A 72,089-nucleotide genomic window follows, 5' to 3' on the forward strand; every position below is an offset into this window, starting at 1 on the left:
TCCCCTCAGTTTCTATTCTGTTTTTTATATCAAACTTATGGGCTTGCACCTTCACCTGTTATTATTTTTATTTATTTAGCATACATCTCATGAAATGCTTTTGATTGATAAATTGTTGAATTAATTGTTTATAACATTCATGTTATGTTTCACATTAAGTAAAATATTTTATCACACTTGAGCATGTGGATTGAATTGATGAAAATGCCTCTTGATAGTGTTATGTGATTAAATGAGATTGTTGCATCATTTTTTAATAAAACAAAGAGTATAACACTATTTTCTTATGCATATTATGCTATGCGCTACAACTTAAAAATTTTGAAAAATAGCATTCCATTAACTATATTATTTTATATTATTTTTATTTCATTTACTATATTTATCTATTATGCTAGTCATAATTTTTATTAGGGTATTATTAATTTTTAATTGTAAAAACCTAATTCACCCCCCTCTTAGGTTATTTTTTGGGTAACACAAATATACAGAGTAAATCAAATGATTAGCACATAAATATTAGATAGATATAGCTGTAATAGGAAAGTTAAGAGATTAGTGAAGAGGAAACAAACAGATTTATAGTGGTTCGGCTTTAACCAAGCCTACATCCACTCCTCAAGCTTTACTTGAGATTTTCCACTATCTTCTAGCTTCACAGGGTGTTAGCAACCTTTTCACAGATGGAGCAATCCTCCACAGGTTTTATACAAACTTTCTAAGTCAAGAACACTGAGTGTACCACACTTTTACAGGGTTAAAAAGAAGGTGTTTTTGCTTTCACAGAAAGCTACAATAATTATCTTTCAAAGATAGATATAAAAATGAAGCTATGGTTTTTCTGTAAACCTCACACAGGAAAGATGAACTTAATGCTATAAGGCTCAGTGTATAATTTCTAAGAGAGGATGTAAACAAAAATTGAAGAACACTTCTCAGAGAATTTTTTAGAGAATAGATGTGAGTGATTATAGATCAAAGAATATTTTCTGAATTTTTTTGTAACTTGTTTACATTAGAGGCTTAGGTATATATAATGAAACTTATAGCCGTTGTATTCATTTGAATTTTTAGCCATTTATAGCCGTTGTACTCCATCATTACTTATTTGAATATCTTCCACTTGAACCTTTTGAATCTTTTGGCCTGCTGCTGTGCTGAGCTGTTTGAACATTTTATTTTGGGCTGTTTGAACTTGTGATTTAATTAAATATTAAATACATTCTAACAACATTTAGGATAAAGGTTTAGGTGAGAAATAATGGGACAAAACAAATTTTGATTCTATTTTTCTCTTTCAAATAAATCATAAAAATAAATTTTGATTCTATTTTTATTTTTCAAATAAATTAAAATATAATTAAATAAATCATCAAAATAAATTTTGGATTCTATTTTTCTTTTTCAAATAAATTAAAACATAATTAGATAAATCATCAAAATGAATAAGTCTAACACATCTTAAGCATTCCTAAGTTATAATTAAGACATAATAATGAGGATAAAGATTAGAAACACACCAAGATAGAAAATAAGTAAGTTAACTATTTTCCGAGAACGTGTTTCAATATGCATCCGTTATGTGTTTATGTAGGTCACATACCGTAATTCGTCTGATTTATCTGTTCTGTTTGTTCTACTACTGGAGCTATCTGTGAGTAATAACTCTGTAAAGCTATGTTTGACTTTACTTATTTTCTGATGATATGAAATGCTTTGTCTTCTAAAATGCTATTTTTCTGTATGGATGAATGATGGTTCAGATTTATGAAATATATTTGTGGAATCCTTAACATCATGTGATATTTATTATATGTTACCTGGTACTAGAGGTTCCAATATGGAACTGGTTAAAGATAACCATTATCTGCTCTATATATGTCATTTTATGGGTTATCTGGTCCCTTTATGGGTTATCTGCTTTGTTAGCGCTAAAAGATGTACCACATATGATTGTCTGTGAATTCTAAATTCTAAATATGACTATGAATATGTTTCTGATCTGAATTCTGATTTCTAAATCTATTATGGACATCATTCATTAAAACTTTTACTTTGTTATTATTCACTAGGCTCCAGCTCACTGTATTATTTACGTATGTAGGTGATTAGGCGTGCGACTAGGCTCAATGATGATTGCCTACAGATCTGTTTTGTCAGCCAACCACAGCGCCTCCTCAAAACAAATATAGGAATGAAAAGTGTAAAAGTAACCCTAAAAATAAAAGAAAAAATATCAAAAAAGTGAAGAGTACAAAAATAATTTCAAAATGATGGACGTATAAGTGATTTATGTATTAGATTACGCAAATAAATCTTATACCTTCATCAATTAAAATTATTATTTTTACTTTTCAATTTTTAAAAATGAGATTTTAGTTTAAGTTTCTTGATATTAAAATTTTATAAGATAAATGACATGCAATATTTTCAAAGTAGTTAGGGTTCCTCAACATTTTCACAGAGAAATTTCAGTTTGTCACAGAGAAATTTTTTAAATTTCTCTAATATTATTGAGAGATCTTAACTAATAATTAAAAAAAAAAAACATATTGAACATTTCTTACTATTAAAAGTTGGAGATGGATGTTTTACTAATTTCCTCTTTAAAAATTCTCCCAAAATAAAAATCAAAGGTTACCAATTTCCATTAGCTTCTGATGCCTTTTTGTGTGTGAGTTTTTTTGTTTTTTTGGTCAATAGTTCAGAGAGTAATTATATTATGAGAAATATTTACATTATTTAACAGACCATAGTTTTTTTTCTTGTATTTCAATAGATAAGAGAGTAATTATATTATAAGAAATATTTACATTATTTAATCGACCATAGATTTTTTTTTTATCAATAGATAAGAGAATAATTATATTATGATATATATTTATATCATTTAACAAACCATACATCAATCCCATCAAAACCCCATTCTAGAGGAGAAATAAATTAATCATTATAAAAGTATTATAGAAGGTAAAATTATCTCCATAGAGAAAATGAGATAACGTGTCCCTTCTTTGATCTCTGCAAAGATAAACCAAGTGTCAGTGATCACCCTCGATCAGGATTGGTCTTGAGAACCCTCCGACGATCAAGTCAGTATGCTGATAAGCCATTATGAGAAATATGTATTAAATGTATTGAATGGATTTCTTGAATTACCTTCATCTATCTTTTGTGCTTTAGCTGCTTATCATTTTATAGTTATTTGGTTTAAATCTTGTTCATCCATTCATCTGTTGATCAGAAGGTTATACTTTTGTTAGATACTAGTTGAGTCAATTGCCAACTTGCCTTTATCCTTGATAGTTGGATCCAACCTTACTAGACGACTAGGATTATGCCAGGTGTTATTGGCCAACTTGTTATTTGCTATAGCCGTGCGATGGAGTTAATCGAACGACTTCTTTTTTAATTAGACCCAACCTATTCTCTTGTGCTTCCAAACATGTGCTTTTATCTGTTGATCAAGGCTTGATCAATGATTCTCTTTATTTAAGTGATTCTTCTTCTAGAAAGATATCTTTATGCACCTAAGTCTAGGTTTTATTAAGTTGATTTTTCTTATGGGCTCAACATACTTTTCTTGGGCTTTTTTCCTCATTCGGACTAGATTAAGAGGACTTGGCCTGAATCTATGATGGAGTATCAAAATGGGCATTTTGTCCAACAGTCAAAATCCAAAAAATTTTTTGTCCAAAAATTTGGGCGCGAAATTATTATGTCCATAAGGACAAGTTTCCTACAGAATGACCAAACTACCCATCTATATAAATATGTCGTATGGTGCAAAATTGGCAATATTCTTCTTCTTTCTCTTTTTCTCTTTCTATTCTTTCATCTCTAACACCACAACCACCATCTTTGATACCACCACCATTGTCATCTCCGACACCTCCATCACCGTCCCAATACCACCGTCATTAACAGCACCACCACCGTCTTTCTCAACACTCAACTACTATCCTTTAAGATCTAGTCAGATTTGAGTTATAAACCCTAACTCGCCATCACAACTCAGTAGACTTGGACGGAGCTTTTATTATTGCAGCTGGGAGTAGTGTTGAGTCTCTAACAATTGTAAAGCTGTTTGATAAGACATATTTTTCTTCATATTCTCTATCCTCTCTCTCTTTTTCTCAAAACCCTAGCGTGAGGGCTATGTTGAGGGGCTTGATCGACTGCTGAATTTATAACTGGTATATGTTGTTGCCGTTGACCGTGGCAAGGGTGGTTGTAAGATAGTTTGATGAGACGCCTTTTCACCTTTCTCTCTTCATCCTCTCGGCCTTCCTTCTCTCTTAAAACTCTAGCACGAAGGCTGTGTTAAGAGGCTTGATCGACAACTAGATTTGTAACCTGTGTGTGTCGCCATCGTTGACTGCGGTGGTAGTGGTTGTAATACTGTTTGATGAAGTGGTGGTGATGTGGTGGGTGCATTAGTGGCGTAGGGCTATGAACATAGCGGTAGAGAAAACCATGGCGGTAGTGGATAATGAGAGTACGGTGACGGTGACAAAGAATAAGGATGATAGTGAAGTGATGGTTACGAGCTATTGGGTCATTTCAAGGCCGAAGATCAGGGAGAATGAGATCGAGTGGCCTTGGGATTGTTTCATGGAAAATATGAATATGATTGTTTGGTGTTGTTGAAATTTTTTTTTTGTGACTTAATGTGTTTGACTATTTTAATATGTTGTTTGTTTTGTACATTTAGAAATACATACCTACATTCATACACATGCTTGCATATAACATCATTGGATAATTGATTTTCCAAGATCTTTGTGACTGGAATCAAAGAGAGAAAGTGAGTAAACACCAGATTTGCAAGAGAATAACCTTGCAATTTGTATAACCTAGCAATGTGGGCATGTGGTAGGGCTCTGTTCGCGTCTTAGTCAACACACACACTCGTTCTCCTCCCTTTTGATTGTTGTTGTTGTTATAGTGGTGAATGAATAGATAAAAAAAAAAACTGAATAAATATATCTGTGTATGTACTAGATAGTGTTGGTGGTGGAAAATTTCAACTAATAAGGAAAAAGAATAAGAGAGAGAAAGAAAAACCTATAGATAGAGAAAGAGAGGTGAAGAGAGTATTATATAGAGAGAGAAAATTTGAAAATTGTGTGAATTTGAACAGATAAAAAAATTGGTTATAAAAATTCAAGAGATAAAAAAAATCCAACAGATAGGTTAAAAAAATTCAACAAATAAAAAAAATATTTGAACATATAGTTAAAAAATTTGAATAGATAGACAAAAAAAATTGAACAGATAGAAAAGAATTTAAACAGATAGAAAATAATTTGAACATATAAATATAAATTTGAACATGTAGTCAAAAAAAGTCAACAGATATAAAAAGTTAATAGATAAATTAAGAGGTAAAATTAGAAACAAAATATTAAAAATGATTTCTCACTAAACTATTTTACAAAAGATAAACCTCTTATTAAGAAAAAATATTTACTAAATCTACTAATTTATACCCTCCTTAAATTAAACATTTTAACAATTTACTCTATCAAAATTCTCTCTATAAAAAATTGAATCTAAAATCCCACAGCACAAAAATGCTACACCAAGGCAAATGCCGTGGTTTGCTGCCATTTGCCTTGCCCACCAAGTTTGATGATTGGATAGACGGGCCGGATATAATTTACCGAAGGCCCACAATACCAATATTTATACTCGATTCGGGGGTCTGATCAGGACCAATTTTCTTTTCATCTGTATCTCTCTCTGTACGTACATACATACGCACGCTCGCTCGCTCGCTTCGCAAGGCTAAACCGCTAGAACTCTGATTTCCTGAGGGAGAAGACAATCAATCACTGTGAGTTCTATCTTACTTCTTCTTCTTAGCTAAATCTCTTGTGCTTTGTATTGTTATAGTATTGATTTTATAGTGGAGGAACCTCCGATATGTACGGTTCCTGTGAACTTCAAATATATATATGATAATTTGTGGAATTCTAATGTGTCTAATACCCATGTTTGTATAATGCTAATTTTGTTGTCTTCTGCGTATGAACCTGAACAATCAAGCTTGTAGTGTTTTGTATGTGTGTATGTATGTACACATAGGAAGCTAGTATAATGTATAAAAAAGTAGAGTTTACCTAATTTTTTACTAGTTAAATTGATCTCTTTTAAATCAATAAACAAGTTAAGTTTATTTGTTTATTTATTATGAGTCTATACAAAGAAAGTTTCTATAATAAATGCAAGTGTTAATGATACTTTTCATTTATCCAAATTTCACTTTAGTCTTTGTAGTTTCAAATTGAACAACTTTTACAGTTTCAATTTAGTCCCAATTTGAGGTCAAAATTAACAATTTTGGGAGACTTGTTAATTTCTGAGGTGACAGGTATAAAAAATTAACGGAAATTTGGATGGAATGATCAAATTGAAACTAGATTTAAGTGGAAGGAAAAAATTGTTCAATTTGAAACTAGAGGAACTAAAGTGAAATTTGGATTAAAATATAGGGATGAAAAGTGTGATTAATCCTAACTGTAGACATATATATGAAATATGAATTTTAGTTTGATTAATATTTAAAAAATTCATTGATCCCAAGTTAATTTAAAACTCTCCTCCCTAATCCTCCAACTTCCATGCTCCTTTTTATTTTTTGGGTAAATTACACCAACCTCCCTTGAGGTTTGGGGAAATTGCTGCTAACCCCATAATTTTGATATAATCACATCAACCTCCCTTAATATATAAATTGCATTGCAATTTAGTTCATAACGTTAGTCATTTGTTGATCTTCTGTTAGGGAAAGGATGCTGTCAGGAATTTTTATTTTAAAATGTCCCCCTCTACCTTTCACCTTCCACTAGCACCTCCCTCTTCGCTAGATTCCAACTTGTAAATAAAACCAAATCAACTTTGAATCTCAAACATATGGCTTTAGAATTTCGAAATCAAAGCCCACGCTTTACCAAGTATGGAACCCCTGGAAGCATCATCATTCAACATAAGATAAACCCATTAATGAACATAATAAATCAATTTCTCATAACGAATAGGAAATTAATAGGGTTGTTGCTTTCAACATACAGTCATAGAACGCGCATAGAGTGTTCACCTTCAAACTACCTTGCTACTGCCATCGAGGACATCGTTTGCGGCCTCCCGTTTTCCATACCCACTGAGTCTCTTCCCGGTGAATTTGGATCCTTCCCTTCCTCCCTCCCTCCCCTCTCTCTCTCTCTCTCTCTCTCAGGTGGCAGCACTCAGAGGAAGGGATGGGTTTTCCCAGGTAGATTTGGAGGGGGGGGGGGTTGTAGGGTGGTCAATCTAATAGAGTGGGAGAGGGGTGACAATGGTGGATCTAAGCGAGGGGGTAGGGAGGCTAGTGGTGTTGGATTTGGTTTAAGCATAAAATTGTAGTAATTTTTGGGAGAACTATCAAAAAATAAGAACTTGCTGAAGGGTGGAGGAGAGCGGCACTGTTGAAGGGTGGTAGTGATTGACAGTGAGTGGGGGAGATGGGTAGGTGTGGAGAGAAATTCAAGTTTTGAAATTTTAGAGTTTAATTTGGCTTAAATATAAAATTGTAATAATTTTTTTTGTAAAATGATGCATGTAATGACTAAAATACTCATCTCTGTGAATTCAACTTTAATGGAAATAGACGAATGATTGAAATTGAGACTGAATTGGAAGACTAGAGTTTAATTTGATGAAATTAAAAACGTAGAGTTTGATTTAGTGTTTTTTTTTTCTTGGAGGGGGGGGGGGGGGGGTAATTTCTTCTAAGAATTTTAATAGGGTATATGTTCATTCACGGCTCTTGTTTATATGGTTGGGCACAAGAAGTGGAATTTGCTACAAGAACTTGAGCTTTTTTCATTCGGATGTGTACTTGAATCAAGTAAAACATTGTTGATTATTCATTGAAGTTTTTCATTGAGGGAAATGCTACAACAATCAATGCGTTTATATGGCCTAAGTTCAAGGTGCTAAAAGGAGAATAGTAAAGCTAACAAGAACATTGGTTGGGATTGTGAGGAAGGAAATGAGTGCCTTGAATTTAATTGAGAACATAGCTTTGCATAAATAGACATGGCATGATGGATTAAGAAAATAAATTCCCTCTAGTTGGATAGGGGGTTGAGTTCAGTTTGTGGTTTAACTATGGGGCTCCATGTAAAACTATTGTTTTTCTTATATGCATGAACTCTTATTTTTCTCCTTCTTCTCAAGTCTGTTTGTACATAATTAGATTTGCGAGGTGTGGTAAATAATTTAATTCTCAATACTTTATTATTATTTTTTGTATACCACGACATTTATAGTTTCTTTTGTATCCTTGTTGATGCACATCGGTGCACATTATGTACACACATGCACAATACATTGTAGGTCACTTAATAGTGTTCGATTAACAATCAAATTCTTACTTGTGATGGTTTTTTTTTGGTATAGGTTTCTGAACTAATTTACATCTTGATTGCCTTGCCTTTGGATTTGTTATTTCCTTCTTCTCCATAGATGGTATGTATGCTTAATAATTTATTCCTCAATGTAATTTTTATGTTGTTTCATAGATGTTATATAATTGACTTTAAAATATGTGTGTTTCCATTTATATATCTTTATACCTTTTGACCTTTTAGTATTTTGGGTTTGCAATTAGATTTGACATTTATATATCTTTATACCTTTTGACCTTTTAGTATTTTGGGTTTGCAATTAGATTTGAGTTGATTTCTAGTTTTCTGCAGAAATATGAATTATAAACGTACTTTCACATTATTACAATCTCTCTCTCTCTCTCTCTCTCTGATAATTATAATTATAGTGCTAAGATGCACAAACACTTATATGGAGGAGGTATGTCGTGTTGGTCACTTCTACAAGTGTGCCCAATAATTTTTCAATGTGTCTTAATTAAAAAGTTAAATCCATAATATTGGACACTTTGCAAATCACTTCTTAGATACTCAACGAAATTTCTTGAACCTTCCAAACCTATGTGATGAATCTATTTATAATAGCATATTGTGCCTTGGGTAAACATTACCTGGTATAATCACAGTGTTCCTAAATGGTCTTTTACTCTGTGGTTAGGAGTCCTGAGCCCTTGGGAAATTAGTCACTATGGATAGAATTTTTAAATGGGGTTTGGCTCAGAGTGCTACCTGTACACTATGTGGACAAGCTGATGAGGACCATTGCCATTTATTTTTGGGCTACAATTTCACAAAGAATATTTTGGAGACACTTTCTTTTGTTGTTGAGGATTAGTATACCTCCATCTACTTTGAACCAAGAGCTTTGATGGGCTAGACAACACATGCAGGATACGAGATTTGACCAGAGGCTGTATAAGCTCACTCTATCTGCAGCAAAGTTGTTAAGGCGAATGCACAAGGTGAGGCGTAAGCCTTTCGAGTTTTAATTTTTAATTTTTTATAAAATATAACATAAGAAATATTAAAAAAAATAAAAAATTCGTAAAAGCCTCTTAAGTCCTTTTTTCTCATTAATACTATCATTGAACATTAAAACACGCAGACCCATACATATTAATAAAGATGTAATTAACTTCAAATAAATATAATACTAAAGGGCATTCTGTTTTAATAGATGAGATGAAGGTTTCTGGTCAACAAAGTGGGAGTTGGAGAGACCCACCTATAGAGAGAGCTTCAAATAAAAATAAATACATGCCATTATATTATAATAAAGGCCCGTGGTGCTACATGCATCAATTAGTGTACTAACTAGTGTACCAATACTAGTTGTGATATTATTATTGACCCCACTCATTAATCACATTACAAATCCCAAAAACCTCTTAAATTATGCCAGATCATCAATTGGTACATTTGTTAAAATCCACCCACTACACCACTACCACCTCACCTACTCCACTAAACCTAACCCACTACACCACTATCACCTCCACTTCACCTACTCCACTAAACCTAACCCACTACACCACTACCACCTCCACTTCACCTACTCCACCTACCACCTACTACCACCTACTCTTCTATATATAGGAATCATTGTAACATATCTATACATCAATCAATAATACATCATTCATTCTCTATACAATTCTCTTTATACATTGAATTTTAACTTGGTATCAGAGCAAGGTTAAGAACTTAGTGATTCCGCTTCACCGGCGGGCGGCAGCCTCGCCTTGGCCGTCCGCCGGACCTCTACACATACCTTCACTCCGCTGTCAAATTTCTTGCTGCTCTCTCTTGAATCCCTTTCCACATATCATACAGAAATGGCACTGCCGTTTAAATTTGGCCCAGAAGGAAATATGTCTCCTCAAGCAGCCCTTGGAAACCCAGATGATCGAAGTTTTAATAACAACTCTATGCGCAGCTCCTCAAGCTATGATGATATTCCGGGTTTGCAACATCTGAAGGATGAAAGGGATACAGCTATGCGACAAACACGGCAACTGCAGCAGGAACTGTCACCCTTCAAGCTCAAACAGAATACCCTCCAGATATGCAATGCAAAGATAAATTTCTCCTACAAAACACAATTGTGGCTTCAGATGCTGATGTCGATGAGCTTCCACAAGATACCTTTAATAAAGACAGTGGAAGGACGATACAAGAATGCAAGCTTAGGGTTGTCTATCTCTCTTTCCCATGTGCACTTTTCTTTTTATTCTACTTTTTGACATACCAACCCATGCATTTACTCTCTCCCTCTCAGCAGACCTATGCACATGGGCACACACTCAACACACTACCACAAACAAATAAAATAAAATTCCTCATAGCCCCTGCTTGACACACCACCCCACTTTCTTGTTATTATAATAAATAAACTGATGTGATCCACTCTTTTTCCCCAAACAAATAAAATAACTAAATAAATAAGCAAATGAATTGAACCCTACTCGGGCCACCCAATTCACTTTTCTTATTATTATATATACATTTTTTTTCATTCTAAAATATTCTCCACCCAAAATCATTATCACATTTACCACCGCCCAAATTTTATTTTTTTATTATAAAACTTAATTGGTGGTCTATTTTTATTCCTTATTATATATTCATCATCACCATGCTTATCATTTCATCACTATCTCCATATTTTTTTATTATTCGATTCCCTTACTTTTTCAAAAAAAAACAAAAAAAAATATTCATCATTCCACAAACTCATTTTATTCATGTCGGGGCTCACCCCAATCACCATTTTACACCAAAAAAAAAAAAAAAAAAAAAAACAACGGCTTTGTTTTCTTTTCTGCAAACCACCACATCCACAGGCGGGATTTTTCTTCTCTTCGCCTATTCCGCCGGTCTTTTCTTCTTGCCTCCGTCCTGGGCGGCCCTTGACGGTGTTGCCTCCGTGTTTCCCACTCCACTGGGCACGATCACTATTCCCTGCTCCTCCACTGCAGCATATGGCGGACCTCCGAATCGGAACATCACGGTGGCCTTCCGCTTCCGCTCCTTGTTTTCTGCCTTTAGCACACTTATCTCTGCTCGCGCATCCTTATACATGCGTTGGAGCAGAGCCAGCTGGGAGTTTAACTGTTGCACCTCATTTGTCTTGCTCTGCAGCCGGTGCGACAAGTTTGTGACCGCAGTCATGGTTTCCACACATGACTTCAGAGTATACTGATTGGCCTCAATATCAGTTTGCACTGAAGAAAGTCTGAAAATCTGAAAATGTTTTTGTTACATATTATTCATCTCACAATTACATTATATACAACTTTACAAATCTGTAACTAATCATCTAACAACCTAACTAATCTAATTAACTAATCTGTAACAAACTAACTGCATACAGTTAAAGGAAATTGTTAACATGTTATACAGCTCATGGTGTGCACTACATCTGCACCTTTCGTGAACTGCTGCTCTGGCCCTTCTGTACACTGTGTGCTCTGCTATCTGGTATAGCTGCAGCTGCGGACTGTTTGAACTGCTGTGATAAGTGGTTGGACTGCTGTGTTAAGTGTTGCTGTGTTGATTTCTGTGTTGAATCTTCATCAGCCCCCCTCAAGCTGAATGGGGCAGCAGTCACCAGAAGCTTGGATTGCAAATAAAGGAAGCGAGAGACAGACAATGGTTTAGTAAGAATATCAGCAATCTGCTCAGAGGAAGGAACATAGCGAATTTGAAGTTGCTTGTGAAGAACTTTTTCGCGAACAAAATGATAAACGATTTCAATATGTTTGGTCCGAGCATGGAAAACAGGATTAGAAGCAAGGGAAATTGCAGACAGATTATCACACCAAAGAGTAGGAATGGTGGAAGAAGACAAGAACATTTCAGCAAGAAGCATTTGAACCCAAGAAGCTTCAGCTGCAGCATGGGCCAAAGCTCTGTACTCGGCCTCAGTGGAAGACCTAGCAACAGTAGGTTGTTTCTTGGCTTGCCAAGAAATGAGGTTAGAACCCAGAAAAACACAAAACCCAGAAATAGATCTGCGGTCAGAGGGATCACCAGCCCAGTCGGCATCAGAGAAGATATGCAGATCAAAAGAACCAGGACTGAAATTAAGACCAAAGTGCAGAGTACCCTTAAGATATCTAAGGATCCGTTTGACTGCTGCAAAATCAGTGACAGAAGGCAAATGCATATGTTGACAAGCCATGTTAACAGCAACAGAAAGATCAGGACGAGTAAGAGTGAGGTATTGAAGAGCTCCCACAATGCTGCGATAGAGAGAAGGATTATGAAAGGGCAAGGAATCATCAGCAGAAGAAGAGGAGGAAGGTTTGAGAGACAAAGGAGATGAGTAAGGCTTACAATCAGCAAGACCAGCTTTGAGTAAAATATCAGCAGCATATTTTTGTTGGGATAAAAACAAACCAGTAGGTGTGTGATGGACAGCAATACCTAGAAAGTAACTAACCAGACCAAGATCCTTAAGAGCAAAAACAGAATGCATATGAGAAATGAGAGAATGAATATGAGAAGAGGAGTTGCCAGTAATTAAAATGTCATCAACATAGACAAGAAGATAAGTAATGGAGGAAGCAGTTTTCTGAATGAACAAAGAATGATCACATTGACTATGAACAAATCCTGTGGAAAGAAGATAGGAAGAAAAAGCTGTGTACCAAGCTCGAGGAGCTTGTTTAAGCCCATAGAGAGACTTATTTAGTTTACAAACAAAGGAGGGTTGATTAGGACAAACAAAACCAGGGGGTTGGTGCATAAAAACATCTTCATCAAGAGTACCATGCAAGAAGGCATTTGAGATATCTAACTGCCGAATAGACCAGTTAAAGTGAAGAGCTAAACAAAATAAAATCCGAACAGTAGGTTGTTTAGCAACTGGAGAAAAGGTATCATGAAAATCAACACCTGCTTCTTGCAAGTAACCTTTAGCAACTAATCGGGCCTTGTACCGAGCAATAGTACCATCAGAATGTTTCTTAATGCGAAATACCCATTTACAACCAATAATATGGGTGGCAGTAGAAGGTGGAACTAGAGTCCAAGTATGCTGAGTTTGAAGAGCTTGAAACTCAGTCTGCATAGCGGCCAACCAATGAGGAGACTGAAGAGCTTCTTTATAGGAGGTAGGTTCAATAAGAGATGGAGAAACAGAAGCTGATAAACACCGAGAAGAGGCAGTTTTGGACCGAGTAAGCATAGGATGAGTATTAGAAGAAGAAGGAGGAGGATGAGGAAGAATAGGTATAGATAGATGAATACCAGGATGAGCAGCCAAGGAAGGACATGAAAATGAAGAAGAAGATGATGAAGATTGTGCAGAAGAGATAGGTAATGGAGAAGAAGAAGATGGAGAAGACTGAGAGGGAGAAGAAAGAGGAGTAACAGTTGGAGAAGACCAAAAGAAAGACTGAAGAGTAGACAAAGAAGGAGAAGATGAGGAAGAAGAAGAAACTGTAGCAAAGGGAAATTGAGTTTCATCAAAGATTACATGCCTAGAGACATATACTCGACCAGTAGCAGGATCCAAGCACCTATACCCCTTCATGGAAGAATGATAACCAATGAAGACACAAGGAAGAGATCGAGGCTCAAGTTTGTGAGAGGTATATGGGCGAAGCCAGGGATAACAACAACACCCAAACACTCGCAGAAAATCATAGTCAGGTTGGACACCGAATAACACCTGAAAAGGACTAAGACAAGGAGATTGAGACCTAGGCAATCTATTAATGAGGTAAGCAGCAGTAGAGACTGCTTCAAACCAGAACTTGAGAGGTAAAGAGAAATGATGCAAGAGAGTTATAGCTGTTTCAATAATATGGCGATGTTTTCTTTCGGCCAATCCATTTTGAGATGGAGTATGAGGGCAAGAAAATTGATGAACAAGACCATTTTCAGTGAAAAATTTGTTAAATTTATGAGTAGAATATTCACCACCACCATCGGATCTAAAAATCTTAAGAGAGGTGGAGAATTGTTTTTCCACAAACATTTTAAACTCCAAGAACTTAGTAAAGACCTCACTCTTGTAATGTAAAGGAAACAACCAAGTAAAGCCACTGAAATCATCAATAAAGAGAACATAGTAGCTATATTGAGATTCATCTTGAGTAAACGGACCCCAAACATCACTATGGATGAGGGCAAAAGGTTGATTAACAACAGAAGAAGACAAGGTAAAAGGCAAACGATGACTTTTAGCTACACAACAGTGTGAACAAAGTCCATTAGTATCCTTATTACAAACAATAGGAACAGACTTAGCTATAGTATTGAACTTAGCAATGGATGGATGACCTAATCGCTTATGCCACAAGGTAGAAGAGATGGTTTGAGAAACATAAGCCTTTGGAGGAGTAGAGAACTGGTAAAGACCATTAGAGTGAAAACCTCTAGAAAGCACTGCCTTCGAAGTTTTGTCCTGAACAACAAAGGAATTTTTATCAAAAGTGATGGTACAGTTATTATCTTGAGTGAGCTGATGAACAGAAATAAGATTGGAAGAAATTTGTGGAACATGAAGTAAATTGTTCAACTGAAAACGAAAGGTAGGAGTAGGAAGAATACCAGCTCCACTATGATGAATAGGAAGAGAATCTCCATTTCCTACCACAACCTGATCATGACCTTGATAGGGTTGATACAGCTGCATATGTTGCAAGTCATTAGTGATGTGAGTGGTAGCAGCTGAATCAAGATACCAAGGAGAAGCCTCAGATGAAACAGAAGAAGAAGAACCAGGACCTGCAGCAGAGAAAGCACGAGGAGCTGTAGAAGATGGAGAAGAACCACCAGGATAGAGAGGAGGCAGAGGATAGCCTCCTTGAGTTGGTGAACTAGAAATAGAGCCATACGAAGGTGAATAAGCTGGTACATAAACTGGATTCAGAGCTGGTGTATAAGCTGGATTCATGCGGTTACGACATTCAAGAGCTGTGTGATTGTTTTTGCCACAGATTTGACAAACAAGACCTGAACCACGACGACCTCTGTAGTTAGAAGAATTTGTATATCTACCTCTGCCACGAAAATTGGAACGATTTCCTCTGTAAGTAGAAAAATTTGGCCGATAAGAACCTGACGGAAAATGTTGATGGTGTGAACCTTGAGAAGGCTGATATGATGAAGCTAGGGTTTGAGATGTAGAAGAAGTGCCTTGAACGGCAGAGAAAGCAATATTAGGAGAAGAATGTAGATTGATCTTCTCAATATGGATTGCCTCAGAACATAACAAGGAGGACACTTCTTCCATTGTTACAGCACCAGATCTGGCTCGAATAGCTGTTTTGAATGAGTTATACTCATCAGGAAGGCCATTTAAAACAAGAAGAATAAGATCTTCATCCTCAATAGGTGTAGTAACAAGTGCAATTTGATCTGAAATTTCCTTAAACTGTTGTAGATAGGCCTCCATGGTTTGAGATTTCTTTGAAAGTGATTGAAGTTTGTTCTTGAGTTGATGAATATGTGAGCGTGATAAAGCAGTAAATCTCTTTTCCAGAGCGAGCCATACTTCATGACTATACTGCAGGTGCAATACAGAAGAAAACACTGGTGGTGACAGGGTTGCAGTTAAACAACTCAGAAGATGTGCATCGACAAGCTTCCATTTGCTGAATTCTGGATTGGCGACTGAAATATTCTGTGCATTTATTGTTGTAGAAGAAGGACAAACAACTGATCCATCAAGATAACCAAAAAATTCTGTAGCTCTAAACAAATTCTGAACTTGACTTTTCCAAATTAGATAATTTGATGAGTCAAGTTTGACAGTGACTAACGAATTGAGATTGGAAAGAAGAAGAGAAAGATTTGGCATTGAAGATAATGCCATTGTTGAATGCTCGTTAGAGCTTTATCAGCTCTGATACCATTAAGAAAGTCTGAAAATCTGAAAATGTTTTTGTTACATATTATTCATCTCACAATTACATTATATACAACTTTACAAATCTGTAACTAATCATCTAACAACCTAACTAATCTAATTAACTAATCTGTAACAAACTAACTGCATACAGTTAAAGGAAATTGTTAACATGTTATACAGCTCATGGTGTGCACTACATCTGCACCTTTCGTGAACTGCTGCTCTGGCCCTTCTGTACACTGTGTGCTCTGCTATCTGGTATAGCTGCAGCTGCGGACTGTTTGAACTGCTGTGATAAGTGGTTGGACTGCTGTGTTAAGTGTTGCTGTGTTGATTTCTGTGTTGAATCTTCATCATGCACCGCCATTTTTTGCTCCACCGACCGCATCGGAAAGTTCAACGGAGCAAACATAGAGGTGTTTGGTTGAGGTTCACTGGCCACCGCACCAGTTCTCTCTCTTGTTGACTCATTGAGGTCGGGAAAGAGAGTGAGTAGACCACGGGATGAAGAGGCCATATTCTGGGTAGCTGAACGGGAAGAAGAGGCCATGTTTTTTGGGTTGCTGAGTGTTTCCGAGAAGGGTTGGATACCGAGTATTTACAGCTTGTTTCAGAATAACAAGTTCAGAGGTTTCAGTCTGGTTTGGTTTCCTCCGCCTCCGCATTGGTTTATGTTGACACAGACGACGCGGCCGACACGCCGCTCTGTCGCTCACGTGCCTCTCCGCGTCTCCGGCTCACCTTTTGATGGCTCGACGCTTTCTGTCGGGCACGACTTTTGATGAAGTGGGCGCGCCTTTTGAGGCCGCAACTTTTGATGGCACGCCTTTTTATGGATTGGGTACGCATTTTGATGGCACGTCTTTTTATGGATTGGGCACGCCTTTTGATGGCACGCCTTTTGAAAGATTGGGCACACCTTTTGAGGGTGCGACTTTTTAGGGGTCCGACAAGACTCTGTAAACTGTCCCGACATTGATTCCGGTTAGCTCTTTCAAGGGTCCGACAAGACTCTGTAAACTGTCCCGACATTGATTCCGGTTAGCTCCTTCATGGGTCCGACAAGACTCAGTAAACTGTCCTGACATTGATTCCGGTTAGCTCCTTCATGGGTCCGACAAGACTCTGTAAACTGTCCCGACATTGATTCCGGTTAGTTTCTACAAGGGTCCAGCAAGACTCCGTAAATTGTCACAACATTGATTCCGGTTAGTTTCTACAAGGGTCCAGCAAGACTCCGTAAACTGTCACAACATTGTCTGCTACAACGGTCCGACATGACCCCATAAACTGTCTTCTACATCGGTCTGACACCGCCATCCAGTGTCCTCTACACCGTTATGACACCACCATACAGTGTCCTCTACAACGTTATGACACCCCCATACAGTGTCCTCTACAACGTTATGACACCACCATCCAGTGTCTTCACCAATGGTCTGACACGACCATACAGTGTCTCCTATCCTCTTTTATTTTTATGTATTTTCTTGTTTTGTTACTCTCTCCAAACTCAAGTTGGTTAGTTCCTATCCCCCTTGAGTTTGCGGGGGGCTGTTAAAATCCACCCACTACACCACTACCACCTCATCTACTCCACTAAACCTAACCCACTACACCACTATCACCTCCACTTCACCTACTCCACTAAACCTAACCCACTACACCACTACCACCTCCACTTCACCTACTCCACCTACCACCTACTACCACCTACTCTTCTATATATAGGAATCATTGTAACATATCTATACATCAATCAATAATACATCATTCATTCTCTATACAATTCTCTTTATACATTGAATTTTAACTGTTAGTACATTAATTGGTACATATAACATTATTCATAAAGGCCACACATTATCTTCCTCTATGATAAATGCTTCTGGCCAACAAAGAGGAAGTTAGAGAGATCCAAGGAGCCTAACGACATAGAGAGACCAAACGATAGAAAGAGAAGATAGAGGGAGACAGAACAAGAGAAAATCTGAGATAGAACGAGTGAAAATCTAAGATAGAATGAGTGAAAATCAGAGATAGAATGAGAGATACAAAGAGCTCGAACCCGAATGTTGATTGTCTCTCACGGAAGTCAATGATGGAGGCCATGTCGTTTGGAGAGCAGAAACTCAGTTGTTTGGATTTTAGTCGAAGGCAAAGTGAAGAAGATTGGAGAAGAGAAGCTCGATTGTCTATGCCTCTTTTGAATTGATTTGATTTGGTTAATGATTTATGTACTTCTCCGAGTTAGGTATGAGTTATTCAAATTAAATTTTGTTTTTTTCATTTTTAACTTTTTACGACATCTCAAATTGTGAACGCCTTTGATGATTATGTGTGAAAAGTGCATGATATGCATGTAAGGAGAACACATCATCCCGTGAGGCTTACACTTTGTTGGTGTTGCACACAAAACATCAAACCTCAATACATTTTTGGAATGCCTTGCCCTAATGTGTGCCTCAAAAATGCTTTTGAAAACTTTGATCTGCAGCAGTCTACTAGATTTGGTGTGAAAGAAATGCAAGAATTATTAAGCAGAAGCAAAGCACATACCTAAAGTAAATGGCGAGATTTAGACTAATATTAGAAGTAGGGCAGTTACTTGGGGGGGAGTTGATGACAATATGGTGAACAAGGGACTTATTGAAAGATTTGTTTACCAGCTTGTATCATTAGGAGAGTTTGGTGGATTGATCTACTTTGGTACCTACTGATTCAGTAGTTGCTGTGTCTTTTTGTTTGAACATAAGTTTGCTCTTTGTATAGATTGGTTTTGTTTTATAAAATTTACCTTACCCAAAAAAATAATAAAATTGCATATTTGGAGTTCAACTTGTGCACTCTAATAAATAATGTGTATTTTGATGTTTTATAATTGTTTTACATTTTTTAGAATGTAATAGTTACGAGAACGATTTCTAGATGTTTAAGTTATGAAATATATAGTGTTATGTTTCTTTCTCTTTCTCTTTATCTCTCTCTCTCTCTCTCTCTCTCTCTCTCTCTCTTTTTTTTTTTTTCCATGACCTTTTAATGAACTATTTATATATTTGACATATAATAAATATGTAAAAATTTGAATTTTTAACGTGTCCCAAGCTTATCATGTGTCTTGCATGTTTTTTAAATCGTCATATTGGCTTGTTAGTGTAGTGTCTCAAGTCTGTGTCTGTGCTACTTGGTTATGGCGCTGTGCATCATCATCTCTTTCATATTTGGTTTAGAGATTCATTATTCACTAGACTTAATTTTATCTTGTTTGAGAAAGTTCCAAGTCATAGTTGTGTTGTGTGAATTTTCTAAGGATCAAGGTTTTGAACTTTGGTAGAACTCAATTGTTCTTTTCTAGGAGTTTATTTGTGTTGCGGTTGCCATGCACCTTTCTAATCCTTTCAAGATTTTGATTTGGCAACTTGATATTGCTCAATTAATAGTTGAGATGATGTTGGAGATTATTTTGGGTTCCTAGTGAGGAAGAAACTAAAAGGCTGATTTATTTTTATTTAGTTTATTTAAGTTTTAAGGATATTTAATAAGCTGATTAAGTTTATTGTGGGTATATTTGTCCAATCTCCCATCGCGATTTCATCTATCTCATCTAAGAAGCACGGACATGGGATACGGTAATTTCAAAAAATGGAGACATGGACATGGCGGGGACACGATAATAAAATATTTTTTCATTTATTTTTATTTGTTATGTTGAATAATATTATTTCTACAAACAATAAAATTTTACAAAAACTAACACTAATTCTATATTTAAAAAAAAATTTAATCAACATTTATTGTTTATATATATATATTTATTTTAATGGATGATCTATTACATATTTAAATCTAAGAAAAAAATAATAAGCATTCTATATTCAAAAGCACTAAAGAAAATGGGAGAAAAGACAAGTTGGCATGTGCCTAGTGTGTCTCCTGAAAATAAATTAAGGGAACACTCCATATGGCGTGTCCCTATCGTGCCCGACACAGTTACGACACTTGTTTTGAAGTGTTAGTGCTTCATAGTATCTCATAAACTTGGGCCCTATGTGTCAGCCTCATGGGGTGATGCATGGACCAATCGAACATCTTTACATGTCTTGATAATCCCCTCTAGGGCCCCATCATGTTGGATGAGACCAATGATGTAATGCCTTAGCCTCGAGCTTAGGCAATCAGGGATCGTCTTTGAAACACCTTCTAGTACGCTCGACTAGATGCACTTGACAAGTTGTGTGACTCTATAACACTCACTATTCTTGGCTAAGCTACATGAGTTGCTCATAACTGCATGTGTGTATGAAAGGTTCGGGTGTTCAATAGGCTGTGGGGCTGGGAAGCATGGTAGGCACTAAATGGCACAAAACTATCTAGAACGGATAAGGAGAGAGTTGATGCAACCTTTGAAGAGAGAGTGGAAGTAACAATTGAAAAAAATAAATTGATGTATATTATTGATTGATGTCTTTCAAGATTGTTCATATTCTGTATATTACAATTCCTATATATAGAGGAGAAGATGGTAGTGGAGTGTGTGATAGTGGAGGTGGATGGTAGTGGAGTGTGTGATAGTGGAGGTGGTAGGTGTGGAGAAAGATAGTGGAGGTAGTAGGTGAGTGGTAAATTCTAACAGCCCCCCGCAAACTCAAGGAGGATAGAAACTAACCAACTTGAGTTTGAAGAGAGGAACAAAACAAGAAAATACATAAAAATAAAAAAAAAGATAGGAGACACTGCATGGTCGTGTCAGACCGTTGATGAAGACACTGAAAGGTGGTGCCATAACGTGGTAGAGGACACTGTATGGTGGTGTCAGACCGATGTAGAAGACAGTTTATGGGGTCATGTCGGACCGTTGTAGCAGACAATGTTGTGACAGTTGTTGTGACAGTTTACGGAGTCTTGCTGGACCCTTGTAGAAACTAACCGGAATCAATGTCGGGACAGTTTACAGAGTCTTGTCGGACCCTTGTAGAAACTAACCGGAATCTATGCCGGGACAGTTTACAGAGTCTTGTCGGACCCATAAAGGAGCTAACCGGAATCAAATGTCGGGACAGTTTACAGAGTCTTGTCGGACCCCTAAAAAGTCGCACCCTCAAAAGGTGTGCCCAATCTTTCAAAAGGCGTGCCATCAAAAAGCGTGCCCTATCCATAAAAAGGCGTGCCATCAAAAGGCGTGCCCAATTCATCAAAAGGTGTGCCGGACATGATGGCGAGGCACGTGGGCGCCTTGGCTTGCGCGCCCGTTTGTCGTCTGGCGGCAAGTGGCGCGCGATACGCGTGGCTGCCTCGGCTATTTAACCAAGACGAAGGCTGAGGCTGAGGCATACCATTCTGAAACCTCTGAAACCAACCCTTCGCTGAAAAACTCTGCCTCTTCGGAGAGAGAAAATCTGTAACACTCTGTTGCCCAGAAAAATGGCCTCTTCTTCCCGGAGTCTGCTCACTCTCTTTCCCGACCTGAACGAGTCAACAAGAGAGATAACTGGTGCGGTGGCCAGTGAACCTCAACCAAACACCGCTGGTTTTGCTCCGTTGAACTTTCCGATGCGGTCTGTGGAGCAAAAAATGGCAGGGCAAACAGATATTGAAGCCAATCAATATACACTGAAGTCATGCGTGGAAACCATGACTGCAGTTACAAATTTGTCGAACCGGCTGCAGAGTAGGACAAATGAGGTGCAGCATTTGAACGGCCAACTGGCTCTGCTCCAGCGCATGTATAAGGATGCGCGAGCAGAGATAAGTGTGCTGAAGGCGGAAAATAAGGAGCTGAAGCGGAAGGCCACCGTGATGTTCCGATTTGGAGGTCCTCCATATGCTGCAGTGGAGGAGTATGGGGGAGTGAACGTGCTCGGTGGCGTAGAAAACATGGAGGCAACACCGTCAAGGGCTGCCCAGGACGGAGGCAAGAAGAAGAGACCGGCGGCTGAGTAGAGAAGAAAAATCCCACTGTGGGTGTGGTTGTTTTTGTTTTTGTTTTTGTTTTTTTTTTTTTTTTTTTTTTTTTTTGGTGTAAAATTGTGATCGGGGTGGATCCCTGAGATGAATAAAATATGGTTTGGTGTGCAAAGCTATATGGTATGAATTTAAATGGAAAAAGATTAAAAATAATGTGAAAGAAAAAATAAAGAAAGATATAATAAGAATATATGTGAAATCAAAATGAAAGATGGGGGAAATAAGTAAAGTGGATGGAGAAAATAAATAAAAAAGAATGGAGTTGGAAATCAAACGGAGGAGAGATGATTTTTTTTTTTTTTTTTTTTTTTTTAATATAATAAAAAAAGATATATATATATATAATAAAAAAAAAAATGGGGAACAGTCTGAGAGCATCAATGAAGGTTTAGAATAAAAAAATAAAGTTTGATTAAAAAATAAAGTGGGCGGTGGAAAATGTGATGATGGTCTTGGGTGGAGAAAAAGTGTAAATAATAAGAACAAGAAAAGTGAAGTGAATGGCCTGTGGCTTATTTATTGATTTATTTTATTGGTTTGGGTGGAACCAGCACATGGGTTGGGTTGTATTTATTCTTTAAAAAGATATATGGCAGTGGAGCAACGTGGGTGCTTTGAGTAAAATATTATAAAATATATATATATATATATATTAAAATAAAAGAAAGTGCTTGAAGTGGAGCAGTGTGTGTGTTTGCAAGTTTCAATTTAGAGAGAGAGAAAAGAGATGGCACAGCAGATCAAAGAGCCGTGTGCCTTAACGTCATTGAATTGCTTCAGTCTTGCTGTGAGAAATGTAGTTACAAGTCAACACATTGTGCTTCTGTATCTGGCCTTCTAAATCAAAAGCCCAAGTAAGAGTCAAAACTCTAACCATATTTTGCCTGAAGATGGACTGGTATGGTTCTGTCCTTTTGTTTTCTGGTTTTCTTTTTTGGAGTACTGAGAAGCTAACCCCAAGAGAGAACGAGCGAGAAAATGGTTGTTATCAGAAGTGAATTGTGCAAGTTCCAACTTCTGCAATGCTCTGGGAGAGATAGACCAGGCGTCGGCCTTTGCGCCGTCGAAGCCGCGGCAGCGGAGGACTTCCGGGGAGGTGTATGCCGGAGTTCCGCAGGTGGTTTGGAGCACTTGCGGTGGAGTTGGTTTTCCGGCGAGGCGGAGAGGCCAAAACAACGGAGATTTTCAAAACTCCGGCGGCGGTAATGAGAAGGTTCTGGGGCTTGTAACATGCATGCTGATCTTAAAACCAAGTATGCTGTGAGTGGGAGCATGGAACATGCAATACGACCCACTAGAGCTGAGGCACTCTCAACTTTCAGACGAAGGAGAGTGTAGAGAGGTCGGGAAAGTGAAGGTATGTGTAGAAAATTCCAGCGGGCAGCGAAGGCAAGGTTGCCGGCCGGCTGCCCGCCGGTGAGAAAACAAAATACGGGCCGAAATCTTATTGCTCTGATACCATGAAAAAAATAAATTGATGTATATTATTGATTGATATCTTTCAAGATTGTTCATATTCTGTATATTACAATTCCTATATATAGAGGAGAAGATGGTAGTGGAGTGTGTGATAGTGGAGGTGGATGGTAGTGGAGTGTGTGATAGTGGAGGTGGTAGGTGTGGAGAAAGATAGTGGAGGTAGTAGGTGAGTGGTAAATTCTAACAACAATCAAAGTGAAACTTCTCAATGAGCCAGGGATATGGGGGATATGGCTCTATGGAGGAATGGAATGGTCCATCTCATGGAGCAAGCGAGCTCCATTATATTGAGGGGAAAGGGTTTTAAAGGCACGGAAAGGTGTGCTCACCAAGTCCAATAAAGGTGTGGGCCCATTAACTCATATTGTCTCCATGTGAGGCCTTCCTCACTTGTCTAAGACTGGTTAGAGTTAGGCCACCTTAAAGGGTGAGCCAAGCAGCTCTAATGATGCTTTTAACTCTATCTTCTAATCCACCAGTTTCTGGTGGTTTTGTGCAGGGTCATGGGTCGCTTGACCAAGGAATTGACTCCAAGGGGTCATTATACCTTACTTCCGACCTAGGCATTGTGTAAAGTCAGGGTGCAAATCGTGAGTCAAGTGGAGCGGGTATGGTTGTGGAAACCATCCTTTTAGTGATGTTCTATGAAGCATTGACACTCCAAAACAAGTGACATAGTGGTGTCAGATACAAGGACATGATAGGGACACGTATAAGAGCTGGCGTGTCCCTTTTTTTTATGGAAAATTACAAAAACAAAAAACTCCGAGGTTTGATCCTTTTAAGAAATTAAACCTTGAGTTTTTAATTTTTTCAATTTAACCCAAAATTTTAAAATTGTTTTCAATCTAAATCATTTGCTTATTTTCGTTAATTAAAATCAACGGAAAATAAGTATTTTAGTCATTAAACTCAATGAAAAAAGATATTTTAGACATTTCATGTATATCTACATTGAGTTTAATAACTAAAATACTTTTTTTCTATCAGTTTTACTTAACAAAAATAGATGAATGAATGATTTAGATTGAAAACAAATCAAAGATTAAGATATAAATTGACAAATTGAAAACTCAAGATTTATTTTGTTAGAAGGCTCTACCATGGTTTTTTTTTGATAATTGTCCCATTATTTTATCCAAAAAAAATTGTTTTCAGGGAATAAGTTGGGGACACAACAACTAGTCCCCGCCCCCTCTCCTTTTTAGTGCTTTTGATAGATGTTGAATGTTTATTATTTTTTGTTTAAATTTATATGATTAATAGGTCATCTATAAAAAGACAAACGATATGAATTAACTAGTGGTTTTTTATTTTTATTATTTTCATATTTTATTAGTATTAGTTTTTGTTAATTTTAATTGTTTGTGGATGTAATATTAATCTACATAGAAAATAAAAATATATAAAAATCTACTGTGGCCTTTCAATGTCTGTGTCTCCCTTTTTTTTAAAATCTCAGTGCTCGTGTCCATGTCTGTATACATGCTTCTTATGTGATCTTATGGGCACATATACCTTCATTAATTATTAACATGGAACTCCTTATTTCAATTTGAATACCAAAGGATTGAGTTTGCAACAAACACTGTGTGCATGTTTGAAGGATTAATATAGTCAAGCTTGAACAGGGTGCAACCAGAAGAGAACTAGCAGAAATCGAAATATATTTATCCAAAACTTCTTTCTGATGCCTTCTAAAGTACCTTATTCCTTCTCTCTGATGTTATCTTCAAATGGCACTCTCATGCTAGGGATTCGAGAGCAAGGTCTAAGGATCTCATTTGGGTTGGTGCCATGGGTCATGTGATGCTCGAGTGACCCCATGACCCTTGCACAAAATCTTTAGAGAGACGTTATTTGTTAGCTAGAGTAGGGTTTCTTAATGTGATTGGTCCCCTCACTCGAGGGACTTATGACTTGGTTGGTATGAGAGAGAGACCTCCGTAAGAAAACATTTCTAGGTGAAGACAAAACAACATGGCTTTGTTGCGGAATAAACCCCACACACAAACAAGAAGAAGAAGAAACAATCGCAAATAAGAAAACATGGCACTCAAGGTTCACCCCATCATCTTCGGTGATCTCTTGCCATTGAAGTGCCTATTGTGTTTTTTTAGAGTGCCTCACAACCAGCATACTCACCCTCCACCATCCACACAAGGAAACTTGGGTATTCGAGTTATATTTAATGAGTGTATCTTTAGGGTTAAGGTGTTTTATTTAAGGTCCTAGTTAGTTATTAAAAAGGGGGTCCTTTTAAGGGCCCTAGTTGATTTGCAAATTAATATTGCTTAGTGGTGAAGAATCTTTAGGTGCAAATACTGATTTGGGAACCAAGTTTACTTTATCTGTGAGTGCTATTTTAGAGACTTTGGACCATGGATAACAAAATTTATGTGACTTTTTTCCTTCTTCTTAGGGCTTGGTTTTGAGCCAAATGGCTCCTTGTATTTGGGCCTTCAACCTGAAAAGTTGGTTACATGGTGCCCAAGGTCCGTATTCAAACCTCTTGCTGAAAACTTGCAATTATCTGCTTTAAAATCAAGTTTTGTCAGCTTTCAGTCTTCTCAGCTTCACTCAAGCCCCTTTCCAATCATAACCAGGTTCTTTACCAGGCTACTGCAAATGTGTTCTCAATGCTGTGCAATTCTGCAATCATGCTGTCTCAGTGTGTTTTGTTCAATGAGAAAGGTTCTGGTTGAACTTTGGTCATAACTTTGATGGTGCTAGAATTATTTTTTATCCATGGAAGGTTGATTTACATTTGCTTGAAGGTGTGAATGAGCTAAGTGAGTTGGTCTGGTTATCAAGATGTCTTAACATGGCTTGAACTTGGGTGAGATATTCTCTTGCATGAGAGCTCAGCGCTTGTAATGTCCTATGGGGTTTATCTTGCTTTTTCATGCTGTTTTTAAAATGTTATGACAAAGGTGATGCCGGACAGCACCAAGAAGAAGAAAGGAGAAGAAGAAGATGGGTCTAGGAATCACTCCTAGAATTCTTTAGGCATCACATATAGGGTTTGATTGCATCATACAACCCATAAAGAAGCTTCAAATCTCTCAATTTTTTATAAAATATCAACTCTATTGAATTATAAACATTACATGGGTTTATATAGAATTAGGAGACTTCCTAAACCAACTATAACCAAAAAAGGAAATTATCATAATATCTTTGACTTCTAAGACTAATTTAAGACTAAATAAGAAATATAAATAAAACCCGTTTAAATAACTTGATCCACCCCATGGGCGACCCTTACAGCCCATGTTAGCAAATATGAAAATTACCAAAATACCCTTGACATAAAAATCTTCTTAGAAAATATAAACTAATCATAAAATAAGACTTTGATAATACTAGAAATATAATTATAGAAGATTTTTATTAGTTTCTCTATGAAATCATGTCAATGTCCAAGTATCATCACTTCTTTGAATTTAGCTTTCCTTAAGCTTCTTATACTCTGCATCATTCTTTCTTGGTTGGAAAAAACTCGACCTCGAGTTTTGAAGTGTTAATTCACAAGTTTTGAAATTGCATCCATGGCTTCATATTACAATGTTCAAGTTGACGTTGCATTTTCTTCGATGGAGATTGCAAAAAAAATAATGAGAGATTGATCTTTTCAATCATGTCACTAAATTTTTCTGGAATAACAAAGTCAATTGGCATAGAAATCAAATCTTTGAATTAATCCAAATCAATTTTCATAAGGCTTTCTTCAATATTCCCAACAATTTTGATTCTTTCATCTTTTGATTCACCATTGGCCACTTCATTGATTATGATTGGAGTGAATTCACTAGGCGACTTTGTGGGCACTACATTGGAGACCTCAGGTTGCAATATCATGACCTTTAAAGGCATAATAAGTTCTGGAACAACAGCAGGATGCGTTAATTCTTCACTCTTTACAGCTTGTGTAACATTCAAGTCTTCTATTTGGACCTCATCCTCTTCTCGAGTAACAAATAGATCTCCTTGGGGTGCTTTTGAATCATCAATAAGATTATTTTTTTCCCTGCTAATCTGACTATTTACGACCTGAAGCTTGAGTAACCAGCTTAGGGTTTGATAGGATATCATCCCCTATTTATATAAATGAAGATTAGGGTTTGTAACAATTACAAGATGAGCCCTGAGGGCATAGAATAATTACAAACCAATAACTCAGATAATAATATAATATGCTAACACCCCCCCTCAAGCTGGTGCGAAGATATCTCTCATGCCCAGCTTGCCTAATATGTCATGAAATGGTTTATTCCCAACCCCCTTGGTGAGAATGTCAGCAAGTTGTTCACCAGACTGGACAAAAGGAGTACAAATGGTACCACTAGTGAGTTTCTCCTTAATGAAGTGGCGATTAATCTCAACATGTTTTGTCCTGTTATGTTGAATTGGATTGTGAGCGATGTTGATGGCGGCCTTATTATCACAGTATAACCGCATGGAGCCCGTCTGATCAATACCTAGATCACTCAACAATAACTTGATCCATAAAAGTTCACACACACCTTGTGCCATAGCTCTAAACTCAGCTTCTGCACTTGACCTGGCAACCACATTCTGTTTCTTACTCCTCCAAGTAACTAGGTTGCCTCTAACAAAGGTGCAATACCCTGAAGTCGATCTCCTATCAGTTACTGATCCAGCCCAGTCAGCATCTGTATAGGCTTCCACACGAAGATGATCATACTTTGAAAAATAAAGACCCTTACCAGGAGCAGACTTCAAGTACCTCCAGATTCTCATGACAGCCTCAAAGTGAATCTGATGAGGAGCATGCATAAACTGACTAACCACACTGACAGCAACAACAATATCAGGACGGGAGTGGGATAGGTAAATGAGCTTACCCACTAATCGCTGATAGCTCCCCCTATCAATAGCTTCTCCTCCTTTATCATCCTCCAATTTCTGATTGGGTTCCAGTGGGGTGGCACATGCCTTGCAGCCAAGCATCCCAGTTTCCTTAAATAGGTCAAGCACATATTTTCTCTGTGAGATAAATATCCCATCCTCAGAGCGAGCAACTTTAATTCCCAGAAAATACTTCAAGCTTCCCAAGTCTTTGATTTCAAACTCACTAGCTAAATATTTCTTCAACAGAGGTATTTCCCCACTATCATTGCCTGTAAGAACTATGTCATCTACATAAACAATAAGTGCTGTAGTCTTACCATGTGAGGAATGTTTCACAAACAAGGTGTGATCTGCCTGACTCTGTTTGAAGCCATATTTAAACATAGCTGGAGTGAATCTCTCAAACCAAACCCTTAGAGACTGTTTGAGACCATATAATGACTTCCGAAGCTTGCATACTTTGCCTTCTGTCTAATGATCCTCAAAACCAGGAGGAATGTCCATATATACCTCTTCTTCGAGGTCACCATAGAGAAAGGCATTCTTGACATCAAACTGATAAAGCGGCCAATCTAGATTAGCTGCTAGAGAGAGAAGTACTCTGACTGAATTCATCTTAGCCACGGGTGCGAAGGTCTCCTGATAATCAATGCCATATGTCTGAGTAAACCCTTTTGCCACAAGTCTTGCCTTGTAACGCTCAATAGACCCATCTGCTTTGTGTTTCACAGTACATACCCATTTACATCCTAGAGGTCGTTTGCTCGTAGGTAACTCAGTCAATTCCCAAGTGTCATTCTTCCTAAGTGCTTTCATTTTCTCAATCATAGCTAGTTTCCACTCAGAGGTAGCAAGAGCATCCTGGAAATGGCTAGGAATGCTAACAGAGGAAATATTGGACACAAACGCTCTCTATGAGGATGACAAATGAGAGTAGGACACAAAATGTGAGATAGGATGTTGAGTACAAGATCTCACACCCTTCTTCTTGGCAATAGGAACATCAAGATCAATGAACACAAGAGATTCAAAGTTACCTAGACTCTCATCCGAAGCAGGAGATGGCAGTGGAGGAGTAGAAGTGGTCCCTTGTATCCAAGTAACTTGTTGTTTGTCTATGTCCCGGACATAAACATGTCCATCCTTATCTTTGGTGACATTGGGTTCTGTAGTCCCAGTAGAAGAGGGTGGTGCAAGAACAACTGGTTCCACCATAGGAAGCAGAGTAGAAGAGGGTGGTGCAAGAACAACTGGGTCCACCATAGGAAGCACAAGACTCAATTCACACCAAGGCTCCCCCGGAAATGAGGATGGTGACACCGGAGAGGACAAGAAATAGGACTGGAACTCAAAGAAAGTAACATCCATGGACACAAACCACTTACAAGAAGAAGGGTGGTAACATTTATACCCCTTGAGTAAGAGAGTAACTAAGGAAAACACACTTGAGGAAGCGAGGGTCCAACTTATCACGAGAAGGAGAGTGATTATGAACAAAATTGACACAACCAAATATTTTGGAAGGAATAGAAAACAAGGACTGGGAACCTAGGAGGACGTGAAGAGGAGCTTGTTTTTGCAAGACCTGGGTAGGGAGACGATTAATAAGATGGGCAGCGGTGAGAACAGCGTCGCCCCAATAGGGCCGAGGCACACTCATAGAAAAACACATGCACCGAGCCATGTCAAGAAGATGCCGATTCTTGCGTTCCGCCACCCCATTTTGTTGAGGGGTATTGGTGCAAGAGGTCTGATGGATAATGCCATGAGTAGAAAAATATTGTCCTAACCCAGAATCTATGTATTCCCCGCCATTATCAGAACGAAATAGTTTGACAGTGGCCTCAAACTGAGTACAAATCATCTTATGAAAATTGCGAAACACAGAGAAAATCTCACTCTTATCTTTCATGAGATATACCCAAGTAGCACGAGAAAAATCATCAATAAATGTAACAAACCATCGATGACCTTTCACAGACATAACACTAGATGGACCCCAAACATCAGAATGTATTAAGGAAAAAGGAACTAAACTTTAATTCAAATTGGGAGCAAAAGAAGCTCTGTGTTGTTTTCCAAGTTGACAAGACTCATAAAGAAAGTCATACGCATGATGATTTGCGAAACTAGATGGAAATAAATGCTTAAGTAAATAAAAGGAAGGATGCCCAAGACGCTGATGCCACAGCCATAAATCAGCGGGGTTAGCAGAAAACGTGGTGGAAGAATAAGCAAGTTTGTCCGGTTGATCCAGGAAGTAGAGACCATTTTCTGCGCTACCACTGCAAATCGTCCTCCTCGTGACAAGGTCCTGAAAAAGACAATGATCAAGAAAAAACGTTGCACTACAATTCAAATCCTGGGTAAGACGACTCAAGGATAACAGATTAACAGAAAAATTGGGAACATGGAGAACAGAAGATAGATGTATGGTAGGAGTGACTTGGACTAAACCTTTTTCAGAAATGAAAGAAACAGTACCATCTGCAATCCTAACTTTGTCCTGACCTGAAGAGGGCTTATAGGCGGAGAAAAGATCAGAGGAGCCAGACATATGATCTGAGGCACCAGAATCAATAATACAAGGCAAAGACTTATGACACAGGAAAACACAAGGAGAAGAGGCTAAGTTACCTAGGCAGGCAAAGGACAAGGAAGCTGTACTGAGAGCAGTAGAAGACCGGCGGCCCAACAATTGGCGTAAAGCATCCTCCAGCTCAGCATCAGAAGCTTGGCCAACAGAAGCAGAATTAGAATCAAATGTATCAACGGCACTAGACTGATGAGCCCAGGAATAGGAACCACGTCTTCTAGACTGGCCTGACCGACCTCCTCGAGAACCAGACCGATCACCTCGACCCCCGGATGGAGTCCCACGAAGCTTCCAACATGTCTCACGAGTATGCCGCGGCTTCTTGCAATAATCACAGAATACAGACTCCTTAGTAGCAGACGGAGGGATGGGAGTCAGGCTTAGGCCATCTCGAGGAGTAGACAGTAATGCTGAGCGGTTAGTAGAGACATGGGACATCATAGCAGATCGGCGACTCTCCTCATTTTGTACATAGGCAAATGCCGCCTAAAGTGAAGGAAGAGTGTCCATACCCAAAACTCGACCCCTAACTAGATCATACTCCACATTTAGGCCTGCCAGAAATGTAAAGACTCGTTCCTGTGCGATGAACTTCTTGTACCCGACAGAATTAGCAGGGCAAACAGGCTTATAGTCTTGTAGGCGGTTGAGGCGTTTCCAGCCGTTGGTGAGGAAAGTGAAATACTGAAGAACAGTCTGCTCCCCCTGAAGTGAGCACTCAATAGAGCAGCGCAACTCAAAGGCTTGTGAAAAATTCTCTTTGCGGGAATAGGTGGTAGCCACAGCATCCCAAACATCCTGGGCAGTCTCCATAGACAAGTAGCCCTCACCAAGTTTAGGAACCATCGAATGAATAAGCCAACCCATAATCAAAGAGTTGGTAATCTCCCATTGGTCATAACCCAAGTCAGTGGTAATAGGTGTTTGTATCCTGCCATCAACATACCCCATCTTCCCTCTGCTCTTCAAAAATATAGTCAAACTTTGAGACCATGCTAGGTAGTTCTGACCATTAAATAGAGAGGTGGTGATTTTCAGACTAGGATTGGGGTTCTCAGTCATAGTAGTAGGTGTAATGGGACTCTCACTCCTCCGTGTTTGAGAAGTAGGGGACACACTGGTGGAATCTGCCATGGATACTATACTACCGAACCCGCAACAAAACTAGTGGCAATCACAAACTTGGAAGGTGGTGGTGAAAGAACAGGCACAATGACCACTATAAAGGCATAACAAAATTAAGAAACCATTTTTTTATTTTATTTTATTTTATTTATTTATTTATATATGGATTGGTACGGTGTTTATGCACAACCTTATACACGACATAGGTTATACCATACCAAACAGGGATGAGAGTATACTAGAGAGTAGATCAACGAACTGATGACGGAGATCGACGGTTGACGAACTGACGAGCGATGAACAACGAACTGTCGAGCTGATGAAGACGAGCGACGAACTGACGAGCTGAGAAGATCGACGAGCGACGAAGGCGACAGGGTGATGAAGACGAAGTGGAGATCGACAGTTGACTGAGAGACGAAGGTGACAGAGATCGACGGTCGACTGAGGAAGACGAAGGCGACAGATGAACAACCCAGGTAAGTTTTGAACCCTAGAGGGTCGTTGGTTCCAAGGTCTACCAACAGGGGTGAGCCGAAACCCTAGAGGTTCTGCTCTGATACCATGAAGCTTGAGTAACCAGCTTAGGGTTTGATAGGACATCATCCCCTATTTATATAAATGAAGATTAGGGTTTGTAAAATTACAAGATGAGACAATTACAAGATGAGCCCTGAGGGCATAGAATAATTACAAACCAATAACTCAGATAATAATATAATATGCTAACACGACCTTCTGTTGGGCTGCTCGTTTTCCCAAAGAATTAAGCCAAACTTGAAAACTATCTAACTACTCCACAATTTTAAAAAGAATTTGATTTCGTTGGTTTTTAGAAAATATTCCCCTTCTGAGAGATCGTCTAGGATGCGTAGACATGTTTCTGAACTTCCACAAAACAATAGGATCTGTCGCTCTGATACCAAACTGATGCAGGACAGTGCCAAGAAGAAGAAAGGAGAAGAAGAAGAAGATAGGTCAAGGATTCACTCCTAGAATTCCTTAGGTATCACACGTAGGGTTTGATTGCATCACACAACCCATAGAGAAGCTTCAAAGTTTTCAACTTTTTATAAAATATCAACTCTATTAAATTATAAGCATTACATGGCTTTATATAGAATTATGAGACTTCCTAAACCAACTATAACCAAAAAAGGAAATTATCGTAATATCGTTGACTTCTAAAACCAATTTAAAACTAAATAAGAAACATAGATAAAACCCATTTAAATAATCTGAACCACAAGACGACCATGGGTGACCCCTTGCAGGCCATGTTAACAAATATTAAAATTACCAAAATATCCTTGACCTAAAAATCCTAGAAAATATAACCTAATCATAAAATAAGACTCTAATAATACTAGAAATATAATTATAGAAGATTTTTATCAAATCATGCCAATTTTCAAGTATCATCACTTCTTTGAATTTAGCCTTCCTTGAGTTTCTTATACTCTCACTTCAAGAATTTTCACTTTTGGCGACTCAATTTTTAGTCGCCAAAAGTTAATTTTTAGTCGTTGAAGGGCTTCAGCGACTAAATTATTTGGTCACAAAAGTAGTCGTCAAAGAATTGTCGGTAAAGGTCATTAGCGACTAAAATTATTTTAGTCGCCAAAGGTGTTCAATTTCCAACTAAATTTTTAGTCACCAAAAGGTTGGACAATAAATTAAATTACTACATTTTCGGCGACCAAAGTTTTAGTCGCCTAAAGTCTCACATTTTTAGCTGCTAAAATTTTAGTCGGCAAAGTTCTTTTTTTGGCTACTAAAAATTTAGTTGCCTAAATTCTCACATGTTTGGCTACTAAAATTTTAGTCGGCAAAAAGTTCTTGTTTTGGCTACTAAATATTTAGTTGCCTAAATTCTCACATGTTTGGCTACTAAAATTTTAGTCGGCAAAAAGTTCTTGTTTTGGCTACTAAATATTTGGTCGCCTAAAGTCCCACATTTTTGGTTACTAAAATTTTAGTCGGCAAAGAGGTCTTGTTTTGGCTACTAAATATTTGGTCACCTAAAGTCCCACATTTTTAGCTACTAAATTTTTAGTCGGCAAAAGTGTTTTTATTCTTTAGCTTTGATTTTTGGCTACCAAATATTTTAGTCGCCAAATGTTTGATTTTCTTTTGGCTACAAAACTTTTAGTCGCCAAATGTCTTTTTTTTTTTTTTTTTTGCTACAAAACTTTTAGCTGCCCAAAGTATTTTCCCAATTTCTTTTTAGCTACTAATTGTTTAGTCGCCAAAAGCATGATATTACATTTTATCGCAAAATTATAATTTTTCCACAACATGTCTATATTCCATGCAACCTGTAATACGTATATAAACAAAATGATACATACTATCAATCATTCCACAATCTACATGCATTACAAAAAATAAATTACTTTAAATGTCAAAGCCCATACAAACCAACTATTGTCCAAACTAAAATAATAATTCCATACAAAATATGTTATATAAAAATCGAAGTCCTCCGTATACAAAAAAAAAAATACATGTACTACCAAGCAAAATTATCATTTGGCATGGTACAAATTACGATGGTAATTTGTACCACGACAAAAGGTGATATATGTACTACGACAAAAGTTTTTCTATAGATCATGACAAAAAGTCATATACGTACGCTGACAAATGGTTATATATATATGTACCACGACAGAAGGTGATCTATGTACCACGACAAAAGTTTTACTATAGACCATGACAAAAGGTCATATATGTACGTTGACAAATGGTCATATATGTACTACGACAGAAGGTGATCTATGTACCACGACAGTTATTATCTGTTGATTGCCAAAAGTTTTCTGTATTAGTAATAGTGAACTACACAAAAGCTGAGGACGACAAAAGTATTATATTAGTTCTATTCAAAAGTGAAAATTCTCCTCCATACACTAATATGGATTATCCACAAGTCCACACGACAAAGCCATCTACAAAAAAAAAAAAAAACAAAAACAAAACATTAGAATTGGTTACAAAATATCAATCTAGTCAGCCATAGGGAATATGTTCTAACATGCATTTAAGGTAGAACAATCGAGAAATGTCTTTTTGGAAATAAAAGAAAGTATAGATATATGTATTATGCAATATTTATTCCAACCAATTGCACAAACAATCTAATATGTAATTTCTTCGTCCTATAAATATACAAAGGCAATTATTAGAATATGTTGATGTTATTTCCATAAAGTTGTCGCCCTTTAAACTAAGTGTTGCGAGTTTTTCGACTAAGTGTAAGGTGTTTTCGGCTCAAACTCCAAGCCTACGGGTCCTAATTACGTTCTGTCAGTTGTCACAGGTCGTAATTGTCATGGGGAAGCAGTCTGTGAGAGTCACAAGGTGGTTTGGGGGCTGTTATGGATTTTTGCTCCCGAAACGACCTTTTTCGACAAAGTTTACTGCGTATCTGGCTCTAACTCCCTACCTACGGGTCCGAATTACATTCCGTCAGTTCTCACAAATCCTATTTGTCATGGGGAAACTGTCCGTGTGAGTCACACGGTGGCTCGGGGGCTGTTATGAATTTTCGCTCCCGAAATGCTATTTTTTGACTGATTAAGTTTAGGGCGTATTCGGCTCTAACTCCCTATCTACGGGTCCGAATTACATTCCGTTAGTTCTCACAAGTCCTATTTGTCACGGGGAAACTGTCCATGTGAGTCACACGGTGGTTCAGGGCTGTTATGAATTTTCAGCCCTGAAACGACCTTTTTCGACTAAGTTTAGGGCGTATTCGACTCTAACTTCCTACTTTCGGGTCCGAATTACATTTCGTCAGTTCTCACAAGTCCTATTCGTCATGGGGAAACTGTCTGTGTGAGTCACACAATGGTTCGGGAGTTGTTTTGAATATTCACCCCCGAAGCGCCCTTTTTGGACTAAGTTTAGGGCTTATTCGGTTTTAACTCCCTACCTATGAGTCCGAATTACATTCCGTTAGTTCTCACAAGTCGTATTTGTCATGGGAGAACTGTCCGTGTGAGTCACATGGTGATTCAGGGGTTGTTTTGAATATTCACCCCCGAAACGCCTTTTTTGGACTAAGTTTAGGGCGCACTTGGCTCTAACTCCCTACCTATAGGTCCGAATTACATTCCGTCAGCTCTCACAAGTCCCATTTGTTGTGGGGAAACTGTCCGTGTGAGTCACACAATGGTCCGGGGGCTGTTTTGAATTTTCGCCCCCGAAACGCCATTTTTCGACTAAGTTTAGGGTGTATTCGGCTCTACCTCCCTACCTACGGGTCCGAATTACATTCCGTCAGTTCTGACAAGTCCTATTTGTCATGGGGAAACTGTCCGTGTGAGTTACATGGTGGTTCGGGAGTTGTTTTGAATATTCGCCACGAAGTGCCCTTTTTGGACTAAGTTTAGGGTGTATTCGGCTCTAACTCCCTACCTACGGGTCCAAATTATATTCCGTTAGCTCTCACAAGTCCTATTTGTTATGGGGAAACTATCCGTGTGAATCACACGGTGGTTAGGGGCTTGTTTTGAATATTTGCCCTTGAAACGCCCTTTTTTGACTAAGTGTAAGACGTTTTCGCCTCAAACTCCAAGCCTACGGGTCCGAATTACATTCCGTCAGTTGTCACAGGTCGTAATTGAAGCAGTATGTGAGAGCCACAAGGTGGTTCGGGGGCTGTTATGAATTTTCGCCCCCGAAACGCTCTTTTTTGACTAAGTTTAGGGCGTATTCGGCTCTAACTCCCTACCTACAGGTACGAATTGCATTCCGTCAGTTCTCACAGGTCCTTTTCGTCATGGGGAAACTGTCCGTGTGAGTCACATGGTGGTTTAGGGGCTGTTATGAATTTTCAGCCCCGAAACCACCTTTTTCAACTAAGTTTAGGGCGTATTCGGCTCTAACTCCATACCTACATGTCCGAATTACATTCCGTTAGTTCTCACAAGTCCTATTCGTCATGGGGAAACTGTTTGTGTGAGTCACACGGTGGTTCGGGGGATGTTTTGAATGTTCGCCCCCGAAATGCCCTTTTTCGACTAAGTTTAGGGCGTATTCGGCTCTAACTTCCTACCTACGGGTCCGAATTACATTCCGTCAGTTCTCACAAGTTCTATTTGTCATGGGGAAACTGTCCGTATGAGTCACACGGTGGTTCGGGCGCTGTTTTGAATATTTGCCTCCGAAATGTCCTTTTTCGACTAAGTGTAGGGCGTATTTGGCTCTTACTCCCTACCTACGGGTCCGAATTACATTCTGTTAGTTCTCACAAGTCCTATTTGTCATGGGGAAACCGTTCGTGTGAGTTACACTGTGGTTCGGGGGCTGTTATGAATTTTCGCCTCTGAAACAACCTTTTTCGACTAAGTTTAGGGTGTATTCGGCTCTAACTCCCTACTTACGGGTCCGAATTACATTCCGTCAATCCTCACAAGTTCTATTCGTCATGGGGAAATTGTCCGTGTGAGTCACACAGTGGTTCGGTGGCTATTTTGAATTTTCGTCCTCGAAATGACCTTTTTCAACTAAGTTTATGGCGTATTCGGCTCTAACTCCCTACCTGCGGGTTTGAATTATATTCCGTCAGTTCTCACAAGCCGTATTTGTCATGGAGAAACTGTCTGTGTGAGTCACGCAGTGGTTTGGGTGCTGTTTTGAATTTTCGCCTCCGAAAAGCCCTTTTTCGACTAAGCATTGACATACTGAGTACACATTTTTTAATTTTTTAATTGCATAATCTTAGCTTGTCCACATGCTTAACAATAATGAGATGGTATTGTTTAGTGAATATGTAAATCTAAGTTTGCACAAGTTTTAGTATGATATGAATAAAATTTTTCTTACCAAATACGACGATGACCGTCTGAACCCTCCAACAGTGTTCAGAGTCGTAAAACCACAGAGTTCAAATGATTAAGTTGTTCTTGTTGCGCCTCCCTTGCTTTTTTTCCTTCTTCTATTTCTTTCATCAACTCCTCTCTCTCTCTCATCATCTCTTCATGATCTCTCTGGCGCTCTTCTTTCTCCTTCATCAAATCTTCATGAAGAACCTCCATCTCTGATCGCATTGCCTCCATTTGTTTGTCACTAGATCATGCCGCACTATTAGATGGCAAATAGGGTCGTGGGCCAATCCCAAATCCACGTAAGTAATTCTTCCTCTGTCCAAGCTCTTGTGAGAGTTCCTCCTGTGTCAATGGGATCCCCACATCCGTGGCTGTCGCTTGTAGATTCACCATTGCATCCTGTCATTACCAAAAAAGTAGACTATTCAACAAAGGCACAAAGAATGACGCGCAATTTTGTGCTAAGATAGGAATTAATATTGAATACAATTGAAAAAAAAGTTTACTCTTTACATGTAGCTCACCACATTTGGGATCAATCCATTCGTTGGTTTTCTTCGATTTGTGTGATTTGGAATAAAATTCCGGAAAATCCAACTCCCGATTTTCATCTTCCTGTTACTTTCAAACAACAAAATTAATTCGTCACAATAGTAACCATGATTTTCATCTTACATATATAAGTGATGACAGATATGTTCCAAATGCATCTAGCTCACCATGAGCGACATTGCTATTGGAAAGGAGCGAGATCCACTGGTGTGATTGTATGGTAGCAAACCCTGGTTTGCTTTACCAGCTTTAGAGCTTTTCTAAAAAAAAAGAATTATTCAAGAATTAGTACATATCAATGCATAATACACAAATAAAGCAATAGAGTCGTTTATATTTGTTTGTTACCAAATGAGATGCATCCTTCCAAGCCACATCAATCACGTGTTTCCAATCATTCAAGCAAACTCCTGTAGGCGGATGACTATATGGGTCATCAACACCCTTTTCTACAAGTTTTTCGAAGTGTTGCTTCAGTGTGTACCTCCAATCCTTGTACAAGAGATACGCCTTCGTATCAACGATCCCTTGAGCTTGTTGATCAGTATGAAAATCCTCACCAATTTCAAACTTGTCCTGCAAGCATATGTGTGTGACGTATTACAGAAATTGAATGCAGCAATTGCAACTTTACATAATGAAGACATTTAGTTTAAGGTCATAAATTACTAGCTCAGCTTGTACCACATCATCTTTGATACTCTGATCAATTTTCTTCCATGACTTCACTCCCTTGAGAGGGCATAACTGCCTTATCTGCAATCCCAACTCATTCGTTGCAGGGATGGCATTCCCTTCGGTGAGTGCATTCAGCATGCGATTTGACATAAACATGTAGTTTCTCCCCTTTTTTGCTCGCAATCCTTTTTTGCACTCCTTTTCCGAGTGTAGGACCGCACACATGAGTTGACGTACTTTTCCCAGGTCAAGAAGGGGCAATAAGCGTAAGGCCTTCAAATTGTAAATAGTGTCCCAAACATATAATCGACAATAATTAATATGAAATTTGAAATTTTATCAGCAAATTTTCTATGGGATTATAATTTTTTTATACATGCAAGAAATTTTCTTCCTAGGTGAAAGAAAAATCATTTGCTTAAGTTCAATAAATTGATCTTTAGGGGCTAAAACACACCTATAAAACTACCAAGAAGACGAATAAACATTGTAGTCCTCAATCAGTCAACCATGAAGATGCAACAAAAAAGTACAATGGTCTTACCTACACTGTGCGCCTGTGTCTCTTCCACAAATGTTTGTGTGTCATTCGGCGGTTGTGTTTCATCTGATAAAGTCTGTGGTGTGACAATGACATGTGCAGATGTTCCTGAGGGTGATGCTATGGGGTCAGTTGCTGTTTTCATACACCGCCTTGTCTTTGTCCCAGAAACCATGCTGGTAGCTGCAAAATAGTTGCAAACATGATATATTAAGTACAAACATCACATGCATCATCGATATTATGACCAATATGGATTGTTTACAGAAGGTAAAGTATTCACAAAATTACAATTAGACAACAACAGGAAAATAATTGATAATGATTGTCAAATATAAGTGTTGTACATAAACCAATGTTAAGCATAAATGCCAAATTTGGAGGTTCAACATTGCGAAAAAGTTTACAATATATATCAGCATGATGACATGAAGAACAACATAAACAAAAAGACTAAACTTTCATCTAATTACATAACACATAAAGAACAACAATCTCTTTCACCCCTTTTCCCATTACATCAACAAAAGGACAAAAAGACAAAACATCTATCAAGAACACACATCGAAATTTAGAACCCATACATCAAGACTCTATCACACATCCAAATTTACAACCCATACATCAACACTCTATGTCCATATCTATATCAAAATCACTGTCAAGCTTATCTTCTTCTTCATTGTCACCCTCCATTGTCGGTTCATCTTCATCATCACATATGAAGTCATCATCCATACCAACCTTGGGGTTGTACACGGTTCTCAGATTGCAAAACTTCCATTGGAATAATTTCAGCGGCAATATCATCTCGGCGCAAAACCACATCGTCATCCATAGGCTCAGTTGGTACAACATCAGTGCGTTCATCTTGTTGGAACACATCATCAGGTTGTTGCACATCCACCGCGGGCACATCTCAAATTCTTTGATGTTGAAACTTTTCTACTGCTCTCCAATTGGCACCTAACTTCGTATCATGCACGTAGAAAACTTGTTGCACTTGACTTGGTAACACAAACGGGTCATCTTTATACCATCGACTTCTTACATCAATAGTAGTGAAATGTGGTTCGACACGCAAAGTTCTGTTACTATTGGTGTTATGCCATTCACATTGGAATAAAACAACACGGTGCCTAAACAAATATGTCATTTCCCAAACTTTGCAAATATAGCCGTAGAACTTTATGAATTAGCCTTCATGGTCCCCTTCCACTACCAATCCACTATTTTGAGTTTTACGACGGTTGTCACGGTCGCGAGCATGGAATTGGATGCCATTACAAATGCATCCCGAATATGTGTTCACTAAGCTGTTAGGACCATTTGCCAGTGACCACATCTCATCAGTTGCTTCGGCTGACTTCTTGTGCTGCAATTGGTTCATCTACATTAAAAAAAACTTTCATGTTATTTTTGACATAACTTAACTTGATGTGTAAACTACACTATTAAGGAATTTTAGCATACGCGATATTTGAACCATTTAGGAAATTCTTTGCATTGTATCTTGGCAATATCGCATGCACTTCCATGTTGTTGTTGCAACATCTTGTGTTCCCTACGTAGGACAATGTAATTCATAAGTAATTTGAAGAATGATTACTAAAAAAAAGGATATAGGTCACATATAGTACGTCACAGGTTCGACATGTGCTCTAGATATTCTTCCACTTCTAAGCTGTTGTGTAGGACAAACCAATGAGCCCTTTCACGGTCGGCTACAGACACATCAGTTTCCCTTGTTAGTAGACCAAATGGACGAACATTTTGAGTGAAAACCGCCAACCCCGGGCCGTTGTCACCCTCGTTATGGTTCTGTTTTTCCTGATTAAACACCGTTTCAATGCCGTCTAAATACATTGAACAAAGCGTCGCACACTCTTTTGAAATGTAAGCCTCCGCAATGGAACCTTCTGGCCGAGCTTTATTGTGAACAAATAAGTCCGAGCATCCTACGTGGCAATATGATTTGAATGTTAATGTTTACATTATCTACTATATGTAAATAGGGATGTTCGGAAACTCGTGGTATTATCTCTCAATGGGATATATCCATCGATATTGCGCAGGCCCTCCAAGCATAGCCTCGTGAGGCAAATGAATTGCCAAGTGGACCATGACATCAAAAAACGCAGGAGGAAAAATCTTCTCAAGCTTGCAAAGTATAAGTATGATTTGTTCTTCCATTTTTTCCAAATCAGTCACCCTCAATGTCTTTAAGCACAACTGTTTGAAAAAATTTCCTAACTCAAAAAGTGTGGTCCCAATCTCCTTGGAAAGGTATCCACGCATCCCAATTGGAAGTAGTCGTTGTAGAAGGACATGACAGTCATGAGTTTTGAGGCCAGCTAATTTTCCACCATGAGTGGTGACACAGTTGGATATATTTGCTGCATAGGCATCAGTGTACTTAATCGATTTCAAGAAATCACAAAAACCTTGTCTCTCTATCGGGGACAGTGTGTACGATGCCGAAGGCTTCTCGAATGAGCCATTGGAACGCCTCTTCAAGTGTAACCCCTTTCGTATCCGCATGTCTTCCAGATCCAAGCGTGCTTTATCTGTGTCCTTGTTCTTGCCATCAATGCTCAGTAGTGTCCCAACCAAATTGTCACATATATTCTTCTCTATGTGCATGACATCAAGGTTGTGTCGAAACTTTAGCGTTTTCCAATAGGATATGTCGAACATAATGCTTCTTTTTGTCCAATTGGAAGGTGGATTTTCTAACCGTTGTCTTTTTCGGTTGTTTGGATGCTTGCCATACAGCCTGTATGTCCTCGAATCAATTTGCTGCAGCATTTGTTCTCTCGATAACCCCACAGGTTTGGACCGATGCTCATTTTGATCATTGAAGAGCTTACTTCTTCGCCAAATATGGTTCTCGGGCAAATGGCGGCGGGCACCCATATATCCTATCTTACTTCGCAGACGCTGAGATGATGCATCCATGCTACAATTAGGGCAAATCAAGTAATCTTTTGTAGTCCAACCAGACATGGTACCATATGCGGGGAGGTCATTGATGGTCCACATGACTGCTGCATGCATTTTAAAAATTTGTCCATTTGAGGCATCATATGTTTGCACACATGCTTCCACAAATTCATTAATTCCTCCACTAATGGTTGCAAGTAAACATCGATGTCTCTTCCAGGGCGGATGGACCGGGAATAAGCATTGACATCATCAAAAATGGCTCTTTCATACACTTCCACGGGGGAAGATTGTAAGGCATTAAGTGTACAGGCCACATGCTATACGATGTGCTCATATTTTCAAACGGATTGAAACCATCCGTGGTAAGCCCTAACCTTACATGCCGGGGTTCCACAGGAAACATAGGATGCTGCATATCAAAGTCTTTCCATGCCTGACCATCAGCTGGATGCCTTAACATTCGATCATCCACATGCTTCTCTTTGTGCCATCTCATATCTGCGGTGGTTTTTTGTCGACATGTACAATCTCTTTAACCTCGGTGTCAAAGGAAAGTACCTCAATATTTTGTGAGGAATCTTTTTACCACTCGCATTGTTGAACTTATATCTAGACTCCTTACATGTCGGGCAATTATCGAGTTTTGCGTTGTCTTTCCAAAACAAAATACAATCATTCTTGCATGCATGAATGGCCTCATATCCCAAACCCAATTCACGTAAGAACTTTTTCGATTTATAAAGGGTCCATGGTACAGTTTCATCACACTTTGGGAGAATGTCTTTGAAAACTTGCATAACCATATCGAAAGATTTGTTGCTCCATTTATTGTACACCTTAATATGAAGCATCTTAATAACGAAAGATAACACGGAAAACTTCACACTCCGGGTACACTTTGTGTCAAGCATCATCAAACAACCTAATGAACTTTACTAAATTTTCTCTCTCCGAGCTATTAGGTTCTTCGTCGATATGATCATCCATGAGGCCACTCATGTAAATCGCTTCCAATATAATAGGCAACTCGCCCAAATTATCGTCAATGTTAAAAATTGCAGCTCCATCTCTTTCACCAGCATCATTTGACACACTAGGCTGATTATGACGCTATGGAACATGTTTCCCGTGGTGCACCCAAGTTCTATAAGAACACGCGATTCCTCTTCGAATCAAGTGCAGCCATACAACTTGTCGACTATGTTTTGTGCCATTTAAGCAATCGACACACGGACAACGAATGTCATCATGTGGGCCTAAATCCTTCGTAGCAAAGTCAATAAATGACTTAACACCTTGTTGGTACTCTTTACTTTTCAACCTATTAGTTATCATCATCCAACTCTTGTCCATCTTTTGAACCCTACAAGTCAAGCAAAGATTAACTAGGACTTTTGAGGATGGCCATAAAATATGACAATTTGGGTGAAGTAGGATTATAAAGAAAATACCAACAAAATTTATAAAAAAAATTCACACATAATGATGTAACTTATTTATATTATTTAATAAAAATTAAAATGTCTATCACTTTAGTGAATATTATAAAAATAACATTATTTCATCAATTTGGCCTTTAATAATGGAGCATCAATCTCCTTGTATTGTTTTTCAAGTGGTAGATGAGACTTTTGCACTATATTTGGCAAAATTTATGAGAAGAATGATACAAGACATGAGCAAATAATTGACCAAATATCTCCACTTATTTATGATGTCTTCAACGTAAATAACCAAACATATACTCATTACTAAAGTTGCATATGATTTTTTCCCTATTTCCCTATTTTGTAAGGCAGGAAGCTGCAGATGATATTTTTCCCTTTATTAAAATTGTTACTCTTAAAAATTTCATACTAAAAAGACTATAAGGTCTAAGTTTGATGAATTTTTTTGATCGTCCAAATACAAATTTTATTACATCGAATAGATAACTATTTTTTTGATTATCTTGATGGTATTGCTCACTACAAATTTACATAATCAAAACTCTTTTTAATTTTATTCTACAAGGTAATCACAAGTAAATAGTTCTTTAAGTATTATTTGCCATGCATATTAATCTATTTCAAGGGTTCCTCATAGTCTTGAATTATTCGGCATGTTCCTCATACCTCAATCTATTTTCTCGTATCTTCTCTTTCATTGGTACCATTTGTAACTTGCACTGAATGTATTTTCACTTCTATCTTTTCTCATAACCACCTCAGTATATAGCAATCCCAAAAAACAGAAATTTTACTTATAGCTCAAGCATCATCATATGCAGCAGAAAGTTGGATTTGGCAGTTCAATCTGTTCAAAATATCTACGTCTATTAACTCACTGCGAGAGTGAGAATACCAATTAAGCACATAAACATGTGGACATATATACATGTAAACATATAACAAACTAAATTACACTTGCAACTTTATGTCTTAGAAAAGAAGCATCAACACAAAGATGTTTCTAGATAACAATGACTCAAATGAAGCAGGCAGGAAGCATCTCTTTTAAGGGGCAAGAGGCAAACGAGTAGATGGATATTCATGGTTTAATATGCAGAGAATCTATTTCAACATAAACAACTCTGATTCATGTTAACACAAAATAACACAAAATCATCTAAGGAAAACAAACCAACATAAAAAAATATCAAAATTGTAGAACAGTAAAAAAACTTGAACTAAGATAAAGCATAAGGAAAAAAATTTTGACTGTAAATCCAAAAGGAAAAAACAAAAAAGCAAAAAAAGTTGACCAATTTTCTGTAGTACTCGTGGTACCAACTCTCAATTAACTAGCAAAATTGTCCATTGAAACTCCAGTCACTTTAGATAAATCTATTGGAAGTACAACTTCACTACCAGTACTTATACATAAATTGTTTAAAGAAGTGCAATTATTAATTGTGATAATAAAATATAAATTAAACATGGTTAAAAACAAGATTGAAAACATTGTTATTTGCATGCACAGGGATTAAAAATGGCACTTTTATCAAGCATGCATGCTGTGTACAGTGTATACTCAAACAGAGAGGGAGAGGGGGAAGTTACACTTGGCCTATTGAGTTTTCTTTTCCTTGTTAAGAGGCAGTGGAATTTTTCTCAGGATATTATCATAAATTTTCCTGAACTGCATTTGAATGATCTTATGAGCTACAATCAGCTTCTCGTCAATTTGATCCTGGTACTTCTCATAAAGCACAGGGATCGATAGACTAAGAAGAACCCCTATGGGAAAAACAAAGCAGATAATCAAATTGAATTAAATATTCTATGGAAAGGCTTGTGCACTTATATACAGGGAAAGGCCACGAAGAAACTCACCAATATAGACCAAAGTAAGGAAGTTGAAGAAACTACCAATGTAAGAAATTATCCACAAGACCAATGCAACCTGAAGACCAAAGCCACATTACATTGGCACATTAAACTATTTTTATGTCCCTGTCAAATCCATAACACAAAAATCAAACCCATAAAACAAAAATCAAACTCATTTTGGACATGAAGAATTTCATAATTTTATAGAAATCAAACACTTCAACCAATGAGCCCTTAACCGAAATCAATACAAAATAAACTAAAAAAGCACATAAACCCTAGATGAAGTGTGAGAAATAGGGAAATAGGGAAATAGGGGAAGAGAGAGAGAGAGAGAGAGAGAGAGAGAGAGAGAGGGAACCAGAGAGATGGCTTGATAGAGAGAGAGAGAACCAGATCGTAACGCCCGGGAGACGACCGAACAGAGAGAGACAGAGACAAACCTGTGATATGCGGCAGTGTTGGTGGTGATTTTCGGCGTCGGCGGTGGTGGTGGCGGCGACGTGCGACGGTGGCAACGTGCGACGGTGGGGACGGACGGTGGCCAGCGACGGTGGTAGTGACAGTCGGTGGTGAGCGGGCCTTTGGTTTGTGGTGAGTGGTCTGTGTTTGTGAGACAGAATAGATACAAAAAAAAAATGTGTGAAACAGGAGGGCGCCTCCTATTCATAAGCTGCCCTCTAATTTTTTTTGCTTACTTTTAGCGACCAAATTTTGTTTAGTTGGCAAATAATAGTCAATATTTTTGTCTAATTTGGCTACTAAGTATCTTTTTGTCTGAAAACACTAACCATACAACAACTAAATTATTTTAGTCACTGATAGTTTAGTAAATAAGCCTATCTTTTGGCGACTAAACTTTTTTTGGTCGCCAAAAGGCTATATACGCCGACTAAAATCATAATTAGTAGCCAAAAAAATAGACAAACGCCTACTAAAACCTTTTTAGTTGCCTATTTACATGAATTTTAGCGACTAAATTTTTTTTAGTCACCAATAACTAATATATGGCTACTAAAAAATTTTAATAGCTAAAATGCTAAATATTGGCGACCAATAGCAAGATTAGTTGGTAAAGGTCTGACTTTTGGCAACTAAAAAGGTTTTAGTCGCCAAATTTGGTTGCTGAAGGTGCAAATTGTTGTAGTGTCTGCATCAAAGGAGTTAGTTACTTAAGGAAGTTTTACAAATCAAAAGTAGTTATCATCCTGTGATAATTTTGCTGGTTTACTTGCTTTAACTTGTTATAATGTCTACATATATATATATATATAAACTTGTCATGATATAGTATGTGTATGCATTTGAATATACCTAGACTTGTATAAAAGCATTTCAACTGAGTGATTTGTTAAATTTTTAGACACAACCTGTATAGCTCTATGGATAAAGAAGGCAAAGACTGTAAAATGTGATTGAGAAATCTTGTGATTTTCAATTAAGCATGATTAAGGATCAATACAAATTTCAAATGAAGTAAGTGCATTTGTGTTGTGCTGCTTGTTTTGACTTCAGTCCTATTTCATTTCGACAATTCAGATGCCAATTGTACCAGGAAAAAAAATGTTCACTTTAGAATCATGATAACATGTTGTCCAGCTTTGCCAAGTTTTAGGTTTAATGAAGATTGTTTTTAACTACTTGCTGGGTTTAAAACTTCTCTCTCGATAGGCCTTTATGGACGAGAAAGCAATGGGGATTGAGTTAGTTTTGCTAGAGTGAGAACTAGGCTCTTCGAACAGAAAGAGAGGTTGACATGATGCGGGTTAAGGATTTTTGTACTAGTTTTGTGCACAACTGTTTCACTGTAGTACTAAAATATTTTTCTTAGCTTTGGGCCCGGTATCATTATCTGTGTTTTGAATCCATTGGTTTTTATAAAGTAGAAGAGCAAAAGCAGGAAAGAAAATTAGTTCTGAAAAAACTGTTGGTTGTTGATGCAGGCTTCGAGGCTTCTTGCAAACTTGATTGTGGTGGGCTCTGGTATTATGACTAGAGCTTTGGTTCAAGCATATCGTCAAGCACTTGCGAGTATGTTATTTGTTAATTCATCCTTCTGCCATTGGAATTTTGTCATTGTAAATGCAATTATTTTGAGCCTATGATCACATCAGCATGAGGTCTGAGCTATCTTCCATTTCACCCTTCCTTTCAAAATACAAGAAAGCAAATAGCAGGGGTAGGCAAGGCCCAAGGGACACCATCATGTGCTTATGCAAGGATCAATTTCTTTACCAATTCTCAAAATAATATGCACTATGAGACCCCAATAAACACAATATATGCTGCGTCATACTTGGCCATCTGTCCCATTATTCTTTCCCACTTTTAGTACTGGAAGCATTTGGATTTGAGAGTTCTACTAGTCCTATGATTCAAATATCATGATGTGGGGCTACAAATGAACCGAGTTGCTTGCGAGATTGGCTTGGTTGGTAACACATATAAATGAGCTCGACCTAGAATAAGCTTAGCTCGTAAATTATTTATTTAAATTGAAAAATAAATATATTATTTATATATTAAATAATATAAATGTGTTATATATGCATATTAATATAAAATAATATTTAATGAGCCAAATGGTCTTGATTATCGAGCCGAACTTTTTCTTCATTATCGAGCATTGAGCCAAGCTTGCGCTGGAGCCGGATTAATTTTCAAGCCAAGCTCGAGCTTGATAAACAAACAGGCCGAGCTCGAGCCCTGGAGAGCTCGGTTCAGCTCAACTGATTTGCAGCCCTAGGCACACGTGATGTCCTATCATTGTCTTAATGCCTTGAACCATTTCAAAGTTTTGCTTAAGATATTCCCTCTGCTGCTTATTGTAGATGCCTCAAGAAATGGAGTTACTGCAGAAGCAGTACAAAACGTAAGAAGAGCGAGCAAAATTATGGCTGAACCAGAGGCCAGGCAGATTTTAGGCGTCACCGAGCATTCATCATGGGAAGAGATCTTGCAGGTTTCTTCTATCCTCCTATTTTGTTCCTTTTTTGTGAGCTGTACGATGAGAAGAAGCCTAATTTGTACATATATAGTGCTAATTGATTTATGTGTTTCTCTTTGTGCAGAAGTACGATAGCTTGTTCGAGCGGAATGCCAAGACTGGGAGTTTTTACCTCCAATCAAAGGTTCATAGAGCCAAAGAATGTTTAGAAGTGGCTTACCAAAAGCAAGCTTAGTGTATCGACTTATAATTGGCGGGCCTTAACCTTTTTGCAGACTCTTAATAGTCATTCATGCACAAATTCTGCTACATGTCCACAGAAGTCATTCTATTAGAGCAATTAAAACCCCTGCCCAATCTTCTTTTTCATGTGTAGTGTAACGATTGAATCTGGCATTTCTGGCATTTCTTTGCATCTCATCAATGAAAAATCTCAAACTATTTATTTTTTTTTTGACCTCTTTGTTTTTTTGAAAGGCATTATATATGGCTGACACCCTTCAGGAGAGACGGATTAGTGCTTGTTAAGAGAGGGGTTCGGAGACTTGGTTGGCTATTGTAGCTAATCTTATTCTATTTTACTCTTCTATCGGGTTAGTTACTGGATTAGTTATTTTAACAAAATTCTTTTTTCGACAATGCTACGTAGCTCAAATTTTGTGGCTCAAAAGTGGCTCAAATGACCAAAACGACGTCGTTTTGAGTACAGAACAACATAAAAATGACCAAAACGACGTCGTTTTGGCCATTTGAGTCACTTTTGAGTCACAAAATTTGAGCTACGAGACATTTTCCTTCTTTTTTACTAGTTGTATAAGAGAGTTTTGGGAGGCTGTCAAAACAATGTGTGTGAATAGATAAGTAAAATAAAGAGTAGTGGAGCATATAAATGAATAAGTGAATTGGTAAAATGAAGAGTATATATATTTATTTTGTACACACAAAAAAAAAAAATAAAAAAAAAATAAAAAAATGAAGAGTAACGTTGGAGGGTATTTGTTTGGATGGATTGAATTAAGGAGATCGTAATGCAATGGACTATTAGACTTGAAATAAATAGTTCTTAAATTGTTTGGTGAGAAATAATGTATATTTGACAAATAGTCACCTTTACTTTGCGAACCAAATAATGGATTAACATAGAGTTCAATCTCATGTCTCAATTCCATGAGATGTTTGTTTCGGCGGATTGAATTAGAAAGATTGCAATGCAATGGACTATTAGTCCTATAGATAAATAGTTATTGAATTATTTGGTCGAAAATAACGTGTATTTGATTATTAGTTTGATTTTTATTATTTTTTAATCAAACAATGAATTAGTAAATCTATTAAATATGAAATTTAATTCTATGCTTCAATCTCATGAAATAAACGTTCCCATAAGATACATTTACAATGTTGGATTATATTTGTTTTTCCATTGAAAACATGTTTGGTGAGATATGATAGTGACAGGAGGTAGGAGGTGCTGGCCAACTGTGAATGGTGGGTGACTGAAGGTGGCAAAGTGAGAAGAATGAAATCTATATATATTTTTTATTTTTGGTTAAAATAAAACAAAATATCATCTATCCTTTTTAATTCAGAACAACAAGGACTTCCATGTTATTAAATGCATCTCCTAGAAATTCTATGTGGTACCAAAAGTTGGTAATACTGTCCTGAAATTTGATAGCCAAATGTTTAGTGACAAGTTTGGTTAGAAGTCAAATAGTATACAACGTATGACTGAATTATATGCCTTCATGTCTGACGTACGCCTCACAATGAAGAAACGATCAGGTTCTTCTGAATCCTAAATGTTGAAGTGCTGTTGATTAAAAAAAAATGGAAAAAAAAAAAAAAAATCTCTTCTTGATAAGAAAAATGGATTATTTAGAATACAAGTTACGGTATTTATGGTGTTAATTATTACAAATATCATAATTAAATAACTTTCAGTTATAAAATAATGAGTTATAACTAACATTACAATAAGTCACGTTAAAAAATCACAAATGTCATAACTGGGCATTGGTACACACTCTAAAATGAGATATGTATTATAAAATTTTTCTACAAAAATATATATATACAAAAAAAAAAAAGGGGCCAAAAATTAATAAATGATCAAGAATAGTATATAGAAGGGGTGAATTGCACATACATTTCTTGAAATTTAACTTGAATACATATATCGTCGTGACATTTTGAACATTACAATGACCTCCTGTCAGTATTTGTTGGCTGACCTTGTTCATAAAAAAATTAAAATGACTTTAATGATTTTGTCTGCTATCTCATTGAGATGGACAGGGCATATAGCTGCTTCTTCACCCCGCCCTTCCTTCTTCTTGGGCCGTCTCTTCTCCTTTGCCACCGACAATTTTGATAGACACACTTTAAAACATTTCATCAAACATGTGAGAGACAAAAAAACATCTCAACTCCACCATTACTTCTATTAAAAAGTATAAAAAGTAAAAACAGAGGAATAAATTATATTAAATCCCCTCAAATTAGGGTCATGCTCCGGAACTCTAATTAGAGCTGCAAAAGGACAGCTCTAATGAGCTGTCAACCAATAATAATAATAAAAAAAAAAAAAAAACAGTTAAGTAAAAGACAAAAAAAGAGGGAAGAAAAAGACAAATTAGTGCTCTATTAGAGCTCTTTTTTTAGAGGTCTAAATCATTTTTGCCTCAAATTATTGGTCATTTATATTTTATCTCTTTAATGTTTTAAACCTAACAACTACCTCCCTCATACTATTTGAATTTGAATATGAAGCCATTTTATTAGTCATTTGTTAGATATTTGAATGAAATATTGTCAAGTGTTGTGTACATAACGATCATATTAAATTTTTTTAAAAAATAAAAGAGGATAATTTGGTCATAAAATTTAATATAATCATCATGTGCACAACATTTAATAATTTTTTACCAAATATCTAACAAATGACTAATAGAAGGACATGTTCAAATTTAAATAGTTTGAGGGGGTAATTGTTGAATTTAAAACATTAAGAGATAAAATATAAATAGCTTATAGGTTGAGGGGATTTAATATAATTTGTTCAAAAAATAAACAACACATGACAAACAAAATAGAGAGAAAGATAGATAGTGTAAAAATTGTTAATTTCAAAGAAGGCTCGAGGTTGTTAATGCCACCATTATTATTCATCAAATAAATTAATTGATGATGTCAATAAATAGTTCTAGCTAATCTAATGATTAGTTAATGGTGGAAAAAAAATTGAAATAAGATTACAAATTTTAAAGAGAGAAATCTAATTTTTAAAATATAAAAAATGTATATGTATACAAGTCAAATCTCAGGTGTAGGTGTAATTTACCCATATAAAAACTAGGACAAATTACATAACAGTCCTTATAATTTGGGATTTGTGTCACTTTAGTCTTTGACTTTCAATTGTGACACATTTGACTTTGAATTTTGAATCTTGTTCCAAATAAGGATAATTGAAGATACCGTTATTTAATTTTAAGGGCAAAATCGTTAATTTAATAAAATATAAACTAATTTGACAAAAATAAATATCAAAAAAATATTTTTAATTTTTTAAAAATTATTTCTATCCACTAAAGATAAAATTATATAAAATTGATCAAAATCAATAAAAATTACATGAATAATTTTTTAAAATTAATTTTACATGATCATCATCAAAACACATAATAAAAATTAATTTGGTAAAAAAATAAATAAATGTCTAAAAGATTTATCAATTTTATATAATTTTATCTTTAGTGGGTAGAAATAATTTATAAAAATTCAAAAATATTTTTTTGACATTTATTTTTGTCAAATTAGTTTTATTTTATCAAATTGACAATTTTACCCTTAAAAAATCTAATGATATCTTCAATGGTCCTTAATTGAAACAAGATTCAAAATTTAGGATCAAATGTGTCACAATTGAAAAGTCAAGGTCTAAAGTGATACAAGTCCCAAACTAAAAAGATAAAAAAATGAATTATTTTGGATAAAAATTAACTTTTAACTACTAATTCATTTCTCAAAAAGCCCATAATATCATAAGGTGTTATTATTATATATCCTATGCTTTTGAGAGATATAAAATAAAAAGAAAATATAAAAAAGGTTAAGAGACATTAGTAGCCTACTTTGTTCCTTATATCTCGTCAAAAGGTTGTGTCTCCCCTCCTGTACATACAACAAAGGATATAAAAGAGGTGAAGCGGCATACATGTTTTTCTTTGTTTGTTACTATATTTGGTCAAAGGAGTTATGTCCCTTCTACATACTCCCAATCTAATAAGTCCCCGTGTCTGTTTGGTTTAATTTTTTATAAATTATTTTTAGTAATTTTTAAAATATATTTAATCAGTTTTTTTTAGATACACTTAATCAAAAAGTATCTAAAAAATAAAATAAATTAGTTAAAATATTTTAAAAAAATCACTAAAATTAGATGAAAATTTAAATTAAAATCTATGCGTATTTTTATTTGAGTTTTTATTTGTTTTTAATTTTGATGTATTTTAGTTAAATTTTGTTTACTGTTTGGTTACATCTAATCTTTGATGTATCTATAAAATAAAAAAATGAGACATTTTTTTATAAATATCTTTTTACCTATTTATGTTCTATTTAGTTCACATTATTTTCTTATATTTTAATAATTCTTATGAGTAACATAGTTACTAAAATACTCCTAATAATATTCACATTTATAGTGTGAATGTTCCGTGATGTGAATGTTCACACCGTCAATGTGAATGTTTACACTGTCAATGTGAACATTCATACGCCAATGTGAATATTCATATTGTAATAATATTCACATTTATAGTGTGAATGTTCCGTGATGTGAATGTTTACACCGTTAATGTGAATGTTCACACTGTCAATATGAACATTCACACGTCAATGTGAATATTCACATTATAAAATATGAATGTTCACATCATCAAATTACTAACCGTTTAAAAAATATTTGTAAAGGTAGAAATGTCCATAAAATACTTCAAATATGAGAATTAGGATTTGGTAAATCAAATGTTCAAATAATATAACTTATTGAAATATAAGAATATTTTATGGACTAATTGAGATACAAACACTTGAAAATAAATTTTCTAATAAATCTCCAAAAAAAAAAGAGACTAAAATATAAAAAAAAATTAAGTAAAAATAAACGAAAACTTATTTAAATGTAGAATCCGAGAATTATAATCAAACAAAATTTATTTTTAATGCTAGTCTAAATTATATGATGTTACACATCTACCACTGCTAAATATTAATGATATTCGTGTAAAATTCATTACATTATCGATTGTGAACATGTTATCTCAAATGATAAATTAAATGTAGTATAAAAGTACAATAAATATAACATTGTTATTTTGAAAAATCACATGTGAAAAATCATGTGCAAGTGCCACAACCATTTACACATAAAAAATAAAATAAAAACATTTTTTCATAAATCTCTATTCACCTATTTATAATTTACTCACTTCAAATTATTTTCTATTATTCTAATAAGTCTTATGAGTGACATACTTACCAAAATATCCTTAACAATAATAGGGCAAAACACACATTAATATTTACAGAATGTGAACATTTATACTGTCAATATGAACGCTCATTCAACTAAATTTATTTAATTTGGATATTCAAAAAATATTTGTAAGGATAAAATTATTCATATATACCTTAAATATGAGAATTAGGATTTTATGGATTAAATGTTTAAAATAATAAGATTTATTAAAATACAATAATATTTTATGGACTAATTAAGATACAAATACTTTTTTTTTTTTTTGAATTAAGGATATAAATGCTTGAAAGAGGTTTTTCTAATACATTCTTCAGGAAAATAACTGCTTTTGATATTTTGTGTTGCTTCACTTCGAGTCCAGAGGAACAAGGGATGCTGTTGTATTGTGGTGCCTTGGTAGGGGGGTTTTTTCCTCAATTATTTTTAATAATTCGAATTGTTTATATTATAGAGCTTGTTAAGTAAATTATTTATGAAAAAAATCAAACTAATTGGACATCTATAGCTCCGTAACAAGAGTACATTTATTTTATAAAAAAAAAATTGATTAACATGATCTTGATAATTGTTTTAAAATAATTAAATCTGATCGTAGGGTTCTAGATTTTTTATTAATTTAATTTTTTTATATGATATATTCAATAAATTTTATAATATGAACAATTTAAATTATCGAAAAAAACTCAAAAAAAATCCCCATCGAGAGACACTACAGCGCCCTCCTGTGACTAAGGTCACAACAAGGTCCCAATCCGGAGTCGAGAGGCTCATTAGTGTAGACTCATCATATAATAGTTGTGTTTGGTATAATTATTCTAAACTAAATGCTAATATTAGAAATTAGAAGTCTTTTTTTTGGGTGGGTAAGAAATTTGAAGTCAAAAATATTTTTTCTCACTTTTAGATAATTAATTTTTGTATCTTATTTAAATTATTCCTACTTAATAAATTGTAACTAGAACATGTACTAATTAGTCTAACACAAACTTAAAAAAAAGAAAAGAAAAGAAAAGAAATAGTTCAAATAAATTGCACCAAACAGCTTAACATAATTTTTTTCCACATATTTTGAAAATAGGATAAATTACACTTTTAATTATAATAGTTTGACTTAAATTTCAATTTAGTTTGTGTTGTTTCAATTTAAACAACTTGGCTCGTATAAATTAAGTATAATTTTAATTTGGTATAAGCATCAAATTATTCAATTTAAATTATTTAGGAGGAAATCAAAATTAAAATAAAAATTTAAAGACAAAACATTTAAAATTAAAATAAAAGTTAAATTAAATTATAAAGGTGAAAAAGTATAATTTTTATTTAAAAAAATATAAGAAGAAATTCTCAAAAGCGATCAGAAGATGCCTAAAAAAGAAAGTGAGCTTAGCTCTGTGTAGAAAACGAAAGCTGTACGTTTTGAGCCGCAAAGTTTGAAAAGGGAAGGGAGCCGACAACGTCCCAGAAAAGAAGTCGGCTGGGTCGGCGCCGAACTTAATTATGAATAATTTTGGCCAAATTACAAACACTCCTCGAAATTTGATAAAAATACAGATTCTCTCTGGGGTTTAAGAAATTACAAATTATTCCTGATGGTCAAATTTTCATAACAAATTAAGAAAAATTAGAGGAGAATCTGTATAAATATAAAAACTTCAAGAGATAATTTATTATGAAAATATAAACCTCAAAAAATGAGATATAATTTCTCAAATCTCACAAAAAAATCTATATTCTCACTAAATCTCGAGAGTGTATGTAATTTGCCCATTAATTTTTTATCCTCTTCACATTTTGCTTTTTCCAACCAAATCCTCACTTCCAAACCAGCCCACCCCATCAATCCTTTGCATCATGTTTGGATTGAAAAAGTTTTTCTTTATTTATTTATCTTTTATATTTTTTTAATTTAATAAATTAATTGGGCCTATGTTTGGGCAATTGATTTTGCTTCTTATTAGGATAAATACGTGATGAACTTTCAAAAAAAAAAAAAATTACAAATACGCCCCTTAGGTTTACTTAAAATATAAGTTGCCCTATGTAATTTGAAAAATTATAAATATTTCATTGTCAGAATTTTTTATTTTACAGAATAAATTGAAAAAATAAAATTTCTTACTGCTTTTGTATATAATAATAAAATTTTCTAAATTATTGATTGAAAATTTCTAACATTATTAAAAATTATTAATTGATTTGATAATTTATTAATTAAATGGGCCATTTGATATGAAATTATAAACTTTAAGGGACGAGATGCGAATTTTAGAATCATAGAGAACAATTGATATTTTAAACAAATCTCAATAAGTGTATTTGTAATTTATCTTCTTTTTTTTTTTAACAAAAAAATAAATTAGTTTTGCATATGTTTGGGCAGTTGTTTTTTGTTTCTTATTGGGATAAATTTGAGGCTCATTCTATGTGATCAACTTAAATACTTACAAATTTTTAATATATCAATAAATTTTACATATTTATTTTGATAAGCGAAAGAAAGAGCAGAACATATAGGAAATAAGTTTTGGTCAATGGGTTGGGCCCGTAAGTCTCTTTTATATATATATATATATATATATGCACTTTTACTTTTTATTTTGGATAAATTATACTTTACCCTCTTAAATTTCACCATTTTCTCACTTTGGTTTATAATCTATTTCTTTTTTCACTTAGGCCCTTATGTTTCAATTTGTTCTCAATTTACTCCCAAAAAAGTCCAATTTTTAATAAACAATGCCACTTTGGTAGCCATGTTGCAAAAAATTTAATTTTATTAAAATTTTATTTAGTGTTCAGAATTTGATTTCACAATATTTTTTGAATAATTAGAAACAAGTTTGACAAAAATGAAGACAAAAAAATAATAATAATTTTGGATTTTAAAAAAATATTTCCATGCCAAAAAAGAGAAGCCATATGAAAATAATTAGTGTTTTTTGATTTTTTTTGATTTTTTTTACTAAATTGGTTTTTGAAATTTTTTCATAAAACATATTATAAAAACTTAACCAAATAGTGAGAGAGGTGTTTGGGTATGTATGAACGACGATCACAATATAGGAGTGAGGACGATAAAGGAAGAGAACAATAGGGGCAACGGAGATGGAGAGAGGTGGTGGAGGTTAGGGTAAAAAGGGGCAATAAAGTAGTAGTGGAAGCTTGATGGTGAATTTAAAGAGGAAACAAAGAGGGCAGTTGGAATTTAGGTTTAGATTTTGAATTTAAGATTTTGGGTCTTAAAATGGACCAAAAAAAAAGGGGATTTTGCAGTAAATTGGGAAAAAATACAAACATTAGGGGCTAAAATGAGAAAATATGTTTTGTAGTTAATGAAAAATATTTTCAATTAAAAAGAAAATAATACTGTTTTTCTTTTAGGAGAATTTTGTAGTAAATCCCTTTTGATGGGAATAGGTCCTATGGATATATTTGTGTTATGTTTAGGGCTTGGATTCTCTTTAGTTGGGAAATCCAATTAGAGGGTGTTATTGGATTTTCGTAGGTCTATTACGGAGGCCACATCGATGATTTAAACTATTCAATATATAGAGCTCGTCGATTATTTCATTCCTGCTAAAAATCACGTTAATCAGATATCGAGGGCTACTTGATCATATCACATTTGTGTTAACAATTTATTTTTAAAATTATATTTACCGTTAACACAAATGTGATATGATCAAGTGCCTATAGATATTCGATTAATGTGATTTTTTATAAGGATGAAGTAATCGACAAGGTCTACACACCAACGGTCTGGATCATCAACGTGGCCTCCATGGTGGGACCACGGGGACAGAGCTGACTTTAAGTTATTAGGGGCCTAGGCGAATCTTTTAAATTGGGCCCTTCATATATCATTACCGGAATTTTTTTTTATTAGGATAAAACAAAAAAGATAAAAATTTATTTCTATTGCATTACAATTTAACAAAATTTAGATAACAAATATATATATATATATATATAACAGTTGAACTTCAATTAGTTTAATCGAATTTTTATTTTTTAGCTTACTAATGCTATAATAACAAAAATTAATTGGAAATAAGGATGGAAATTTTCGACACAGCTCAAACAATATATAAAATTAGCAAGTTAAGGTTGACTATTTTTCAAGGGCAAATTACAAACACCCCCCTCGAGGTTTGGTGAAAATACAGATTTTTTCTTGAGGTTTGAGAAATTACATTACGCCCCTGAGGTTTATATTTCCATAACAAATTGCCCCCTGAGATTTTTATTTTTATACAGATTCCCCCGTAATTTCTCTTAATTTGTTATGAAAATTTGACCCTAAGGGGGCAATTTGTAATTTCTCAAACCTCAGGGTAGAATCTGTATTTTCACCAAACCTCGAGGGGTGTTTGTAATTTGCTCATTTTTCAACATGAATATAAGTATAACACGACTCAATAACATGAATTTTTATTTATATATTTTAATGTTCACCAAGGGATGCCATGACGTTTTTTTAATATTTTATTTAACTCCATCTAACTGAATAAAAAAGTATGTAAAATAATAATTAAGGCTAATATCTTTTTTTTCATTTAAGATATGTATTTTTTTGCTACCTATTTTATAGTCAATCTAGTAAAAAATATATAATAATAAGGTATAATTTTTTTAATTAGAAAATGTGATTGAATTAAAATCAAACATTCCACGAATAATTTCATTTAGTAGAAATAAATTTTATAAAATTCAACTTATGAGAAAAATTTTAATCTATCCATACACTTGTTGAGTTATTTTAACTAAAAGTGAAAGTTTTCACATTAAACATTAATCAGACACGAAATAAAATAACACCACACAACAACATGAAAATAAATGAATTGAGCTAATATTGAAATAATTATAAAATAACATGATATGATATATTCTCTTAGTTAGAAGTTCTAAATTTTGTTTAAAATTGAGAATCTGAAGTGACAACCTAAATCACCTCACTTCAAAATCGGCCTTACATAGAGACCCAACAACTCTCTCCGGTCCGATTTAGACCGGAGAGAAGCCTTGCCTTATGTTTAGTCCTCTTGTTTAGAAGATTTGACCACCAGGCAAATACGGGATTGTTGCCGTGCAAGCAACTACTTTGTTCCTCATATGAGCTGTTTCAAATTCTAATTACTTTTCTCACTCTCAAAATCCTTTCCTTTGTCTCTGTCCTGTAAGTCCCCCGTCTCCTTTCCTCATAATACATATATTTATGATTAATATATGGGTAATCCTTAATATATATATATATATATATAAGAGCAATAATATATAAATAAAAAATTTATATAAAATTTTTATACAAAATAATGTGATTTAATATAAATTTTTATTTTAAAACAAAACACATATAAAGATGACTTTTATTTATCAAAAGAGTAAATTATAAATACACTCTTAAGATTTGTTTCAAATATGATTTCCCTTATATAGTTTTGAAAATTACATTCTGCATCTTGAAATTTCTAATTTCATAACAAATGACCCATTTTATTAATAAATTATCAAGTTAATTAACAGTTTTTAAAGATGACAGAAATTTATTTCAATTAATAATTCAAGTAATTTTTTTATTATATAAAAGAGCAATTATAAATCATTTTTTTTCTAGTTAATTCTATTAAATAAAAAATTCTGACAATGGATATTTATAATTTTTCAAATCACAAGAGAATTTGTATTTTAAACAAACCTTAATGATATATTTGTAATTTATCCTTATAAAAATGACATTGCCATATATTTCTGTGGTTTTTTTTATATGAGTAGGATTTCTCTCTCTCTCTCTCTATATATATATATATATATATACATGTATATGCAACATTTAACTAGGGGTGATAAATGAACTAAACAACTGAAGCTCGATCGTGTATGAACTTGTTAAAAATATGTTCGAGTTAGGTTAATTAGGTAAACAAGCCAATCTTGAACTTAAAAGTAAGTTCCCTATAATGCTTTAAAAAAAATCTAAATTAAGTAGAGCTATCAAGTTTTTAAAAAATAAATTAATTGTACGGCATAAAATATTCGCCACACGTGTACTCCTCGTGATCAAGCTTGTATCTCCTCAAACGGCGTCATGTAGCCTGCAAAACAACTTAGGTGAGCTAGCTACTCGACGGGTGTATGTCTGAAAACCCCTGCGATGCTTAAGTTGGCTCTTAAGATCAATATAGGGAAAGTTCTTCAGAAATTCAGTGAGTAAAATTGCATTACTTCTTTCGGGTTTTCTTCTGAGCTGTTATACATTTCGCAAAGTAGACTTCTATTAGGACTCTAATTTCTCTTTGTAGAGTCCCACCAGAAATCCATCTCTTAAAGGATAATGCCTATCCTACAACACCCTTATCTCCGAATTTCAAGTAAAATAACATAACTCTTAGCTCAGAAATTAGGCTAAGAATACCATTCTGGTTAGACAAGAACCGAGCAACCATGCTGAATAAATTCGCTTGCCTTTCAGACTGCCGAGTGACATGTTATGCCGTGCTAACCCTAGACACAAAACCCAGCTCTGTTGTTTGGCTCAATCATGTGTCTAACTCCATAACTTGCCAACCATTGTCCGGTCCTTCAAAGGTAGCACAGTCTCAAAGCCATACCAACTTAGAATTACATGCCAAGCTAGACAAAGTCCATTTAGCTCGACTCGTTGCATGGCACAAACACAAGGCCCATACAAACTTAGCTCAACCCATTTGCACGATGCAAATTACCCTTTCAATTGCTTCTTAATTCCATTTGATTTTGCATGATTGGGATTACTTTGCCAAACTGAGCTAACCTACTCTATTCTACCGAACTAATATGCCTGCTTGGCTACAATGTCTATTCAGTCCGGAGTAGTCTTTTCATCCGTACAATATGTTCACTATCCACCTTGACATCACGTCCTTCATGGGACACGTGGCCTTCATCTAGTGGATCCGTGCACCTGCTCTAGTTGTCATGCATGACTTATGAAATTTCAAATCCTGATGTCCTTTTGTCTCCTCTGAATGATGGGATTGAGTGCGCTCATTGTGGTTTTCTACTCCAACAACACCTTTTCCCTTCATTCTTTGTTTCAAGGCCTCTATTTCTGCTGCCATCCTCTGTATTACTTCATCTTGATGCCTTATTACCTTCTTCAGGCCACGTTTGCCAATGCCCATTTGGGCTTGAAGAGAGCGGAGGAGAGCCTGCGCGCTTGTTTCGCATATCTCTGTGTGGACCTCTTTAGACATTCTCTCTAGCAGTGTCCAAGTTCACCATTGGAGGCACTAAAAGCAAATCTCTATGCCTCATGTTCGCTTCAGGTGTGGTTCCGTCAATGATGGACAAAGGTGTTTTGTCTGTACCAGCCATTCAGATCCTCAAGAAATGCTTGATAACAAGGTTTTGTCCGTGATTTCCATAGACGGCCCCAATTGTACAGGCACGAAATATTCGTCACACCATACTCCTCGTGATCAAGCTTGTATCTCTTCGAACGACATTGTGTAGCCTACAAAACAACTTAGGTGAGCTACCCAGCGGGTGTATGCTGTAAAACCCCTTTGATGCTTAAGTTAGCTCTTAAGATCAATATAGGAAAAGCTCTCTAGAAATTTAGTAAGTAAAATTGCATTACCTTTTTTGGGTTTTCTTCTGAGCTTTATACATTCTGCAAAGTAAACTCCTAATAAGACTCTAATTCCTCTTTGTAACACCCCAAAATAAATACAACAAACCCATCTTATAAGCGAAAATATAATTGAATTAACATGCCTTCATTAATCAGAGTGGATATACATGAGAGAGATATATAAGAAGAAATGAAGGTTACATAGATAATCATTTGTCTTAGTGGCTTACATCTTTCCAAGATAATTCTTGGTTACAACAAAAGTGGACCTTCAGTCCAATACATTTAAAACCCTTTGGCAGTACAAAAGTTAGTTACAAAAATAATAGGATTGAGCCTTCAGCTCCACAGTCCTCCCAAGCTAAGTCCTTGAAGGAGGCATATCACCAGCACTTGAAAATGGTTTTTCCCAAGATAGGGTGAGCCAAAGCCCAATAGAAACAGTCTAATACAATATATGAACTTTAACAAGGTTATAAAAATGATGCACATGTTCACTGCTCAAAGATAAGATTGTTTATCACTTTTTTTTTTTTTCCTTCCAAAGCCATACTATGCCAAATACTATATTCCAATCCAATTTATATCATTTCGTTTCCCGTCATTTCATATTTCCTCAATTCATGAGTCACATCCATTGTTATCCAGACAACTCAACTGAGGCTACAACTCAGTGGTTTTCCTACCACACAACCATTACACATAAACACTTCAATTTACTATTTTACAGAAATTTTGTCCGCGGGATTCGGCACCCATGTATACACAGTGTTTTCGGGACTTTCACCCTAGACGCACAGGCCAACTTAATTCAATGGAGTCCATTCCCTTTCTTCTCCCAAACATGGAGTACATTTTTTTTTCTTCTCTCAAACATCATATATATACAATGTATTAAAATACAGTCATATTCAATGACAACCAACAAGAGATTAGTTTCAATTTATCTAATCCTCATACAGTTTTTATAATAATCATAGCTATCCTCCACCGATAGCCCAAAACAGATATTTTTAAATAAATATACAATCTCAAAGACAGATAAATTGTCTAAATCCCTATTGGTGAGAGGTAATACATATCCAACTCTACCATTCACATAAACACTTATCGAATTTCATATTCCCATTACCAATTTCATTATTTAAGCAAAAAAATTATTTGAACGATTTAGGGAAAAACCCCATGTCCGTTCAAACCACACCCCAACTACCAAAGCATCTATTTTAACACATCCCTAGTTCATAGTCATTCCCTTGACCCTTTTCAAGGCATCCTTTTTGAAAAACCCTTCTTTTAAATTTAAACCCCAAACCCTAGGTTTGCTAAATTACCTCCAAACCCAATGTTTCTTACACATCAAGAAATAATCAAGTTAAAAGCCATATGAGAGTGAAGAAAATCCCTACCTTGAGTTTAGATGCCGAGGGAGAGAATGAATCCATTTCAAACACGCCAAAATCCAAGTCTATTCATATGAGAATAAAGCCCTAGAGATGCTCTATCTTTTTATCAAAGAGGGTAGGGTATAGAAACCACTAAATCTAGGTGAAAAAACAGAGAGAAAGTAAGTTTTAGAGAGAAGAGGTCTCAACTTTAGGGTTTAGAGAGAATTAGATTTGAAAAAGTTATGAAAAAGTCATTTTCGCGAACTAATATACGCACATTCCACTCGAGTGCAAGAGTTGATGCTCGAGCGTCAGACATAATAAGTTGTTCCGCTCGAGTGTAAGAAGTAACACTCAAGCACCAAGACACAAAACAAAAAGGCATTACCGCTCGAGTACAAGAAGTGACGTTCGAACGTAGAATACACACATCTAGTGCAGAGAATAGACCACCGCTTGAGTGCAAGAAAGCGTGCTCGAGCTGAACCCGCTCAAGTGCAGAATGAACCGCTTGAGCATAGAATACATTCTCCCACTAGTTTTGTAGACCTGCAAAAGTACTTAGAGTTTGCAAAGCCCGCTCGAGCGCAAGAAGTGCCACTCGAGCGGAAGAGTAAAAATCTGGACAACAAAAGTTTGAAAACCAAGTAACCAACCTGTTCCAAACATGTTCCAACCAACTCAATAGCCAAACTTAAGCAAGAATAAACAGGAAATGGTATAAACAACATTCAGAAATCATAAACCCAAGTCCGGAACATAAAAAGGGTCGGGTCAAAACCGGAATCACTATAATATCCCCCTTAAAGAATTTCGTCCTTGAAATTTTAAATCGAGTTTTACAGATATGTTTAAATCAAACACAATAACGATAGATAATCAATTCCAATACCATAATCTATTCTCCGGTTATCCATTTTCATCAACTTGATACACAAGTCCCAATACTAAAAGTAAAATCCATATTTCCCAAAACATTTACAATGTTTCTATCAAATTCATATTTCCAAAACATACACAACATATAATGTTCTCATATATTCAAAACATATACAATGCTTTCATATTCATTAACATAACAAAATTTCATTATATGCTTAAACATCAACAAATAGGATCAAATATTTCTCACCGACTTCCAACTTACGTTCCTAAGTTGCTTCCTCAGCTCCATGATGTTTCCACAATACATTAACCAAGGGAATTGTCGTGTCTCGCAAGACTTGATCTCGGGTATCCAAGACTCTCACCAGTCTCTTCCATATGAGGCATCCTCATCTATCTCTAAGTCGTTCTAATCCAACACATGTGATGAATTTGGCTCATACATCCGAAGCATACTAATATGAAACATATCATGAACCCTGGAGGGCTGTGGCGGTAAGGCCAAATGATAAGCTACCTCCCCAATCCACTCAAGGATCTCAAAATGCCCAATGAACTGAGGGTACAACTTCTCACTCTTTCTAAACCTCATCAAGGTGATATCTTCAAAAGGACATGATCTCCCACCTCAAAAGACAAGGGTCTCCTCCTACGGTCGGCGTAACTTTTCTAGCGACTTTGGGTTGTAGCCAACCTCTTATGAATAAGTGCAACTTTCTCTGTCATTTCTCGGACTAACTCTGGGCTCAACATTGGTGCATCGTCCACCTTGGCTCAACACACAGGAGATCTACACGGTCGGCCATACAAGGCCTCAAATGGTGCCATACCAATGCTTGATTGAAACCAATTGTTATAGGCAAACTCTACTAAAGGCAAGTGCCTCTCCCACAACCCTTTAAAGTTAAGGACACAACCTCGAAGCATATCCTCAAGGATTTGAATAGTACGTTTGGACTGCTCGTCAGTCTGAGGGTGATGCGTGGTGCTAAAAGTCAATTTAGTGCCCAAGGCACTTTGCAAACTTTGCCACAACCGAGTCGTAAAACGTGGATCTCTATCTGAAACAATTGTCACTGGGATCCCGTGCAATCTCACTTTGTCCTGAATGTACAGATCGGTAAGATAATTTACCGAGTCACTTACATGCATAGGAATAAAGTGTGCCGACTTGGTTAACCGGTCAACTACCACCCAAATGGCATCACTACCTCGTTGAGTCCTCGGAAGGCCCACAACAAAATCCATCGTGATATGCTCTCACTTTCACTCATCAATAGGCAAGGGTTGCAACAAACCTGCTGGCCTCTGATGTTCGGCCTTCACTTGCTAACAAGTAAGGCACTTAGACACAAACACAACCACATCCTTCTTCATACCTCTTCACCAAAACTGGCGACTAAGGTCGTGATACATCTTCGTGCCTCCTGGATACACCGTAAGGTGTAAATGGTGAAACTCTCGGAGTACTTCCTCTCGGCAAGACTCTGGCACGAACAAACGGTCACGATATCTCACACTCTGGTCGGAATACACATTCAAGCCCCTCTCTAACTTTCCACTGGAGATCTTTTCCCGGAGGGATTCCACTTTAAGGTCACCCCTCTATGCTTCTAACACTCGGTTCACCAATGTAGGTTGTGCAACTACCGAAAACAAGGCTGCGAATTCAACGGACTCGCCAAGATGCGAGTCAAACTCCCTAACAGCACCCAACATCTCCTATTCCCGGATGACAACACTAGCCACACTACCAATGGATTTCCTACTCAACGCGTCGGCCACAACATTGGCCTTCCTCAAATGATAATATAGCTCAAAATCATAATCTTCTATAAACTCCATCCACCTCCTCTGCCACAAATTCAAGTCGTTCTGTGTAAACAGATATTTCAGACTCTTATGCTAATAAAACACTTCAAACTTCTCTCCATACAGGTAATGCCTCCAAATCTTCAAGGCAAAGATCACTACCACTAACTCTAAGTCATGAGTCGGGCAGTTCCTCTCGTGTGTTTTCAACTGCAGTGAGCCATAGACTACTACCTTCTCCTCTTGCATCAAAACACAACCCAAGTCTTCCCGTGAGGCATCACAATACACCGAGTAGCCCAAACCGCTTTGCGGAATAATCAATACTGGAGTAATGGTAAGCATAACCTTAAGCTCTTGAAAAGACTTCTCATAAGTCTCATCCCATAAGAACTTAACTCCCTTCCTCGTTAATCTAGTCAACAGTGAGGCTAGCTTAGAGAAATCCTTCACAAATCAACGATAATACCCGGCCAACCCTAAGAAACTATGAATCTCGAAAGCATTCTTAGGTTATTCCCAATCCTGCACTACCTCTATCTTGGATGAATCTACCGTCACCCCTTCCTTAGATACCACATGGCCTGAGAACTTAACTTCCCTCAGCCAAAATTCACATTTCCCAAACTTAGCATACAGTTTGTAGGCTCTAAGCAACTCAAGCACTATTCGTAAGTGTCCCTCGTGCTCATTCTCAGAAGCTGAGTAAATCAAGATGTTATCTACGAAGACGACCACAAAGCGGTCTAAGAACTCATGGAAGATTCGATTCATCAGATCTATAAACACAGTTGATGCATTGGTTAGTCCAAAGGGCATCACTAGAAACTCATAATGGCCATACCGCGTACGGAATGTCGTCTTTAGGATATCCTCCTCCCATACTCTCAACTGGTGATAACCCGATCTCAAGTCTATCTTAGAGAAGCAACAAGACCCTTTCAACTGATAAAATAAGTCGTCTATTCGAGGCATTGGGTACTTCTTCTTAACAGTTACCCAGTTTAACTTTCGGTAATCTATACAAAGGCGCAAAGCACCATTTTTCTTTTTAGCAAAAAGAGCCGGTGCTCCCTGAGGCGAAGTACTAGGGTGGATGAAACCCTTATCTAACAATTCTTGGAGTTGAATCTTCAACTCACTCAACTTGGCAGGTGCAAACCTATACGGTGCCATGGAAATCGGTGTCGTGCCAGGCACTAAGCCAATAGAGAACTCAATCTCTCGGTGAGGTGGTAAACTGGTAAGATCCTTCAGAAAAACATTTGGGTATTTACAAACTACCCTTGGCAACTCAAGTCAGACTTCCTCGCACTCAGTACTCAAGAAGTTGGTAAGAAGGCAACTAAGCTCACTCCGTCCACGCAAATCATACGTCGGTGATAAGACTCTATCCACCTGGTCCCCCAAGAAATAAAAGCAATCACCGCTCAAGGTACATACAGTAACCTTCTAACGGTAGTAGTTTATAACAACCCGATAGAATGACAATCAGTCCATACCCAATATAACGTCAAAACCAGACATATCAATCAATACAAATGCAAATGGAAGTTGGCTACCAGCAACCTCTATATCATAACCCTGACATCCCTATTTCAAAAAAATCTCACCATCAATACGTGACTCTACATAGAATGAAGATACTAATTGAGCCAACTCTAATCCCAAAATTGATGCAAATATAGATGAGATAAATGAATGAGATGCACTTGTATCAATCAACACATTAGCAATTGAATTGCAAAACAAAAAGGTACTTCTCACTACTGAAGGCGTTGGTGCAAGATTTGGCGCGGTAACAGCATACACATGCCCTGTAGGCCTCTGATCCACCTGTTCACCCCTCTGAGCATAGGACTGATGCACTGACTAAGCCAAAGAGGCTCCTTGATTGGCCCTCGAGGCCTGTGCTAACTGTGTAGGCTGGTAGCTCTGTGTTTGCCTTGAACCAGACACACCGGGTGTGCCACCCAATTGAGGGCAAAACCTCTTCAAGTGCCCTACCTGCCCATACTGATAACAAGGAAGAGACTGGCTTCTCCTTTGACTTTGGCTCTAAGAACGAGTCGAAGATGATATAGGTCGTTGCCCTCTTCTTCTCTGCTAGTAAGCTGGAGACTTGTGGCCTAACTGGTCACACTTCTAACAAGTAATATCTCCCTAACCACCTCTCCTAAAACTCGAACTCAGTATCGAAAAAGTGGACCTCGACTGTGTTCCTTCGGACTATTGTGGGGTAGGACCTCTCTGCCTCTTGCTATAGCGATCCCGGTTGTCCCTTTACTGTTCTGTTGTATTCCGGACTCGGTTCCGTGAAGTTGGTAGTGGTATCTATCTTGTTGTCGTCCTTTAATTCCACTTGATTAAGTTTTAGGCCTTGGTTTCAATTCCTTGTTGTTCAGTTTTTAGGCGATCCGCTCGAGCGGGTCTTCTTGCGCTCGAGCGGGGATTGCACACCTCCAGTATTTCGTGTTCCTGCAAAACTTCTGCAGATGTGATTTTTACGCTCAAGCGGGTTTGTTTACGCTCAAGTGGTAGTGCTCGAGCGGGTTTGTTGGCGCTTGAGCGGGTAGTACTTTCTGGGTATATGTTCTGGAAGGGAGAAATCTACGCTCGAGCGGACTGGTTTTCGCGCTCGAGCGGAAGTGCTTTATTCTTGTGTCTTGGCGCTCGAGCGGGCCTTATTGCGCTCGAGCGTGTCCAGATTTTTGTTCTTGGCGCTCGAGCGTTCTGTTCTCCGCTCGAGCGGGTCATGCGTATATGAGTTATCCGCTGGGTGATTTTAAATCACTTTTTACTTTCCTTTCTCTCTCATACTTTTTCTAAAACCCATTTTGAGAGCTCCTGTCTCTAAAACCTTGACTTCTCTCTAGGTATTGATCTAGTAGGAGTGATTTCCTCACCTTTGGCCTTTACAAAAAAGTTGTTGATCGTCGAGGGCTATCTTTTGATCTGAGAAATTCGTGGGTTGGAGCATTTTCGTCTTCTTCACCTTCTTGGTTGGGAGTCATCTTTTGAGGTAGGGATATCCTACTCCTCTTTATGAGTTTTGTCTTTAAATTTTGGCATTTCGATATGTTGGGAGTTGTTGGGTAATTTTGAGAGAGTTCGGGCCTTTGTGTAATTTTACAAAAATTGGGGTTTTAAATATATAAAACCTAAGTGCATGTTTGGCATGAAGGAATGAAATTAATGTTGAGACATTGACGAAAATGAAACCGTGAAGGGTTGAAATGTTAATTATGGAAAATGCCCTAATTACATTGATTGATTAATTTGTATAATTAATTGTTGGAAATGAGGGATTAAATTGAGAATGTGGAGATTGATTTGGAAGTGTATGGAATTAAAGGGTGTAGTTGGATTATTATTCACTCACCTGGTTGAAATGTTGATTATATATATCCATTGTTGCATTTATTTTCTGTATAGAAATAACTGCTTTGGGCTATCGGTGGAGGATAGTCTTGATTGTTGTAGATAGGGATGGTAATCTGAAACCGACCCGACGGTGACCTGACCCCCCGACCCCGAATTAAGTGGTTATTCACCGAAAAATACCCCCGTGGGGACGGGGATGGTATTCAAAAGTTCATCCCCGATGATATTCGGGCCGGGGACGGGGATAGGTGTTTCAGACCCGGACCCGGCCCGGACCCGGCCTCGCCCCCCGGCCCCGCTTAATCCCCGAGGTGAAATTACAATTTTGTCCCTGCATATATATATATGCTTGTGTTTGTCTAGGGTTTCAAACACACACTCAGCCTCTCCTCTCACTCACATGGCGCGACTCCTCTCTCTCTCTCTCTCTCGCTCTCGCTCTCGCTCGCCACCACTGGTTTGGTCTCCCCCTCTCTCTTTCTCTCACCGCCGCGCCTCTCTCCTCACCGGCGATCCTCCGTCGCCACCGATCCTCCCTTACCGCCTCACCTCTGTCGTTCCTCTGTCGCTCCCTCACCGCTGCTGCTTTCTCTCCCTCACCGTCGTTGCTTTCTCTCCCTTAGGTATCTCTCTTTCTCTATCTCTCTCTCTCTCTCTCTCTAGGGATTTCGTTCTAGGGTTCACATATATGTATATTATATATAGATTCAACCTTTGTTTGTTTTTTTTTTTCCTTCTAAATTTGTAGATCTATCTATTTTATCTATAGATCTGTTTATTGATCTGTTTATAGATCTATCTATTTTATATATAGATCTATTTATTGATCTATTTATAATACAGCAAATATTAACAAAAAAATATAGATCTGTTAACCTGGATTCTGATCTGTGTAACAGATCTATGTAACCTTCAAATCTATGTAACATTCAATCTGATTGTTTTGTTTCTACCAGGAATATGTATTTCAGTTAGTTGGTGTTCCTTTAGTTAAAAATGCATTAGCTGGTTACAACACAACAATCTTGGCATATGGACAGGTATTTCTAAATTCTAGTCAATGTAGTAGCCATTGATTCAATTGATTGTATGTTTGCGGTGTAATAACTTTTCGATGAGTTATGTGTAGACTAGATTCTGTGTGTGTTTATTTATTTATTTAAATATTTGGGCCTTTTGCTTTATATAAGGTGTATTACTTCTTTATGTCTGTGACATGAATCGAACAGATTGAGAATTTATGTTGATTTTATTTATCTTTTGCTGTCTCAAATATACAATGAACAAATAGGAGATTTACTTGATCCAACCCAACGAAACCTAGAGGTGGGTATTACTCTCTCTCTCTCTCTTCAATACCTTTTTGGATTACTTTTATGTGTGCTTAATGGTGGTTAAACTGCTGCAGATAAGGGATGATACCAAACATGGATTTTCTTTTATGCTTGTTAACTGCTAGGATATGTAACCTGTGTATAATAATATATGTTGTTTGGGCATTCCATTCTATAAATTGGGTTAAAAAACTGGATGTGAAAGGGGATTAGGTAGATTACTTTGAAGAATATCATAAACTGGATGTGAAAGGGGATTAGATGCATATGTTGCCAGAGAAAAAGAAAATATTAGATAAGAATAATTGTTTTATTTTATTTTTTTCTTGAAAGGGGATTAGATGCATATGTTGCAAGATGATTCATCAAACTAACCTGTCAAATTGTTTGGATAAGGTATTGTTGACTTTAGTTAAATCATGTGATGACAGTAAGGCTATGTCCTGCTACCTTTCTCTATGCTTTCTTGTTGGATGTATAAAATTCACCATTTATTTGTTGCTATGAACCACGTAGAAAGTTGTTTAATATTATACGATATTGATTCAGCTGTGTGTGGATGTATTGGGTTTATCATTTTGTGATCATTGCTGTCACTATCAGTATATTCTATCCTGTATAGAATGAGTTTTTTTTTTCTTTACGTGCATTTTAAACCCTTTGCTTATTTCCTTTGCATTTTAAACCCTTTTCTTATTGGTACATGTCCCAATTCAATTCCATTCATCTAAAAGAAAGAAAAAAGAGTAAGAAATGTCCCAATTCAATTCAAACAGAGAAAGAAATCTTATTAATATTAATTATTTGTTTTTTCCTTTTGTTATTTAACAGGAATTCAAGTTGAAGGAGATGATGGAAGTTGTTGTGTGGTTTGTATGGATATTGGAGAAACAATGGATTTGATTTTTATGTTGTAATGGATATATATATATATATATATATATTTAATTTCAATTTTTTGGGGAACCTATCCCTTGCGGGT

General features: G+C 36.4%; 2 protein-coding genes across 4 annotated transcripts; one reads left to right on the forward strand and one right to left on the reverse strand.

Annotated features, from left to right (window-relative positions):
• Nucleotides 1–5,529: 5,529 nt before the first annotated feature.
• On the forward strand, nucleotides 5,530–49,596 carry LOC114270891 (mitochondrial import inner membrane translocase subunit PAM16 like 2). Of its 3 annotated transcripts, none has more exons than XM_082909938.1 (6): nucleotides 5,701–5,839; nucleotides 8,446–8,514; nucleotides 9,091–9,394; nucleotides 48,141–48,228; nucleotides 49,029–49,159; nucleotides 49,269–49,596. In XM_082909938.1, the coding sequence occupies exons 3-6, from the start codon at nucleotides 9,317–9,319 to the stop codon at nucleotides 49,377–49,379; spliced, it is 408 nt and encodes a 135-aa protein (XP_082766064.1). In that variant the 5' UTR covers nucleotides 5,701–5,839; nucleotides 8,446–8,514; nucleotides 9,091–9,316; the 3' UTR covers nucleotides 49,380–49,596. The 3 variants fall into 3 exon arrangements, with proteins under 3 accessions (XP_028068318.2, XP_082766064.1, XP_028068317.2); XM_028212516.2 differs by having other exon boundaries at nucleotides 9,323–9,394; XM_028212517.2 differs by lacking the exon at nucleotides 9,091–9,394 and having other exon boundaries at nucleotides 5,530–5,839.
• On the reverse strand, nucleotides 45,803–47,531 carry LOC114300670 (reticulon-like protein B10). The gene is made up of 4 exons (XM_082909915.1): nucleotides 47,512–47,531; nucleotides 46,641–46,800; nucleotides 46,201–46,270; nucleotides 45,803–46,104 (listed from the first exon to the last, which is right to left on the reverse strand). Exons 1-4 carry the CDS (start codon nucleotides 47,529–47,531, stop codon nucleotides 45,935–45,937), a joined length of 420 nt encoding a protein of 139 aa, XP_082766041.1. The 3' UTR covers nucleotides 45,803–45,934.
• Nucleotides 49,597–72,089: the final 22,493 nt, after the last annotated feature.

This window comes from Camellia sinensis, chromosome 15 (genome assembly GCF_055761805.1).
Source record: "Camellia sinensis isolate YWXY chromosome 15, ASM5576180v1, whole genome shotgun sequence".
NCBI lineage: Eukaryota > Viridiplantae > Streptophyta > Magnoliopsida > Ericales > Theaceae > Camellia > Camellia sinensis.

Excerpts from the sequence above, each read along its gene's own strand:
- LOC114270891 (XM_082909938.1), top strand. The coding sequence starts at position 9,317 with ATGCAGGATACGAGATTTGACCAGAGGCTGTATAAGCTCACTCTATCT. Across the intron at positions 48,229-49,028 it reads ATATCGTCAAGCACTTGCGA|ATGCCTCAAGAAATGGAGTT; the intron begins GTATGTTATTTG and ends TGCTTATTGTAG. Across the intron at positions 49,160-49,268 it reads CATGGGAAGAGATCTTGCAG|AAGTACGATAGCTTGTTCGA; the intron begins GTTTCTTCTATC and ends CTCTTTGTGCAG.
- LOC114300670 (XM_082909915.1), bottom strand. The coding sequence starts at position 47,531 with ATGCTTTTATACAAGTCTAG. Across the intron at positions 46,801-47,511 it reads ATGCTTTTATACAAGTCTAG|ACCACTCACCACAAACCAAA; the intron begins GTATATTCAAAT and ends TCACAAACACAG. Across the intron at positions 46,105-46,200 it reads CCTTACTTTGGTCTATATTG|GGGTTCTTCTTAGTCTATCG; the intron begins GTGAGTTTCTTC and ends TTTTTCCCATAG.